This window comes from Balaenoptera acutorostrata, chromosome X (assembly GCF_949987535.1).
Source record: "Balaenoptera acutorostrata chromosome X, mBalAcu1.1, whole genome shotgun sequence".
In the NCBI taxonomy this organism is placed as follows: Eukaryota; Metazoa; Chordata; class Mammalia; order Artiodactyla; family Balaenopteridae; genus Balaenoptera; species Balaenoptera acutorostrata.
Window position 1 is genome coordinate 124,992,117 of NC_080085.1, and position 72,089 is coordinate 125,064,205.

A 72,089-nucleotide genomic window follows, 5' to 3' on the forward strand; every position below is an offset into this window, starting at 1 on the left:
ACATCTTGATCCGGTGACTCACTGGAGACCTTGAAACAAAATAGCATTTTTACCAAGTAGAATTAATCTTACATAATCCATCTTTTTCATTAAATAACTCACCATGAACCTCCATCTGGGTGAAAGTAAGTAATGCCTTTTTTTGGGGGGGGGGTTGAAAATTATTTTATTTTTCCAGTTTTACTGAGATATAATTAACAAAGAGCACTGTATAAGTTCAAGAGGTACAGCATAATGACTTGACACACATATACTGCAAAATGATGACCACAAGAGGTTTGGTTAACACTCATCACCTCATATAGTTATAAAAAAATGTTTTTTCCTTGTGAGAACTTTTACTATTTGCTCTCTTAGCAACTATCAAATATACCACACAGCAATGTTAACTATAGTCATCATGTTTTATATTACATCCCCAATACCTATTTTATAATTGTAAGTGTATAACTTTTTACCACCTTCATCCAATTCTCCCAATCCCATCCTCTGCCTCAGGTAACCACAAATCTGATCTCTTTTTCCATGAATTTGGTTTTATTTATTTATTTTAGCTTCCACATGTAAGTGAGATTATTTCTGTCTGACTTATTTCACTTAGCACAATGTCCTCAAGATCCATCCATGTTGTCACAGATGGCAAGGTTTCCTTCTTTTTTATGGCTGCATAATATTTCATTGTAGATACGTACCACATTTTCTTTATCCATTCATCTATCCGTGAACACTTAGGTTGCTTTCATGTCTTAGCAATTGTAAATAATGATGCCTATTTTTTTTTAATTCTAATTTTTTTTTAATCTAAATTTTAACACACATGGACTGAGTTTGGCTATGTTATAAATTGACAATATATCTGTGGATGTCTATTTCTGTTAAATACTTACTTTATGCAAGAGCAATTCAACTCTCAATTAAGTATATTGATCTTTGTCATTAATTGAGCCAATAGTGCAAGGTTTTCATTATTGTAGCATTACAATACCATTGAGGATCTGGTGTTTCAAATGCCTGCAATACCCTCTTTATTTAAGGATTTCATGAAATATTTTAAATTTAGATATTAATCTAAATATTGGCTTTCCATATTTATGAAAGTATCACTTTGTGCTTTTGTTGAGAGTTTAGCTAAGCTACTCCATGATATTGCTGCCTTGGCATCCATTTTGTTCAACCAAATGGCCTGAGGGGGCCTTACACAGACACGAGTCCCTCATGCAAGCACATGCCCTACATAGCAGCTGGCAAAGTCATAAGTAAATATAAGTTCCTGATACAACTTCCCCAAGAGTTCTTGTGATCAACAGTCTGCCCTCTTATGTGCCCTTTAGATAAGACACCCATGGGGCTTACCAAAACTTCACTCTTTTGACTTGAATTGATCAATCCCACCGTAACCTGGAAACCCCAAAGCACTCCACCCATGGACCCTAATAAAAGCATGTGCCCTAGGTCCTGTCTCTCCCTCTGGCTGCACTCTGCCTTGACCTCCCTGTGTGACCCCTCAAGGGGTGCCCCGTAATTCCTCCAGGACCTGTGAGTAATAAACTTCTCTATTTCAAATTCTGCTGTGATCTGACACTCTGTGCTCCACTTAACAAGTGTTAATTTGACAAATTCATGACAGCCTTTTATTCTAGGATGACTAAATTAAAGGAAATGCAAGATCTTTCCAAGACAGAGTTTTCTCCTTTCTGATATGTGAAATTGGCCATTTTGATTTGTAAATGTGTCTATATAAGTGTGTGTGCATGCCTGTGTGCTTTTATAGGGGATGTATACAAAAATTTGAGATGTGTTGTGATAATATAATGGCTTATAATTCTATGTTGCTTTTAATCTTCCAAAAGACTTCCTCATTGACACCTCATGGCAATCCTGTGATGTAGAATTAATAATATTTTCTAAATCATAGGATTGCTGTGAGGATCATATGAGATTATCCATCAATTAATACTAACACAAATGATCATTATTGTTCTAATTATTTTCATTATTATTTACTTTTATTTAACTTTATATGTTGAAGTAATTTTACATTCATAATGGATTGTGAAAATAGTACAAAGAATTCCTGTGTATCCTTCATTCAGCTTCCTTTTACGGTAGCATACTACCACATGGTAGGTACTATGGTAGCATAACCATAGTACATTATCAAAATCAGGAAATTGACTTTAGTAGAATACTATCAATTAGATTATAGACTTTATTCAGATTTCATTAGTTATTGCATGCACTCATTTCTCTCTCTCTCTCTCTCTGTGTCGGTGTATGTGTGTGTCTGTAAGTTCTATGAAATGCTGTCACATATATGGATTTGTATAACCACTACCACAATAAGGATACATAATTGTTCCATCACCACAAAGGAACTCTATCATACACCCCTTTACAGTCACACACTCCTCATCCACCTCCATGCCTTAACCCTGGGAATCTGTTTTCCATCTCTACATTTTTTTCATTTAGATAATGTTATATAAATGAAATCATAAATATGTAATATTTTGAGGTTCTATTTTTTTTACCCAGTGTAATAACCTTAAGCTCCATCTAACTTGTGTGAGTATTAATAGTTCATTCATTTGTAATGCTGAGTAACACTCCATGGTATATATGTACCACAGTTTGTTTAACCATTCACTCATTGAAGGACATTTGTGTTATTTCCACTTTTTGATTATTAAAAATGGAGCTGCTATGAACATTCGTGTACAACAGTTTTTGTAGACAAATTTTTATTTCTGTGGGATAAATGTTGAAGAGGAAGATTGAAGAGTCATGTGGTAAGTGTATATTTAGTTTTTAAATTATCTACCAAACTTTTCCAGAGCAGGTGTACCATTTTACATTCCCCTCAGCAATATATGAGAGATCCAGTTTCTCTGCATCCTTGCCAACATTTGGTATCATCACTGTTTTTTAATTTAGCTGTTCCAATAGTATGCAATGGTGTCTTATTGCAGTCTTAATTTGCATTTCCCTCATGGCTAATGATGTTGAACATCTTTTTGCGTTTTTGGTTTTGGTTTTTTTTTTTTGGCTGCACCACGTGGCATACAGGAGCTCAGTTTCCCGACCAGGACCAGCGATGGAACACGTGCCCCCTGCAGTAGAAGCACAGAGTCTTAACCACTAGACCACCAGGGAATTACCAATATACAAAGTTCCAGTTGTGCAGGATGAATAAATTCTGAAGATATAATGTACAGCATGGTGACTATACTTAATACTATATTGTAAACTTGAAATTTGCTAAGAGAGTAGATTTTAATTGTTCTCACAGAAAAAAATGGTAATTATGTGAGGTGATATGTTAATTAGGTTGATTGTGGTAGTCATTGCATAATATATACATATATCAAAGCATCACTTTGTACACCTTAAATATATAAATTTTTATTTGTAATTAAATCTCAGTGATGCTGGAAAAAAGTAATTCTCCTAAGATGTTTATTAAACATGTCTTTTTCTCTTACACTTATTTATTTTCAAGATATCTGGTTATTATTGCTAGAGACACAGTAGAAAACTAGGTTCAGAGAAATTATTGATGTCCCTCATTACCCTTCTGATTGCAGTTTGCACCCCAATGTTCTTATGGCAAGCGTTCTCATACATACCCTTCCACAACCTACTCCATGCTCAAAAAAACCCACTCACGTTTATTTGTACATAGACATTATACCTATTTACACAGCCAAAAGAATTTTTTGTTTGTTGGTTTGCTTTACAATGAAAGCATCAAAATATTTAGTTCATTTTGTGCTGTATACAGTCATTATAAAATATTTAATAGGGAATTAGTACGTTTCTAGAATATAACTTTGTTGTGAAAATGAAGTGAGCATAATCCATCTGAAACTCTATGTATGGACTTTCCTTTGGAATAATTGCAGACTAGGAAATTTGTGCCACTCTTCTCAAAGAGCACCACTAATATTACCAAACGAAACCAAAATTGAACAAAACAAACCAACAAAAACATCATATAACAAGGCAGGAAGATATTATAGAAACAAGATCTGGAAGAAGGAAACTGTTGGGGGAGCTCCTGGAGAAGGATGTGACTGCTGGTTGACCTGTGAGCTGGTTCAGAGCAATCAGAGGTTCCTCTCCCCTCCCCACCCTTGGAAGATACTTTCTGCTCACTGTTCCCACAGTGGGAGCTGTTCCAAGGACACAGCCTCGAGAGAGCGAGGTGTTGCTGAGACCAGCTGGACAGAGTATATGACTGAACCCCGTTAAGGCCTCTATATGGACTTTTAAGATTCAAGCAAGTGGGGATGCAGCCCTGGGAGACAAGCCTTGCATGTAAATTCCCTTACTCAGTAAATTGCCGCCTACCGATCTGGGGCAGCCTACCTCTTCCTTCCCTCTCTCCTTGCCCTCCATGTAAGGGGACCAGTTCGCAAACCAACAGAAACCCAAAGAGGTTAAGCCTGGCATTTGGAGCTGAATTTTTACCAGAAACGTGATCATTCTCTGTGTCTCCGTAGTTCCTCCTCTCCTTCTCAGACGTGCATACTTGTGCCTTTGGGATGCCATTAATTTTTTTCTGCTCTCTGCCTTTCTTACTGAAGTATTTATCCGGTAGACCTCATCTTTTAGTCGTTTGCTTGGATTTTCTAAGTGATATATATTATATAACACCTAAATGTAGTTACTAAGCCCCTGCTTGATATGTAACCACTAAGTAAAACTTAATATTTTTTTTCTTATTTAATTTCAAGAGCAATTACTGGATTTTTACAGAAGGCACAAGTGTGGCTTGTGGGGGTTAAATGACTGCTTTAAAGTCCTACATTCAGTGTCTGCTCCAAGGTTAACACACACGCATACACAAATACATCATATATGCTTACATACACGTATGTTTATGTTGATATTATAAATAACAAGTGTAATCTTTTCTCACAAAAATATGCAAACTTATAAAAAAATAATAATCCTCAATCCCCACAGGTACGTATCTTTCATACTATACTTCTTCCGTAATCGGTGCTAACCTGCCTGGTGAATTTCATTCAGTAGTATTTAATGCATTCATGTTCTCTCAGTGATCTCTCTCTCTCTCTCTCTCTGAATTTCAAGCCAGATCTGCCTCTTTTTATTCACTGCAGTTTTGCCATACAACTTCCTACCTGATATGTCAGAGATTTTCGTTCTTTTTGTTTTCGGTGGTTTATCTTGATTAACCTTATCCATATTCATGCAGGTAATATTTTATCAAACAACTTTTTTCAAATAATCAATAAAGCCACATTGGAATTTTAACTTATGTATTAATATAAATTAATTAAATATCAAACTAATTATGTAGAAATTACCCCAGTCTCACCTAGATTCATCCTTTCCAAGAAAATGATTGTTTTTCCATCTAAATTTACATAGGTTTTAACCATTCATGATAAACCTATTTCTGAGTATTTTGCTTTTTCTTTCTATTGTAAATGGCTTCTTAATTCTATTGCCTTTTACGAAAGATTATTACTAGTATATAAAGATTCTGTTAAATGTTTGTATACCTGTTTTCTGTCTATACACTTTTCTGAACTACTTTGTAACTTATCAGTTTTCCTAATGATTCTTTAGATTTTTCTAGGTAGATAATTATAATATCATCAATGTGTTTGAAGCTTTGTAGTATTGGAAACAATTCACATGTCAATGAATTGTATTCAGTTTATGCTATATTTGGTCATACAGAACAAATGTGACAGCAGATATACTTCTGGCACTGATTCCCTCTTCTCCACCCAGACAATCCCTTTCTTATATAACTGTGTTTTATGTCTCAACCATGATATAGGTTCTCAGGTAACATACTTAGTGTGTACTATAGTGCCTACTCATAAAACCTAAACTCACTAGTGATCCTTCATTATGGCAGAATAAAAGGAATTTTGTAGCAAAAGGTAAAGGCAACAAGTTAGTAGGATGGTTTCTAACATTATCTTCTTATGCAGTAAATATGTAGGCCTTACATAAGCATACAGCATATTATCATGTATTGTTATGCTGTAAAGCATTTTCATGATACTTATAACCCCTTAACTTATATACTGATTATCAGCTTACATGATTAAAACACATATATGTGGGGGGTGGTGGTGTGATGAATTGGGAGATTGGGATTGACATGTATACACTAATATGTATAAAATGGATAACTAATAAGAACCTGCTGTATAAAAAAATAAATTAAATTAAATTAAAAATACACATATATGTGAGCATTTATCTTTTCAACAACCCTTTAATATAGTAATAGTAGTTTCTATTATTATTATTGTGCGGTAAATAAAATTAGACAATCCATATAACTGCATGAAACATGGTAGCTGAGTCCTCATAAGTAATAAATAAATGGAGGCTGCTATTGCTCTTTTTATTAGTAATACATTTTTTCTTTTGCTTACATAAAAGGACACCTGAAGAGGAAAAGTTAAATACCTTTTGTAAGATCACAAAAAGTGAAAAAGTGATAATCCAATATTTTTCGTCTTTTAAGATATATTTTCTTATTTAACATTGTTATTTCAATAGGAATATATGGTCATCGTTGCTAGAGAAACCGCAAAAATAAATACAGATAAGTAATGATGTTCCTCCATTATTCTGCTTCTGGTCAAAACTTTCCCATTATTACAACCCACTATATTCACCCAAGGGTACTACTCAATGTCAATAGCCTGGTACATATCCTGGGATATCCTTCTCCATGCTCAAACAAATCAGTGCACAGCTGTGCAAATATATACACACATGAATGTAATTTATTCTCCCTTCAGTACATAGAAATTTTGTTGTTCATTCTCTGTGTAATAACAAGATCATTGTGTGTGTTTGTGTATTGTTTTGCAAATTAATTTAATCTCAAAATCTTATGTGTATTTCTCTAGATGAAATTTTTGTCTCTGCAGTATACATTGCATTTATATATATATATTAATTTTTCCTCAAATGTAAAATTTTCTCCAAAGAATCTGAGCCACATATTTTGTCTTTTTATATATCTGTTAGGTGTTTTATCTCATGCTAAATAAAAGTTTGATCTTTCAGTGGTGTTAATAATGGCTTTATTATTCTTTTTTTGGAATTTATCTCAGTTTTACCTCTTTTTTGCATGAGCTCTAACAATGCATGCTGACTATATTCTACCGACTTCAAAAAAGAATAATTATTACAATGGATTATAATATATGGATTAAAAGAAAACATGAGTCTATCATGATACCTTAAAAAAAAGTGAGAGAAGGACAAAAGGGAAATCTCCTTTGTACCAATGCCAACTAATAATTGCATAAGAAATGATGATAGAATTTTTTAATTGCCATTGTGCAATTCCCAATGTAATATTTGATTCAATCAAGTATATTCAAAAGATTCCAATTGCGTGAAAGGTTATTGAGCAATGAGATATTCACATAGCCTTGAATATTACCCCAAAGATTACTTATTAATTACAAAGAAACAAAGATACTATTAAAATGGAGAGAATTGGCAGTCACTCTTCTAATCCAGTATTCAAAATTATTACCACCAATATGGGACATTTGACATTATATGTCTCCTGATGCGGTATAAGAAATATAGGAAATCATATAAAGTCCTTGTCAAAATGTTTAACCTGAATCTAATAATGTAGAAACAGACAATTGAGAACATGAGACATTCTAAAGGACAACAGACCTGGGTTCTTCAAAATTATCACTATCATAGGAGAAATAAAGTCAGGAACACTAGTCTAGATTAAGAAGCTAAAGAGACATAATAATCAAAGACAAAATATGACCCTAGATTTGATCTTGGATTGAAAATTAAATACCTATAAATGAAAATTCTGAAGATAATTGAGGAAATACAAATCTAAACTGGATATAAGATGATGTTGAATTTACAGTAACTTTCTTACCGTATGTAAGAAAGTATTCTCATTATTAGGAATTACAGGCTGAAGTATTTAGCAGTGAAATGTCAAGATGTATGTAATTTATTTTCAAATGGATCAGCAAAAAGAGAAAATATGGTATGATGTAACAGTTGGTGAGCCTAGATTAAGTTATACAGGTATTCATTGGAGTATTTAAAAATTGTTTCAAAATAAAAAGCTGGGGGAAAATATAATGCTGGGATTTTTAGTCTCTCCCTGTTTTCTTGCCTTAAAACTGTAATGCATTTGGGGGAAAAATGAACATTTTTACAACGGTAAATCTTCTCATAAAGAGAGTTAAATATGTATATACTCCTGGATTCAATCCTTGGGCATTCCATTTCACTCTCTTGGTTTTACTCCTACCTTGTTGGTCATTCTTTCTAAGTCTCTTTTGTTAGTTCTTCCTCTTCTCTCTGTCTTCTAAATTTTGAATATATTAAGGCCTTGGTCCTCATCTCTCCTCTCTCTTCCTTGATTATCTCATGTAGAAGCATAGCTCTAAAATACCATCTATGGCTGACAACTCCCAAATTTACATACCTCAGTCTACTTTCTCCAACTCTAAACTATAATAGTATATCAACTGTTTACGTCTCCACTTGGATATCTAATAAGCTTCTTTAATTCAGCACATTGCAATTTGAACTCCTAGTATTTCCCTTATGAACCTGCTTCACCCAGAGCTTACTCCATCTCAGTTGTTAGCAACTCCATCCTTCTAGTTGCTCAGGCCAAAATCTTGGAAATTGCCTCCTAACAGGACTCTCTGCATCTTACCCTTGCCTCTGTATAGTCTGTGATCAACACAGTAGCCAGAATAATCCCTTTAAAACTATATTGTATTAATCCTCTTCTCCAAAATTCTTTAATGGCTTTTCTTTTCAATCAAAGTAAAGTAAAAAATCCCACAAGGTCTTACAAAGACCTATTTGATCTGATCCCCTGTTGACTATATGACCTAACCTCTTATTTCTCTCACTCTTCTTCAGCCACATTGAACTTGATTTTCCTAGAATGCCTGTGCCATGTTTCCTCTGCCATGAAAGATCATCCCCCAGATATCTGTATTACTTTATGCCTCAAGACCTCCTTCTATTTTTTTGCTAAGCTCTCAACCTCACAACGAGGCTGACTCTGACCACCCTGTGTTGTATTAAAACTTGTAGCCATATCCCTACTCTTTTATCTTTCTCCATATTTCAATTTTCCATAGCAGTCATCAAATTCTAATATACAATTTTCTTATTATATATGTTTACAGTTTATTACCTCTCTTCTTCAATGTAATGTAAAGTCCATGGAGGCAGAGGTATTTGAGTGTTTTGTTCTCTGCTATAACCCAAGAAATTCTAATGGTGTCAGACATATAGTAAGTACTCAATAGATGTTTGTTAAATGAGTTAATTATTTTCAGTGTAAGTTTTTACATTTTACTTAATACTTTTCCTGAACTTTTCTTAATATATATTCTTTGGTACTTTATTATTATCCCTATTTTCAATGGGTTTTTGTACTCATTATTCCAGTTGATTAGTACTACTATAAAACAGAACTGTTACCTTCATCTTTCTTTGTTTCTCTCCATCCTTTTATGTGTCCAAAGCATTGTATAATTAAACCAAGACAGACTCCCCATCATCATAATTGAAAGTTCTATGTATGTTCATTGGGATCAATAGCTATGGCCCCCTTTTCATTTCTTTCCTCTTTTTTTTTTTTTAACTTTCTCTCTTTGCATCAATTTTATTTATTTATTTATTGTTTTGGGGTTTTTTTATTTTTGTTTTTAACTTTTTTAATTGAAGTAGAGTTGATTTACAACGTTGTGCCAATCTCTGCTGTACCCCTTTTCATTTCTGATATTGGTGTTTTGCATCCTCTTTCTTTCTTCTTGGTGAGCATGGAAGATGTTTATCAATTTTATTGAACTTTTCAAAGAACCAGCTTTTGATTTATTTGATTTTCTCTGTTATTTTGCTGTCTCCAGTTTCATTTACTTCTATTCTAATTTTTATTATTTCCTTTCTTATACTTGCTTTAGGTTTAAATTGCTCTTCTCTCTCTAGTTTTCTATGATGCAAGCATAAGTTACAGATTGCAGATCTTTGTTTTTCTCTAATATATGCATTGAAGACTATAAACATCCTTGTAAGCACTGCTTTCCCTGTATCTCACAAATTTTGATAGGTTGTATTTTCATATTCATTTAGTTCAAAATATTTTAAAATTTCTCTTGAGACTTTTTCTTTGGCCCATATGTCATTTAGTAGTGTGTTGGTTAATTTCCAAATATTTGGGACTTTTCCAAGTATTTTTCTGTTATTGATTTCTAGTTTAATTCTACTGTTGTCTGAGAACATAATTTGCATAATTCCTATTCAATTTGGTAAAGTAAGGTTTTTAAAAATTTTTCTTGGAGTATAGTTGATTTTAAATGTTGTGTTAGTTTCAGGTGTACAACAAAGTGAATCTTATACATATACATATATCCACTCTTTTTAGATTCTTTTCCCATATAGGCCATTACAGAGTATTGAGAAGAGTTCCCTGTGCTATACAGCAGGCTAAATTTGGTAAGGTATGTTTTATGGCCCAGGATGTGGTTTGTCTTGGCGAATGTTCTGTGTGAGTTTGGGAAGAACACGTATTCTGTAGTTGCTGGATAGAGTATTCTATAAAAGTCAATTAGATCAGTTTGATTGATAGTGCTGTTCAGGTTAACTATATTCTTACTGAAAGACAGATGTTGAAGTATAATAGTTGATTTCTCTATTTCTCCTTGCAGTTTTTGTCTCCCAGATTTTAACGCTCTGTTGTTAAGGTACACACACATCTTTTTGTTTCCCTGGAGAGTTGACATTTTTATGATTATGATCCTCTTTATCCCTGATAATTTTTATTGTTCCAAAGTCAGCATCATTTAAAATTAATATAGCTACTTCGTCTTCCTTTTGCTTAATGTTTGCATGGTATATTTTTTCCGTATATTTACTTTTAACCTGTGTCTTTAGAGTGAGTTTCTTGTAAACAACATAGAGTCGGGTCTTGGTTACTGCCCCAACCCTTGTTATAGACATGAAAGAATTTTTCTTGGCTTTTTAACATGAGAACTTGGTGGGATCCCTGGAGGTAAAACTCACAAGTGTGGACGCCTCCCTAAGACTGCAGTCCCTAAGGATTCCTCGCTCTCAAACTAGTCTACACAGTGCTTCCAGTAATTTCCCAAAGTTATGGTTTAAGTGTTCTTATCACTTTATGACTCTACTGGCATCTAATCCAAGTAAATTGATCTCAACTCTTCTTTGTATTCACCTTTCTCTCCAGATTTTGGGATAGCAGTTTGCCCTACAACTTTTATTCTTTAATGGTTCCAAGGAAAGTCACTAGTTTTCAGTTTGTTCAGTTTTTTTCTTGTATGTATGGCAATGATGATTTCCAAGCTCTCTACATGTTGGAGCTGAAATAGGAAGTTGTCCTTGTTTTTGAGTATGATATGCTTATGTTTGTTTGAGGTTTGTGTGTGTGTTTTTATTCTCTGAGGTTCTTCTGTCTCTGGTTTGCTGTCACTAATTTTGGAAAATTCCTCACCAGTGTTTCTCCAAATATTTATTTCTGTCCTTTTCTGGCTTTCTTTTTACAGTCCAGTTGTACACACTTAAGACTTATTTAATAAAGTACCACATCTATTGATACATTCCAAATATCTTAGCTCCTAGATAACTAATGATTAAGACCAAATATCACTGTTGGAATAAGGCATAATTTTGCAGAGTAATTCCACAGATTTAGGCTTTGAAAAAGAAATGAGATCAGAACTGGTGAAAAAGTGGAGGGAAAGCATTTAATAGGGGATATTGACTTGAGCAAAGTTATCAGCGTGTAATTGTAAGAAATTTTTAGGGATCAGAGAATAGAGCAATCTGCATATAGTGTTCATTTTAGAAACGAATAAGGTGTATGCCTTCTTTTTGCTGAGTTAATACCTACTCACCCTTCAGAACTTGCTTTAAATATCAGATCTAGCATTTTCTGACCTCTCCAGAATAGATTTAGTCCTCCTACTTTATGCTTTCATAGCACTATTTATTTGTTTGTTTTTATATCATCAATAGTAGTTGTACACATTTATTGAATGAGTACTATATGCTAGGAATTGTGTTAAGCACTTAAGAACAATATCATTTAAGTGTACGCTTAACATTTGTCTTTTACCCTCCACTGTATGTAGCATAAGAGGACATGGCAGATATGTCTTTTCGTTCACCATTGTATCCCTAGTGCCTAGTGTAGAGCTTGCCACGTATTAGGTGCTTAATATATCTTTGTTGACTGATTAAGTAGTTAAAGATGTTATTGTTAACTTTATTATTTACTCCTAGCTAATGAAGATATTCTTCTTTCTAGTCCATTGGATTCATTTGTTGAGATTGCTAAATTACCACTTCAGTCAATACTTAAGGCTAGTAATTCTGAAAACGCCTAGAATGGCCCTGTGGTACCTTGAATGATTTTGGAGTTGGATGAGAGAGAAATAACCACTGACTAATTCACTGTATTCTGTTTGGACCACATAATCATGTGTGAAGTAGCTGCCACTTTGAAATGATTGGAATTTGTAAGTCATTTTATTTGGGATTTTAAAGTTAATTTAACCACGAGTTCCTTATTCAAAACTGATCTAAATGCATAGTATTGTCAAAATTATTTTCTTGCATTCTGTTCATATATGTATGTAGTTCCAACTTGGTTGAAATAATCTTGGTATAATAATAAAAAGTTCTGAATCCATTTAATAACCATGTGTAAGAAATAACTATATTTCTCCTATCTGTCAGCAAAGTGCTACAGTCCTTTTTTTCTTCCAGTGACCTAGATACACCCAGAGCCTGTGAGAGTTACTCTGAATTTATCTTAAAAATCAATATCAGTTTTCCCTTGCCTATTACTATAGGGAATATTTTCTCTTTGCCTTCCATCTCTCTGCAGTAGAAACTTTAGTCAGAGACAAACAATATGACAAGCTTTCCAGATTCATCTCCTAGAAAAGAAAGGAATTTTTCACATTGGTTCATTAAGTAGAAATATCCTATCCTGAGCAAAGTCCCAAGCTAGCAGTTGCTAGCTGATGTTTAAAATAGATAAAAATAGATAGATTTAAATCATCTAGTATAATATTTGCATAGAAGTTCTTTTTCTCAGTAATTTATCATTGAATCATAATGTGTGTTCACTAACGTACCAAATGATACTTAGTTCCAAAAGATGAGCATAATAATTCCTTACATGTGTTTAGCACTTTGTAAATCCTAAAGATTTTCAAATCTGACAGCACAATTGATCCTCATAACAACCCTTTGGGGTAGGTAAGGTGAGTGTACCTTGCATTGTATTGGCTCATACAGTGTTCATTCCTTAAGCATTTCTCTTTTACATTCTTCTACTCTAGAGGCTGGGAAGATGAATACTTGTTTTCCAGTCTCCCCCGCAACCAAGGCTGACTTTGTGGCATAGTTCTTGCCAAAAAGATGAAAGAAAGAAAAATCTAAGTAGTGTTCTGAGAAATAACTTTGATTACTGATGAAAAGAAGGACAGATAACATGTGTTTAGCCTCATTCCTTTACCCTCTTTGCCTGTAACACACAGATGTGATGCCTGGAAGTACAGGAGCCATCGTACAACCACATGGTAATGTTGGGGAGGAAGAAATTTTCCTCTACCCTTCTAGGTTCTTCTGGCTAGTCTAAATTGACATGAGACAGATTAGCAGGAGGAAATCAAACAAAGTTTAGTAACATGTATACATGGAAGAGACCCAGGAACACTGAGTAACTCACCAAAATGGCTGAAACCCTCACCTTAAATACCATCCTCAGCTAAAAACAAAAGAGGATGTTGATGTAGTTAGTGGTTTGGGATTTCAAAGGGGAGAAAGGCAATTGACATGGAGATGGGAAAGCAAACGTTTGGTAAATAAATGTTTGCTGGGCCAGGCAGAGACATTGGGACACAGAAAGGAATTTTAACCAACACTTAGCTAAGTCCATCCCTGTCCACACACCTAGTTCGTAATTGTAGTTATCTTTAGGGATAGCTCCCCTCCTGGAACAGGTCCTCTATCTACATTCTTTTTTTTTTTTTTTTTTTTTAATCTACATTCTTTTAGGCACTTAGGGAGAAGGTCAAAGTTCTTCCTGAGTCTTTTGGGCCTTGATTGTTTTCAGCTCCAAATAATCCGCATGCCAAAGAGACATTTCGGGGTGGCAAGTTTTACTCCCCTACAGTAATGATGGTGAAACACAAAGAGCCTTAGTCCTTTAATTCATTGTTGAGCACCTGAAACAATGCCTGCTCATTTTTGGATTTCTGTTATTGTGAGAGAAGATATGACATGTCCATTAACATAACAACAGCAGGGGAATGCGTCTTTAGCTTTCTGTAGATTTTAATATGCTAATACACTTAAAATATTTTAAATGGAATCTTAAGCTAAGAAAATGAAAATTGTTATGCTTTTAAAAATAGAGCAAATCTGGTAAAAAGATCTCAGTTACTTCTAGACTAGAGCACATTACCATTCTCTGGAGCCTGCTCTGAGCTCTAACATTTTCCATACTTACTAAGAAAACTGATGCATATATACAAGCACTTTTCTATGGTATTTACTCAAGAGTGGAATTGCTGGGCTACGGAGTACGTGTGTCTTCAATTTTATTAAATAATTCCTAACTGTTTTCCAAAGTGGTTATATTAATTGCACACTTCCACCGATAGAGTATTAGAATTATATGTTTTTCACCACTGGATATTATCAGAGTGTAAAAATTTGCCAGTCTGGAATGTGGGTAATGATCTTGTACTGTCGGGTTTTTTGCTGTTTTTTTTAGTTTTTATTTCATAATCATAAACAACTTTGCAATCCAGCTAAACTTGGAAGGGGATTAGGAAAATATGGAACCGAAAGAACTGCAGTGAGAACACAAAAATTATAGGATATTTCAAGCAGATGGGGGTGAAGGGGTGCTCTCCTGAGCTATAGAAGGAATGTCTGGTGGTTAAGATAAAACACAATTCAGATTTATAAGATTTGTCTACAGTCAGCAATGGTGATCTTCTTGCTGGTCTTGCCATTCCTGAACCCAAAGCACATGGCTTCCACAATATTCTTGCCCTCTTTCACCTTGCCAAAGACCACACGCTTGCCATCCAACCACTCAGTCTTGGCAGTGCAGATGAAAACCTGGGAACCGTTTGTGTTGGGGCCAGCATTTGCCGTGGACAAGATGCCAGGACCCATATGCTTCAGGATGAAATTCTCGTCATGAAATTTCTCCCCATAGATGGACTTGCCACCAGTGCCATTATGGTGTGTGAAGTCACCACCTTGGCACATAAATCCCAGAATTATTCTGTGAAAGCAGGGACCTTTGTAACCAAATCCTTTCTTCCTAGTGCTCAGAGCGTGAAAGTTTTCTGCTGTCTTTAGAATTTGCAAACAGCTCGAAGGAGATGCAGCCCAAGGACTCTCCCTGGATGGCGATGTCGAAGAACACGATGGAGTTGACCAAGGAGCGCAGTGCGGGAGGCTCAGGACAGCGGCGTCTGCAAGGCCTCTAGTACTGTGGTTTTAATTTATATTTTCCTGATTACTAATAAGGTTGAGTACCATTTCAAATGATTTTTGGACATGTGGAATTACTCTGTTTTGAAGGAACTGTTCAAATCTTTTGTTCATTTTTCTGTAGAGGTCTTTGTCTTTACCTTATTGATTTGTAAGATTATATATAAATATATATACCTGATTCTCATTATTCACAATAGTTATGTTCTACAAAGTCACCATAAACACTGAATTAGCAAATGATGAGCTATGCTCTTAGGAAAAATACAGGATTAGGTTCCTATGGGTCTCTGGTGACATTTTCACCAACTGAAGTGTCATTTGTGTTGTACAGGTTCTTTGCCAATGTCCTTTTAAAACAAGCCAGTCTCATCAGCATTGTAAATCTTCTCTTCCCATTACTCTTTTCCTGTACAACACTTAGTGGATACTTTTAAAATTCTTCCACAGCCTCCTGACCTGCAGAACCTGCCTCACCTACAAGTTTAACGTTTTTCACACCATATTGCCTTTTGAAACAAGCAAGCCAATCAACCAGGATTAGTCAAGAGGGTTTAATATTTTCCTAACCCTGAGTAATCTGACTGTAAATTTCTTTGGCTTTCAGCCTCACAACAATGAGGCCCACTATGCTGTTATTAATTGGTTATCATCTTATAAATCCACAGACTTAGCCACTCTTCCATCTTTTCCATAGCGTCATCACACACTATAGCTGTGACTTTGGCACTTTCCAGAGCTGCCTGATGTACAGATGGACAAATTTCCTCTTCCTTTTTCTGGATATACCAAATTGTTGACTCATTAACTTCGAGCTTGTGAAATGTGAAATAAAATGGAGTCACTTATGTCAAGGGGTCTTAGAATAGAGCTGGGAGGCCATTGCCAAGGTGGACTTTATGCATGTCCCATCTGGGTGGAACCCCAATCTGGGTTCTGGCTGGGTTCGAGTCCCAGCGTGTGGGTTCAAGTCCCAATTTGTGTTGCACGGTTTCAGAACCATGAACTTTTGAACTGGGTCAAACTACAAACCAAGGACTGGGAGTCGGCAAGAACACCTGCAACTTGTCACAGTAACAAACTTTACCTCCCTTATGCCTCTAATTCCAATTAAAATTCCTTGTAATGCAAACCCCCCTTCTTTGCCTTTAAAAGCTCCTAACTTTTACTCCCTAGTGAGACACTTCGGGTTGCAACCCGAATCTGTGTGCCCCAGTTGCACTTCGTTGATCTCAAATGTCAACTACGAATTGGCACTCACCATTGGCACTTGCCATCTATCGCTACAAGGATTAAATCAGGTGCTGCTGCAGCTGCTGATTTTCAACACCCCTGAAAGCAGTTCAGGGTGGAGAGCAGAAATGAGGCACTCTGTGCTCTGGGAAAAACTGGCAGAACAAGTCTTCAGATAGTTAGATATTTTCAGGGGCCAATTTTATGAGCCCAATTCTTGTATCTCCTCATATCTAGAAAAGCACTAAAAACCTTCATGGTGACGACTGCTCCTCGTGACTAGCAGTAACCTGCACGAGATGAGCCGAAACCTTCTGTAAAAAATATGTGCTTGATTGCATGTACTCCCCCTTCACCAAAATCAGATGTATACTGGCCTTCCGCCCTGCCTCTTTGGAGCAGTTTCTCAGAGCTATCTGGGATGCCGTCTCCCGGGCTCCAGTCCTCATTTTGCCCCAAATAAAACTTAACTCGCAACTCTCACGTTGTGTATTTTCTAAGTCGACACAAATAACTGCTTTCTACTTGATTATTGCCTCCTAGGTTTATTTAGGTTGACAAACTCATGGCCAACAGCACTGTAACTCATGCCTGAACAAAGTTTATTAATACTCATAAAGCAAATCATAGCCTGCTTAGGAACACTTGGACAGTACCCCAGTGCTGTGTTTGGAGGCCATTTTAAACAGCAAAATCACCAAAAACAAGCGGAAAAAAAAAAATGCAAGAAATGTGGCGCTAAATAGACCTTGAAAAGAACACTTGTTTACAGTATGAGAGCTGAAACAAGGCAGAGCATTGCTTATTCGACCTCAGCTGGCAATGTCTGTGTTGAGAGACTCAAATTCACCACTCAGTGCATGATCACAAACGACCACAAAAACACTGTAAGTATTGATTTTGGGATTACAAAGAAATTTTAGTGAGCAAATGAATCCACAAGTACCAAATCTGTAAAGAATGAGGAGGGATTGTGTATATTGATGTATGTGTGTGTGGTGAAGTCAGGGTTAAATTTCTTTTTTTTCATTTTTTCCCCTGTGTATACCCAATTGTCTCAGCACCATTTAAGAAAAAAAAACCTGACATTTCCCCACTCCTCTGCAGTGCTACTTTTGTCAAAAATCAAATATCCATTTACGGAAGGTTCTATATGATATTATGATTTATAATGAGGAGTATGTATTTGGTCTTTGTCCTGTTTCTGGCTCAGAGCTCCTAAAACACTTGGAATTTCCTAAGCATTGAGAGCCATAATGGTGTCTTGTTATGTTAATGACGTGACTTTTGGAAAGCACTTAAGAAACCTACGGGTGGGGGCTGATTGCCAGGAGAGCCAACCACGTGATTAGAGGGTTGGAATTTCCACTAACCTCCCCCACCTCTGGGGAGGGCCGAGGGGCTGAAGATTGAATTCAGTTTGCCAATGGTCAATGATTGAATCAATCAAGCCTATGTAATGAAACCTCCATAAAACCCCAAAAGGACGGAGTTTGGAAAGATTCTGGGTTGGCAAACGTGGAGATTTGGGGAGAGTGGTGTGCCTTGAGAGGGCTTGGAAGCTCTGCGCCCCTTCCCACATGACTTGCCTATACATCTCTTCCATCCTGCTGTTCCTGAGTCATGTCCTTTTATAACCAACCATCCAGTAAGTAAAATGTTTCTCTGAGTTCTGTGAGCTGATGTAGCAAGTTAATCAAGCCCAAAGAGGAGATTGTGGGAACCTTTGATTTATAGCCCGTTGGTCAGAAGAACAGGTGATAACTTGGACTTGAGACTGGCCTCTGAAGTTGGGGTCAGGAGCAGTCCTGTGGAACTGAGCCCTTAACCTGTGGAATGTGATGCTGTCTCCAGGTAGATAGTTTCAGAATTGAGATAACTTGTAGGACACCCAGCTGGTGTCCCAAGAATTGTTGGTATGGAAAAACCCCCCTCACCACATTGGAAATTGGTGACCCGAACCATTATAGCAACTCTATTTCTGCCTTCTCCTGTTCTGTCCATTTTACTGTCCCTATACCAATATCACACTGCCTTAATTGCTATAATTTTATAATTATTTTTTTAATTTAATTTAATTTTTGTCTGCATTGGGTCTTCGTTGTTGCACGTGGGCTTTCTCTAGTTGCGGCTACTCTTCTATGCGGTGCACAGGCTTCTCATAGCGGTGGCTTCTCTTGTTGCAGAGCATGGGCTCTAGGCACACGGGCTTCAATAGTTGTGGCACGTGGGCTCAGTAGTTGTGGCTCGCAGGTTCTAGAGCGCAGGCTCAGTAGCTGTGGCGCATGGGCTTAGTTGCTCCACAGCATGTGGGGTCTTCCTGGAGCAGGGCTCGAACCCATGTCCCCTGCATTGGCAGGCGGATTCTTAACCACTGCGCCACCAGGGAAGTCCCAGATGTTATCTTTTTAAATGTCATTTTCTATCTGTTGTTGATGGTACATAGAAATAACATTCTCTTTTATGTGTTTTTTTATGGAGAACTTGCTAAACTTATCAATTCTAATAATTTATCTCTATATTATTTTGTATTTTTATGTGCATAATTATATATATAATGTGCATATATATATATAAAATGTCATCTTCCCCTGCCCCCTTTCTGATGAATATAACTTGACCATGCTGGATAGGACTTCAGTACAAATATTAAATTGAAGTGGCGGTAGTGGGCCTCCTTGTGTTGTTCCACATTTCAATGGAAATTACTCAGTGTGTCACCATTAAGTATCTTTTGTAACCGTCAGTTTTCCAGTAAAGAAAGTTTAAATTTTTTATTTTTTTGTCACACTGTGCGGCTTGTGGGATCTTAGTTCCCCAACCAAGGATTGAACCCAGGCCCTCAGCAGTGAAAGCACAGAGTCCTAACCGCTGGACTGCCAGGGAATTCCCTTAAAGGAAGTTTTCTTATAGAAATCTAGCCAAGTCTTTCTATTATGACTATGTTATTAATTATATCAAGTGATTTAACTCCACCTATTTCGATGATCGTATGATTCTCCTGTTTTAATATGGTAATATGGTACACTACATTAATTAAAATTTTAAAGCAAAGCAGAACCAGCATTTCTGAGATAACTCCACAGTCTAATGATATATTATCCTTTTTTTCTGTTGCTGATATTTTGTGAGGATTTTTGCACATGTACTTTCGAATGAGATTCACAAGTAATTTTCCTTTCTTATACAACTCTTGTTAGAGTTTTTAACAAGCTGTTGTTAGACTCACAGAATGAGTTGCAAACTGTACCTTCTTATTCAATTATTGGGAATAATAGTTAGTGTAATGCTGGAATTATTGCTGTCTTGAACGTTTGGTAGAACTACTAGTGAAGCTCTTTGTACCTGCAGCTTTCAATGTAGGAAGATTTTCATTACTAATGCAAATGCTTTAATCATTAAAGAACTATTCAGTTTTAAATTGCTTCTGGGTAATTTTTGGTAAATTATAGTTTTCCAGAAATTTATACATTGTATCTAAATATTAAGTGTATTACCATAAAGTTGTTCATGACATTCCCTTATTAACATCTGAAAGATCTGTGACAGTCTTTTGTTGTTCATTCTTAATGTGTTTTGGCAGACATTTATTGAATTTTTAGAATAAATGTTATCTTTAATTTTAATTAATTGCAGGAAAATTGCAAAAGTTAATTGCAGAAAAATTACAAAAGTTAATTACAGAAAAATTTTAATTACCGAAAAATTGCAAAGACAGTACAGACTTCCGGTATACACTGCACCCAGTTTCCCCTATTATTAACATATTATATTAGTATCATAAATTTGGTAACAAGCCACCAATATTGGTATCCAATTATTCACTAAAGTCCATACCTTATTCCAATTTTTTAAAACTTTTCACATAATGTCCTTTTTCTGTTTCAGGATCCCATCAATGATCTCATATCACATTTAGCTGTCATGTATCCTGAGGCTCCTCTAAGACAGTGACAATTTTTCAGACTTGCCTTGTAGTTTTGGTGTCAACATTTTTAGGTATTGGTGAGGTATTTTATAGAACATCCTTAAACTGGGATTTGTCTGCTGCTTTTCTTATAATTAGACTGGGGTTAGGTTATACACTATCAACAAGACTTATGACTTTTAATGACCTTGATCACATGGCTGAGGTAGGGTTTCTCCAGGGTAAAGTTACTTCTATTCATCTTTTGACATCTTTATTAGAGTATAATTGCTTTACAATGGTGTATCAGTTTCTGCTTTATAACAAAGTGAATCAGTTATACATATACATATGTCCCCATATCTCTTCCCTCTTGTGTCTCCCTCCCTCCCACCCTCCCTATCCCACCCCTCTAGGTGGTCACAAAGCATGGAGCTGATCTCCCTGTGCTATGAGGCTGCTTCCCACTAGCTATCTATTTTACGTTTGGTAGTGTATATATGTCCATGCCACTCTCTCACTTTGTCCCAGATTACCCTTCCCCCTCCCCATATCCTCAAGTCCATTCTCTAGTAGGTCTGCATCTTTATTCCCGTCTTGCCCCTAGGTTCTTCTGACCATTTTCTTTTTTCATTTTTTTTTCTTTTTTTAGATTCCATATATATGTGTTAGCATACAGTATTTGTTTTTCTCTTTCTAATTTACTTCACTGTGTATGACAGTCTCTAGGTCCATCCACCTCAATACAAATAACTCAGTTTCGTTCCTTTTTATGGCTGAGTAATATTCCATTGTATATATGTGCCACATCTTCTTTATCCATTCATCTGTTAATGGACACTTAGGTTGCTTCCATGTCCTGGCTATTGTAAATAGTGCTGCAGTGAACATTGTGGTACTTGACTCTTTCTGAATTATGGTTTTCTCAGGGTATATGCCCAGTAGTGGGATTGCTGGGTCATATGGTAGTTCTATTTTTAGTTTTTTAAGGAACCTCCATACTGTTCTCCATAGTGGCTGTATCAATTTACATTCCCACCAACAGTGCAAGAGGGTTTCCTTTTCTCCACACCATCTCCAGCACTTATTGTTTGTAGATCTTTTGATGATGGCCATTCTGACCAGTGTGAGGTGATACCTCACTGTAGTTTTGATTTGCATTTCTCTAATGATTAGTGATATTGAGCACCCTTTCATGTGTCTGTTGGCCATCTGTATATCTTCTTTGGAGAAATGTCTATTTAGGTCTTCTGCCCATTTTTGGATTGGGTTGTTTGTTCTTCTGATATTGAGCTGCATGAGTTGCTTGTAAATTCTGGAGGTTAATCCTTTGTCACTTGCTTCATTTGCAAATATTTTCTCCCATTCTGAGGGTTGTCTTTTCATCTTGTTTATGGTTTCCTTTGCTGTGCAAAAGCTTTTAAGTTTCATTAGGTCCCATTTGTTTATTTTTGTTTTTATTTCCATTTCTCTAGGAGGTGGGTCAAAAAGGATCTTGCTGTGATTTATGTCATAGAGTGTTCTGCCTATGTTTTCTTCTAAGAGTATTCTAGTGTCTGGTCTTACATTTATGTCTTTAATCCGTTTTGAGTTTATTTTTGTGTATGGTGTTAGGGAGTGTTCTAATTTCATTCTTTTACAGGTAGCTGTCCAGTTTTCCCAGCACCACTTATTGAAGAGGCTGTCTTTTCTCCATTGTATATTCTTGCCCTCTTTATCAAAGATAAGGTGACCATATGTGCGTAGGTTTATCTCTGGGCTTTCTATCCTGTTCCATTGATCTATATTTCTGTTTTTGTGCGAGTACCATACTGTCTTGATTACTGTAGCTTTGTAGTATAGTCTGAAGTCAGGGAGCCTGATTCTCCAGCTCCATTTTTCTTTCTCAAGATTGCTTTGGTTATTTGGGGTCTTTTGGGTTTCCATACAAATTGTGAAATGTTTTTGTTCTACTTCTGTGAAAAATGCCATTGGTAGTTTGACAGGGATTGTATTGAATCTGTAGATTGCTTTGGGTAGTACAGTCATTGTCACAATGTTGATTCTTCCAATCCAAGAACATAGTATATCTCTCCATCTGTTGGTATCATCTTTAATTTCTTTCATTAGTGTCTTACAGTTTCCTGCATACAGGTCTTTTGTCTCCTCAGGTAGATTTATTCCTAGGTATTTTATTCTTTTTGTTGCAGTGGTAAATGGGAGTGTTTCCTTAATTTTTCTTTCAGATTTTTCATCATTAGTGTATAGGGATGCAAGAGATTTCTGTGCATTAATTTTGTATCCTGCTACTTTACCAAATTCATTGATTAGCTCTAGTAGTTTTCTGGTAGCATCTTTAGGATACTCTATGTATATTATCGTGTCATCTGCAATCGGTGATGGCTTTACTTCTTCTTTTCTGATTTGGATTCCTTTTATTTCTTTTTCTCCTCTGATTGCTGTGGCTAAAACTTCCAAAACTATGTTGAATAATAGTGGTGAGAGTGGACGACCTTGTCTTGTTCCGAATCTTAGAGGAAATGGTTTCAGTTTTTCACCATTGAGAACGATGTTGGCTGTCTGTTTGTCATATATGGCCTTTATTATATTGAGATAAGTTCCCTCTATGCCTACTTTCTGGAGGGTTTTTATCATAAATGTGTGTTGAATTTTGCCCAAAGCTTTTTCTGCATCTATTGAGATGATCATATGGTCTTTCTCCATCAGTTTGTTAATATGGTGCATCACATTGATTTGCCTATATTGAAGAATCCTTACGTTCCTGGGATAAACCCCAATTGATCATGGTGTATGATCCTTTTAATGTGCTGTTGGATTCTGTTTGCTAGTATTTTGTTGAGGATTTTTTCATCTATGTTCATCAGTGATATTGGCCTGTAGTTTTCTTTCTTTGTGACATCTTTGTCTGGTTTTGGTATCAGAGTGATGGTGGCCTCGTAGAATGAGTTTGGGAGTGTTCCTCCCTCTGCTATATTTTAGAAGAGTTTGAGAAGGATAGGTGTTAGCTCTTCTCTAAATGTTTGATAGAATTTGCCTGTGAAGGCCAGATTATTTTCTTAAAGAAAACGCCGTGCGTTCTCCCGGGGAAGTTGTCCCTGGATCACGGGACCCTGGCAGTGGCGGGCTGCACAGGCTCCCAGGAGGGGAGGTGTGGAGAGTGACCTGTGTTCGCACACAGGCTTCTTGGTGGCGGCAGCAGCAGCCTTAGCGTCTCATGCCCGTCTCTGGGGTCCGCGCTGATAGCTGGGGCCCATGCCCGTCTCTGGAGCTCCTTTAAGCGGCGCTCTGAATCCCCTCTCCTCGCGCCCCAGTAAACAAAGAGGGAAGAAAAAGTCTCTTGCCTCTTCGGCAGCTCCAGACTTTTTCCCGGACTCCCTCCCGGCTAGCTGTGGCGCACTAGCCCCTTCAGGCTGTGTTCATACAGCCAACCCCAGTCCTCTCCCTGCGATCTGACCTCCGAAGCCCGAGCCTCAGCTCCCAGCCCCGCCCGCCCCGGCGGGGGAGCAGACAAGCCTCTCGGGCTGCTGAGTGCTGCTCGGCGCCGAGCCTCCGTGCGGGAATCTCTCCGCTTTGCCCTCCGCACCTCTGTGGCTGCGCTGTCCTCCGTGGCTCCGAAGCTCCCCGCTCCACCACCCGCAGTCTCCGCCCGAGAAGGGGCTTCCTAGTGTGTGGAAGCCTTTCCTCCTTCACAGCTCCCTCCCACTGGTGCAGGTCCCGTCCCTATTCTTTTGTCTCTGTTTTTTCTTTTTTTTTTTGCCCTACCCTGGTACGTGGGGAGTTTCCTGCCTTTTGGGAGGTCTGAGGTCTTCTGCCAGCGTTCAGCAGGTGTTCTGTAGGAGTTGTTCCACATGTAGATGTATTTCTGATGTATTTGTGGGGAGGAAGGTGATCTCCACGTCTTACTCTTATGCCATCTTGAAGATCTCCACAGCAATGGACATTTTTATATTATCTTTATATAATACAAACTTACTATAATTGCTATTCGTGCCAGAAGTTTTTCTTGACTTTTTTTGGGGAGGATTTTCTACATAGAAAATCACTATTGCAAAGATATTTTTATTTCTTCCTTTCTAATTTGTAACCCCTTTCCCCCCCTCTTGTCTTTTTGCACTAGCTAGGAATTCCAGTATAATTTTGAATTGGAGTGGCGAGCGAGAACATCCTTGCCTTGTTCCCCAAAGTGGTCAAGCATATACTTTCTCATCATGAAGTATGATGTTAGCTATAGATTTTTTGTGTTATTTACCATGTAGAGAATCTGTCTCTGTATTCCTAGTTTGCTAAGAGTTTTTATCATGAATGGATGTAAGTTATTGTCTGATGCTTTTCTGCATCAATTGATCTTATCACGTTATTTTTTTCTTTAGACTATTGATATGGTTTGCATTGATTGATTTTTGCATGTTGAACCAGCCTTGCATATATGCTTTATCATGGTGTATATTTTTTAATACAGTGCGGGATTCAATTTGTTAATGTTTTGTTGGAGATTTTTGTATCTATGCTCATGAGAGAATGGTCTATAGTTTTTCTTTCTTGTGATATCTTTATCCGGATTTCATAAAAGGGAAATGTTGGCCTCATAAAATGAGTTAGGAAGTGTTCCTTCTGTTCCTATTTCCCAAAAGAGATTATAGAGAATTGATATTATTTCTTCATTAAGTGTTTGTTAGAATTCACCAGTGAAATCATCTGGGTCTAGTGCTTCCCTTTTTGGAAGGTTATTAATTTTTATTTTCTGTAATAGTTTTAGGCCTACCCAGATTATCTGTTTCTCTTTGTGTGACTTTTTGTAGTTTGTGTTGTTCAAACAAATGGTCCATTTCATTCAGGTTATCAGAACTGTGGGCATGGAATTGTTAATAGTATTCTGTTGTTATCTTTTAAATTTTCATAGGATCAGTTGTATGATCCTTCTTTCATTTATGATATTTATATCTTGTACTCTCTCTTTTTCTTTTGGTTAGCCTGTCTGCAGGTTTATCACTTATTTTTATCTTTTCAAAGAAACTGCTTTAGGTTTCTTTGATTTTCTCTATTTTTGTCCTGTTTTAAATTCTATTGATTTCTGCTCTAATATTTATTATTTCTATTTTTATTCTAGTTTTAGACTTAAATGTATTTTTTCTTTAGTTTCCCAAGATATAAACTTAAATTATAGATAATAGATCACTGTTCATTTCTAAAATATGTATTTTATACCATGAATTTCCTTCTAAGCACTACTTTCCACTCATCTCACAAAATTTGATAAGTTGTATTTTATATTCATTAGGTTCAAAGTATTTTTAAAAATTTCTCTTGAGACATTTTCTTTGTTTGTTGTGTTATTTAAAAATGTATTGTTTAATTTCCAAATATTTGGGAACTTTAGAGCTACCTTCCTGCTGTTTATTTCTGATTTAATTGCTTTGTGGTATGAGAATATACACTGTGTGATTTCTTTTATTAGGTTTGGTTTCTGGAGAATTGCCTTGTTCTTTAGATTTGACTGGTTTAGGATATCTTTTTCTTCATTTTCCTTGACTCTCTGTGTTGGTGTCTGTGCATTAGACAAAGCAGGCACTTCTCCCAGTCTTCATGGGCTGGCCACGTATAGGACAAGACTTCAACAAATCAGTCCTGCCAGAGGTTCTGGGGCCTCTAATAATTCTTTCCCTCCTCAGGGGGAAACTGAGAGCTTGGGTTTTTTATCTGCTCACTGTGTGCTGAGCAAGGGAAGGCATCTACTAGCCCAAGCTCTGTGACTTCTGTCTCTCCTGGGGCTGGTAGATGGTGCTGGACCTGTTTGAACTCTAGGACTAGTGAGATAGATGCTAGGTCTTTGGGCATCTCAGGAGAAGTTGGGAAGCTGGCTGCACAGATCAACTCTTTCCTTCCCCAGGAGGAAGCTGAAAGCTGGGATTTTCCATCTGTTCATTCTGTGCTGAGCAGAGGAAAGAATCTATGGCATCTACCACCCCAAGCCATCAGTTCAGCTCTGCCCCTGGCTGCTAGACTATGCTGGACCTGTCAGAAGTCCAACTAGCAAGACAAAAGCCAGTCCAATAGGGAGCCCCTTTGAAAAAGTTGGGGTGTTGGATTTGTGAACCAACCCCTTCATTTCCCTGGGTGAAGTTGGGAGCTAGGGGATCTCTTCTGGATCCTATGGTGCTGGGCTGGGATCAGGGACCCCAGTGAGAGGTGTCCCAAATCTCCCTACCCGCTTCAGCGAGTCTGGTTTAGCTTTCCCCGGGTGCAGGAGACTTTCTCTTAGTTTCTAGATTTCTCACAGTGGGAATTTGTCCATGAATTGTTGCTGAACCAGTTTGTTTGTGGGAGGAAGGAGGATCCAAGGTTTTCAACATCTTGCTGATATCACTCCATACACTTTCCTTTAAAGGGGTTAAGGTGTGTTTTATGGCCCAGAATGTGGTTTATCTTGGTGACTGTTCTTGAGAAAATTCATGTGACTTGAGAAGAAGGTGAATTCTACTCTTGTTGGATGGAGTATTTCATAAGTCTCAATTAGACCAGTTTGCCTGATAGTGCTGTTTAGGTCGTCTACATCCTATTGATTTTCTGCCTGGTTGATTTATCAATTACTAACAGGGGAGTTTTGACTGACCAAGTGTCCACAGTTGTCTATTTCTTACTCTCTATTCTGTCTTGACCAAAATTTAGTCAGGTTTCTCTCTTCCTTAGGGCCCCTGAACTTTGCTTGTCCCCAAGTGTGAGCAAATGCAGAACATCTTCTCTTATCAGTTTATATTGAGAATTGGCTGACCACAGTGTGACACTTGTCCTGTCAGACCCTGCTGGGCATTTCTTCTAATTGGTAGTTCCCAAGGTACTGCTTACGTTTTTGTTTGATTTTGAGACGCTTGCAGATTTCTGAGATGGGGTAGATCTTCCTGTTACAATAGTTTTTCTTCTGAATAAAATCTCTCCTTATCTAAGTCCAGATTTGTTTTTATTTGACAGAAGTTTCCAACCCCAATAGATGATTTGTCTATTTCTCCTTAAATTTCAATCAGTTTTTGTTTCATGTATTTTGGCACTCTGTTGTTAACAACATATGCATTTAGAATCATTATGTCTTTTTATAAAATTTAACTCTTTATCATTATGTAATATCCCTCGTTAATCTGTTTGTTTTTTTTTTTTTGCCGTGCCACACGGCATGTGGGATTTTGGTTCCCTGACCAGGGATCAAACCTATACCCCCTGGAGTGAAAGCAGGGAGTCTTAACCACTGGACCACCAGGGAAGTCCTCTGTGGTTAATTTTAAGTGTCAACTTGGCTAGGGCCCAGTACCCAGATATTTGGTCAAACACAAGTCTAAATGTCACTGTGAAGGTATTTTTTTAAGGTGAGATTAGCATTTAAATCAACAGACTTTGAGTAAAACAGATTTTCCTCCATAAGGTGGGTGAGCCTCATCCAACTAGTTGAAGGCTTTAGAAAATAAGAGAGGCCCCCTAACCTTGTTATGTGTTAACTTGACTACACTAAGGGATGCCCACATAGCTGGTAAAACATTATTTTTAGGTGTGTCTGTGAGAATGTTTCTTAGAGAGATTAGCATTTGAATTGGTAAACTGAGTAAAGAAGATCTTCCATCACTAATGTGGAAGGGTATCATTCAATCCCTTGAGCCCCTGAATAGAACAAACAGGTGGAGAAAGGGTGAATTTGTTGTCTTTGCTTGAGCTGAGATATCCATTTTCTCTTGCCCTTGGACATCGACAGTCCTAGTTCAAGTATTCTTCTACTTTGTTCTCTTTCTTCTCCTTCTGATATTCAAATTATTCATGTGTTACACATTTTTGGAATTCTTATTTTGTTCTTTTATTTTTCATTCTTTTTTCCCCTTTGTATTATAATTTAGGAAGTTTCTATTGACACATCTTCGAGTTCACTGATTCTTTCTCCAGCCATGCCCATTCTTCTGATGAGCCCATCAAAGGCATTCTTCATTTATGTTACCATGTTTTAGTTTTCCAGAATTTTCTTTTGATTGTTTCTCATAGTGTCTGTCTCTCTGCTTATATTACTCATTTATTTTTTCATATTGTCTACTTTTCCATTACACTCCTTAACATATTCTCATTGTTATTTTAAATTTCCTGCTTGATAATTCCAAAATATATGTCACATCTGAGTCTTATTTTGATGCTTGTTTTGTCTTTCCAGACTGTTTTTTCTTTTTGTTTAACATACCTTGTAATTTGTTGTTAACACTAGGCATGATGTATTGAGTAATACAAACTAAGTTAAATAAACTTCCAGTGTGAGGTTTTATGCATTTTGGTTAAGTTTGCCTATATTTAATGTTTGCTGTAGCTGTAGATGACAGAGGTTTCAAATTCTGGTCATGTCTTTTTTTTTTTTTCTTTTTGTCTTCCCTGTTGTCTATTGGCTTCCATGAAAATACTTCCTCTGGGTCTCTGCTTCCAGCTGTGAATTATATTGGTACGGTGGTGGTGTGTGTCAGAGGGTAAATGTTCTATAATCTTACAGTTAAAATTTTAGTGGTCCTATGTCCCTGAACTGTGAGCTTCGGAAGTGCTTCCTAGATATCCCCCTTTTAGGTGACACACAGAGGGTGCTGGCAGTCAGGCACATGCTCTATCCCCCAGGTGGGATAAGGCTCAGTTAAAGTCTTTTCCGCTGGAGGGTAGGTCTTTGTTGTGGAGAACTCTCTGGGAATATTTCAAAGAGGTTATTTTCCCCCTCCTGCTAGAAACAAAGGGAAAAATTTTCCTGGATCCTTACTTGGAGAACATGGTGTGTTTCCTGGAGTGAAAGCCCATGAAAGCATGGGATTCTCCCTGAGATTGGGTCCCCAGGAGTTTCTCATTATCTGGCTAGGCCACGCTCCAACTCCAGCATTTTGTCTGTTACCATTTATGTGTTATCTCCAGTGCCTTTTGCTACAAATTAGCAGTTCTCTGTTATAAGTCTCTGTATTTGCCTGTCATTATAGACTTTGGGGTGGCAGTTTGCTCTGATACTTTGATTCTCTGAAGGATCCAAGAAAAGTTGTTGATTTTCAACTGTTCAGCTTTTTTCTTTTCGTAAGAAAGGAAATGGCAACTTTCAAGCTCTTTTCCTATAAGTGCTGAAACCAGAAGTCTATCAATTTTATTATTTATGTCAAAGGACAAATTTTTGGTTTTCTTGACCCTCTTTTATTGTATATTCATGTACTGGTTCATTAATTTGGCTCTCATCTTTAATATTTTCTTTTTTATCTTCTGGGGGTTAATTTTTCCATTTTGTTTCTAAACTTACTAAAATAGACTATTACTGCATTAATCTTCATCCTTTATTTTTTTCTGTGATATATGCATTTAAGGAATAAATTTCCTGCTAAGCATGGCTTTAACTTCATCCCACACATTTAGATATAGCATTTGTATTAACTTTTATTTCAAAATAGTTCTAATTTCCATTAAGACTTATTTCTTCACCTAAAGATTTTTAAAGTGTATTTTAAAATTTTGAAAAGCAAGAATTTTCATTTTATCTTTGTGATGTTGATTTCTGACATTGTGATCACAGAGAATATGCCATAACTGAAATTGTTTGATTTTTATTGAGACGAGCTTTGTAGCCAAGGATATAGTCAATGCTTACAAGTGTTCGGTGTATGGTTTTTAGAATATGTATTCTTCAGGAATTACACAGCAGTTATAAAGTTTAAATTGTTAATGGTTTAATTCCAGCTTTCAATATCTTTACTAATATGTTTGTCTGCTCAACCTATCCATTAAGGAGACCAGTATGCAATGTTTGAAAAATTTTCAATTCTATTATAATTCTACTAATTATCCTTTTATATATTGTTGGCCATATTTTTAGCACAAACAAAATGACAGACACTTTGTTATATATTCATGATTAATTAAGCCTTTTATCATTCTGAAGTTAAAGCCTTTCTCCCTACTAATTGATATTGCTGTAAATTCTATTTTATTTCATGTTAATGTAGCTATACCAGTTGCAATTGCATATTGTGTTTTTATCTCCTACCTCTGCTTTAATGAAGCAAGCGCCCCAGAGCTCACCTGACCAGACTTTGTTGACCTGAAGAAAAGAGCTTCTTATTGCCTATCCTCAGTGAAATCAAGAATTGTTTCAACACATAATGACAAGCTATGAATGCCCCCCACCCTATACACACATTCTCTTACCCTTGGTCTGACATCTGCATTAATCTAAAGGAATGATTGATGTCCATTCAGAACCTTAGGCAGACTGGACTTGCCTTTTAAGTATCTTTTCTGTGGTCCAAATTCTAAGGTGGGCTGTTGGATTTTTCAGTGTCTCAAAACCATGAGGCAAAAAACTCACCTGTGAGAAGAGTGGGATGAGGCAGGGACGTGGCAGAAGTTTACCTGTCACTTTCCTAGGTTCCTTGTTGTCATGGAAACGATTGCCTTGGTCTATACTGCCTGTGTGTGTTTGGGAGAACCCCTCTTGTAGTATGGATCTCAAAGCAAGCCTTCTATGAAATGAGGAATCATCAGAGTGAAGCTGTCTTAACACATTGAACTCCAGCAATGGGAGTGGGCTAGCATTTCGGCCTCCAGAGGATGCTAAGTGACGTAAGAGGCCACCTGGTTATCGCTTCTAAATCCAGTGAACCAGGGAGAATGAGTACTTACCTCACACCTGGCCACGCTTTACATCTCTTCAAGCTAACATTTATGGACCACTTACTATCTGTCAGGCACTGTGATGTACATTTTAGCTTCATATCTTACTTAATCTTTAGAATGAGCCAGTGGGCTGCACTATTATTCTCATCTGCACTTTACTGACGAGAAATTGGGGCTGAGAGAGGTGAGGAGACTTTCCCAAGTTCGGCCCGGCTCCTTCTCCTGTTGCTCTACCTGGCCGTGGGCTTCCTGTGACCTGCTGTGTTTGGCAGCGGTGGGCGCCTTGCGTATTCTGAGACCCCTCTGCCTCACGCTGTTGGTAGGTGAGTAACCCTAAGTCAGCTGAGCAGCTAGGGCAGGGCTGGGTCTGTCCTAGGGGAGCATTTGTAGGTGAGGCTGAAGTTCCAGAACTCCTTCGGGTTTGTGTTTGTGCATGTGTTCAAATGGGTCTATACCAATATTTCTGGTTTTCTTTCACATAAAATGGAAAGGATTTGAGGACTGGACCCTCTACATAGGATATCATCATTCAGTATTTTTCTGTTCTGTTTATGGGTAATAAGGAGAAGACCAGCCCTTAGAAAACGGGTTCAGCTTGGCCATCGTTAAGAGTTGAATGGTATCCTGCAAAATACGCATGTTGAATCCTAATTCCCAGGACCTCAGAATGTGACTGTATTTGGAAACAGGGTCTTTACAGAGGTAACCAAGTAAATACCATGAGATCCCGTATGACTGGTGTCTTATGAAAACGGGAAGTGTGGGCACAGAGGCACGGGTAGAGGGGAGATGATGTGAGAGACGGGGGAGAAGACGGCCATCCACAAGCCAAGGAGAGAGGCCTGGAGCAGATCCTTCCCTCACAGACAACTGATACTCGTGTGGTGTGCGCGCCTGTAAAAACACATGCACAGGAAAGGAATGGGGTGGGGTGGGCTGTGTGTGTGTGTGTGTGTGTGTGTGTGTGTGTGTGTGTGTGTGTGTTTGAGGAGGCAGAAGGGAGGAGCGTCAGGGAAGGTCCTCTGGAGATGGTGACACGTGAGGTGCAGTTTTAAGGGGGAAGAGAAGTTTCCCTGGTGATGGGCTGGGGTGTGGGGGAAGGGCATCCCAGGCAGAGGGGACAAGTCGTGAAAGGTCACGAGCGGGTGAGCGAGAGGCTGGTGCGCTCACGGGACTCCTGACGCTGCCTGTTCCTGCTTCTCCCCCGACCTTCCTGAGCATCCTTTTCCTCTCACTACCAAAAGCACTGAGCACTCGAGGTCCAGTCCTTAGCCCAGGGCCTTCCTCTTCCTACCACTTTCTGAGAATGGTTATTTTCATACCATTACAGGAAACATCAGTCATGCGGGGGCTCCCATGTGTGAATCTGCAGCTGGGATGGTCCTCTTCTCTGGAGTGTCACCTCGTCTGCAGTGTTTACATGTGCACAGCCCAGCATCAGCTCGGGCCCAAGAGAGCCAGGTTACATTCTCTTTCCTGCAAAAGTGTGGCCCAGGCTTCTGTGTTATTTTTTGATGTCCCCACCATCAATCAGTGACCTGGTCCTAAGCCCTGGAGTCACCTCTGACCCCTCCTGCTTCCAAACACCTTGTTAGGATGCAGGGCCAGACTGACGGTGTTATTCTCTAAGTCCCCATTTGTTTCCCTTGTCTTGAAATTCTCAGCAACCTTTGCCCATCCCCAATCTCCTGGCATCTGTCTCCTGTTCTACAGGTGATGACAAAATTTACTGACAGTGACTGAGATGATACCTGTGTGGTTCTTCAGCAGCAGGAACATCCGTCGTTAGGGTGACCGGAGGGCCTGTGTGTGTTGTAAATGGTTAAATAATCTCCTGCCGTCTCCCGATGAACGTGTGGCTGCAATTCCCTCCTTGAACTGTCTGCTCTGTCATTTCGAATCAGAAGAACATTATCTTCCCTGGATAAAATGGGTGCACAATAGAAAATTAGTGGTCTGGACTTTTTCAAATAACCCATGAACAAGATACTTTCTTTTTCCCCATTTTTTCTTCCTATAGGAATGTTTGCAGTCGTTGGCACTGTGACCACCCTCTTCTTGATATGCTTTCTTCATGTGAAACCATTCTCTCCTGATTTTCTCTCTGAGCGCAATCCTTCTTCAGACTCTGCCAGATAATCCTCTTTCCCTACTCACACTTTAAAAGTTTATGTTTCCTGAACCTCTGCCCTGAGTGCACTGGGCATTCCTGCTCTTCAGACTTGGTCAGGGGCCCTCATTCATCCTCACGACCTCACTGCCGACACGCTCACACCCGGATCCGCCGTGCACACCTATCTTCTAGAGACGCAGCTTCCTCCTTGGCGCCTCCACTTGGATTTCCCCGTAGATCCCGGAACCTCATCCTGTCAAACACTGACCGAGTCACCTCTTCCTTCTTCCGCGAGGCACTCACATTGCTGCTAGGGGTCCTCGTGAGTTCGAGCTGCTGTAACAAAGATGCCGCAGACTGGGTGCCTCAGAAACAGCAGACATTTATTTATTTCTTACAGTTCTGGAGGTGGGAAGTCCAAGATGCAGGTGCCAGCAGGTGTAGTGTCTGGTGAGAGCCCTCCTCCTGGTTTTCAGAAGGCCATCTTCCCATCTTGGGAGAGAGAGGGACCCATGTCCCTCTTGCTTCTCTTCTTATAAGGACATTAATCCCATCCTGAGGGCTCCACCCTCGTGATCTAATTGCCTCCCAAAGGCCTCACCTCCTAATACCATCACATTGGGATTAGGGTTTCAACATACGAATTTTGGGAGGACAAAAACATTCAGTCCATAGCACTAGGGTTGGGGAATTTACATCAAATTTTGCTGTCTGTCGGAGACGTTAAAGCGATTCATATCTGCTTTAATGTGGTTTCTGGCCTCCATATTTGAGGTAGGTTTAGCAGTAATACCAAACGTCTCATAATAGGCAGAGAAGGAATAAAAGCATCCATAGTAGACTTGGATCTCAAGTAGAGTTGAGACTGCCAACTTTAGGGCTGGAATTTACACCATTGGCTCTCCTAGTTCTCAGGCTTTTGGACTCACACTGGAACTCCACGTCAGAGCTCCTGGGTCTCCAGCTTGCTCACTGCTGGTCTGGGGACTTCTCGTCCTCCATAACCACATGAGCCAATTCTTTATAATAAATGTATCTATCTGTGTATCTATATATCTATGTATCTATCTATCTCTCTACCTCTCCATCCATCCGTCCATCCATGCTTCCATTCTATTGGTTTCTTTCTGTGGAGAATCCTGACTAATACCACTATTTTTTTTCCACATACTTAACTCTCCCCAACTCTAGTCTTTGTGATTGTTTTTAATTAACATACTATAAAATTAACTTTTTTTGGTGTGTACAGTTCTATGAATTTTAACACATGCATAAATTCACATAACTACCAACACAGTCAGGATGCAAAACAGTTCTATCACCCCCTAAAATTTTCTCATGTCACCCCTTTATTGTCAAACTCTCCCGCAGCCAGAAAATCTGACAGTCACAGATCTGTACTTCTTTCTATAGTTTTGCCTTTTTAAGAATATCATCCTGGAGTGTATAATCTTTTGAGATTATCTTTTTTTTTTCCTCTCAGCATAATTCTCTGGAAGATCATCCAGTGCTTATATTAGTAGTTTGTTTCTTTTTATCACTGAGTAGTATTCCATTATATAGAACAGAGTGGACCCTGTGTGATGCCTGCAACTGAAAGTACCCGAAGATACACCAAGGGGATATTTTGGAAATAGAAGCCTGATTTCCAGCAATCAGGTTGGTGGAGGCTTGAGTTTCCTGCTTTGGTTATGAAAAATAAATGTGAACTTTCAGGCTGGTGAGGTCTGGGTTATCTGGATTACTTGAAGGTATCTTTAAGTTGGTCTCATTAAAATAAGAATGTTGTTTTTGCAAGTTGGGTCACACTTAAATAAAATTACAGATCAAAAAATTCTTTGAAAACCATACAGTACTTTAGTAATGTGAGATTTAAAAACAGATATTATTGTTCCTGTAAAGGGAGGTCACCTTTGTGGCTAGGCACTTTGGTTTTAGAGTCTGGCCAATCTGTGTGACTCTGGACTAGATTTTAATCAATGGGGGAGCAAGAGAGGAGAGAGGGATTTGTAAGTACTTTAGCCTTCCACATGCGATGGTTCAACAGCCCTATGCTCCACAATCCACCCCAAAGGAACACATACCTAAGCACTGATAAAGACAGATTGCATCAGATACAAATGAAGCTTCAAGACAAGTACCCTAATCTTGAGTAACTTCCACAAACCATGCAAAAAATTTAAAACAAAAACAAACAAAAAACACTAAGTAAAAAAACTGTTTTGTAGGCAAATTTAACTTCAAAACAAGTCAGTCCTTTAGCCAACTCCCACTCCTGGCTGTTCACTTCTGTGTTCTTTCTTTCGTTCTCTCTCTCTCTCTCTCTCTCACACACACACACACACACACACTCTCTCTCTCTCTCTCTCTCTCTCTCTCTCTCTCACATACTCACGGAGACTGCAGGCCTAAACTCTTCCATACAGAAATTTCATCTCCTCAACTCATGATATATAACTTTTCTGAGCCTCCGTTTCCTCATCTGTAAGATGGAAGAAATAATCAGTATTTAATGAGATCTTGCACATATGGTGCTGAGCAGTGGGTGGCCCATTGCCAACATGCATCTCTGTGGAAAAACAGAATTGGAATGACATTTTTATAGGTGTTATATCTGGTAATTTGTGTCACCTATAATTAAACATTTATTGCATTTTTTCACCCACTTATGGGTAGAGTGAAGAGAGGGCCATGTTTCTCTGTGTCTGTCTCTGCACCACATGGCTCATCGGAATCCAAGATCACTGGACTGCAAGGAACAATAAATAAAAACCTTTCAAAAGAGCTCAAGCGAAAAGGCGGTTTACTAACACGGGGACTCTCTTGGAACCCAATTTCGAATGTACCTACTTTATTTGCATTAAGTAATTTGCAAAACAATTAAAACAATTAAGTAAATATTATTTCCAATTTACAGCTAAGGAAACTCAGACCCAGAGGGGTACCAGGACTTCCCCTTTAAAGAGAATGAGTTCCCTGGCTGGGCGCGCTGGCGCCTCCTCCCCACCACGTGATCGCCGTTCCCGGCAAGTCTCGCGCGGAGCCGCCCCTCCCCCCCACCACACCCTGGCCCGCGGCGGGACATTCCCTCCCTGTCCCGCGGGACTTGGCCGTTGGACCCTCCGTCCGAGGACCTCGGGGTGACCTCCTCGCGTCTGGGACACCAACGTGGATCTCACCCTCAGTCTCTGGCGGAGAAAAGGGGAAAACCACCCAGGACGGTGGAGCGTGCCCTCAGGGGCCTGACTCAGGCTCTCGGTGAGAGGGGCGCGCGGGGGGAGCGGGGAAGTGGCCGGAAGTGCGGCGCTGGGCGGGGTTTGCGCCGACCGAGGGTGCGCCTCCGGCCTGGGAAGGGGCCTCGCTGCCTGAGTTGACGTTGGGGAAGTCGCTCAAACCCTCAGGGCCTGTGCCCCGCTCTCTAAAATGGTAGCAGTGAGAGAAGCGACCTCCTAAGGGCTTTTGGTGGTTTGACTGAGAGAATTTATGGAACTTTCTTACTACAGAGCCTGGTCTGTAGCATTTGATGCGTGGTGGGTGTAAACGTAGAAGTCGGGAGAGAAGAGCAGGTCTGATGGTGGAGACCCTACTCCCAAGGGAGGGTCTGTGTGTCGGGAATAGGAAGAAATGAGACTGCAGAGGCCAGATTTTTATGGACGCTGAGGGTTTGGGACAAAATATCATTATAAAGCTGACAGTTCTGAAGGGCCGATTATACACTTCGCAGTTCACCTGAATTATCCTCACAACCCTATGATGTCGAAGTGATCAAATTAAATAAACAGGGAGTGCCTCTGGGGAAAAAAAAAAGAATTATTTCCCTATTCTTGGACATTTAAAGTGTTTCCATATGTTTGCTATTATTAAAAAAACAGTAAATATTTTTGTGCATATTGGGTTTTGTTCCTTTGGAAATGATTTTGTGAGGATAAATTTTGAGAATTCATATTATTTAGACAAAAGGTATGAACTCTTCAATGACTCTGTATGAATTGCTCTGGGTTTTATTTCAGGAGGTATTTGCATTACCTAAGAAATATACAGTCATTTTGTAAAGGTAAAGATGCCTTTGGCTGCACTTAGTAATTATTTGACACTGGAAGATGTGTTAGATGATGAACATCAGAATTGAATCAACTGGGGGCACTTCCTCTTGTGTGTTTATTGACGCTTTCTCATAATATTGAGCACCTGCTGAATGTGGGCCTTGTCCTTGAGTGTCCATGGCCATCAGCTCTGTAGTCAGGCAGCTCTGATTTCTAAAGGCAGGGATCTGCACCCTCACTATGATGAATCCTCTTCTGAAGTCATTCCACACATAATCTTAGGAAGGGGAATTGGACTGAAAAAATTGGAATTTTTCACTTGCTTTCCCAGGTGGTTTTGATTAATTATAAGATAGAACTATTGTAAGGGTAATTAGGTGCTTTGTTCTCTTTGGAATAAAGTTTCCATAGGAAGAAGAGTGCAGTAAGAAGAAAGAAATGGTGGTGGTGGTGGTGACAATGATAAAGATGGTGAATGCTGGACTGGAATTGGGGGGCATGACATTTTTTTTCTTTCGCTAGCTTAGCTTCCTCCTGTGATCAGAATGCAAATGTTTAATGGAATGAATCAGCTCAACTAAAAAGCGTTCATTAAGAATATACTAATTTTTCATTAATTCAACAAATAGTTATTGAGTACCTCTATTGTGCCTATGGATGTATAATATATGCGTGTATTATATGTATATATACACATATATGAGACAGAGAGAGAGCATGCTAGCACACAGACCATGCTGGGAAAGAACAAGGGAGATCATATTTGAGTGCTTATATCATACCAGTAACTTCTGTTATAAGGAAATTTAGGCATAGAGAGGTTACATAACATGCCCAAAGTCAGACTCCTAAAAAGTAGTAGATCCGGGATTTTAAACAAAACTTATTTGACTCCACCTTTTCTCCTAAAGTACACTACCTCCTAGTGTCGTAAGAAAAAAAATAAAATGAAAGACTTACAGAGGTTTGGAGACTTTAATTCTTTCCCAGAGGAAGCGAAGGTCTCTGATGGTTGAGGAGGCTTTGATAGGCAGGGGGTAAGATGTAACTGAGGAGGTGAAAAGGCTTTTAAAGGTTGAAAAAGCAGCGAGAGAAAAAGCAGTGGCCAAGGAGTTTGTCTGAGGTTTCAGAGAAAGGGATGGGGATGGCCCTTGTGGGTGCAGCAGAGTTCGGGTGGGGAGTGGTGAGAAACAGCCTGGAAACAGAGCTTGGCGCCCCGGTGTAGAGCGCCTCTGAATGGCGTGCCGGGGATTTCGGATTTCCTTATATCTGTGGTGCCAAAGGGGGGCGAAGGACGAATGTGAGCCATGAGAGCCTGACACAAGGCTGAGGCAGTGAACAAGAACAGGCTGACAAGACTCCATAGAGAGTTTCAGGGCGAAATTGGCGACAGTTCATAACCAGTGGACGCGGTGCTGAGAGAGGAAGGAAGGCGGTGAAATGATGTCGCGGTGCCAGTCGGTGAGGAGCTGCCTAACTCAGCTTTGTTCAGCTCCACCAGCATCTCCTGAGAGCGTCTGTGCCGCGGCTCCAGAGCACAGCGAGGCTGGTTTGCTTTTGCCGAGACGTTCCTCGTGCTCCAAGTGTTAGGTGGTGTCCTTCCTCCAGGGGCTAAACTTCTGCTTTAATGAAGCAAGCGCCCCAGAGCTCACCTGACCAGACTGTGTTGACCTGAAGAAAAGAGCTTCTTATTGCCTATCCTCAGTGAAATCAAGAACTGTTTCAACACATGATGACAAGCTATGAATGCCACCCACCCTATACACACATTCTCTTACCCTTGGTCTGACATCTGCATTAAACTAAAGGAATGATTGATGTCCATTCAGAACCTTAGGCAGACTGGACTTGCCTTTTAAGTATCTTTTCTGTGGCCCATATTCTAAGGTGGGCTGTTGGATTTTTCAGTGTCTCAAAACCATGAGGCAAAAAACTCACCTGTGAGAAGAGTGGGATGAGGCAGGGACGTGGCAGAAGTTTACCTGTCACTTTCCTAGGTTCCTTGTTGTCATGGAAACGATTGCCTTGGTCTATACTGCCTGTGTGTGTTTGGGAGAACCCCTCTTGTAGTATGGATCTCAAAGCAAGCCTTCTATGAAACGAGGAATCATCAGAGTGAAGCTGTCTTAACACATTGAACTCCAGCAATGGGAGTGGGCTAGCATTTCGGCCTCCAGAGGATGCTAAGTGACGTAAGAGGCCACCTGGTTATCGCTTCTAAATCCAGTGAACCAGGGAGAATGAGTACTTACCTCACACCTGGCCACGCTTTACATCTCTTCAAGCTAACATTTATGGACCACTTACTATCTGTCAGGCACTGTGATGTACATTTTAGCTTCATATCTTACTTAATCTTTAGAATGAGCCAGTGGGCTGCACTATTATTCTCATGTGCACTTTACTGATGAGAAATTGGGGCTGAGAGAGGTGAGGAGACTTTCCCAAGTTCGGCCCGGCTCCTTCTCCTGTTGCTCTACCTGGCCGTGGGCTTCCTGTGACCTGCTGTGTTTGGCAGCAGTGGGCGCCTTGCGTATTCTGAGACCCCTCTGCCTCACGCTGTTGGTAGGTGAGTAACCCTAAGTCAGCTGAGCAGCCAGGTCAGGGCTGGGTCTGTCCTAGGGGAGCATTTGTAGGTGAGGCTGAAGTTCCAGAACTCCTTCGGGTTTGTGTTTGTGCATGTGTTCAAATGGGTCTATACCAATATTTCTGGTTTTCTTTCACATAAAATGGAAAGGATTTGAGGACTGGACCCTCTACATAGGATATCATCATTCAGTATTTTTCTGTTCTGTTTATGGGTAATAAGGAGAAGACCAGCCCTTAGAAAACGGGTTCAGCTTGGCCATCGTTAAGAGTTGAATGGTATCCTGCAAAATACGCATGTTGAATCCTAATTCCCAGGACCTCAGAATGTGACTGTATTTGGAAACAGGGTCTTTACAGAGTTAACCAAGTAAACACCATGAGATCCCGTATGACTGGTGTCTTATGAAAACGGGAAATGTGGACACAGAGGCACGGATAGAGGGGAGATGATGTGAGAGACGGGGGAGAAGACGGCCATCCACAAGCCAAGGAGAGAGGCCTGGAGCAGATCCTTCCCTCACAGACAACTGATACTCGTGTGGTGTGCGCGCCTGTAAAAACACATGCACAGGAAAGGAATGGGGTGGGGTGGGCTGTGTGTGTGTGTGTGTGTGTGTGTGTGTGTGTTTGAGGGGGCAGAAGGGAGGAGGGTCAGGGAAGGTCCTCTGGAGATGGTGACACGTGAGGTGCAGTTTTAAGGGGGAAGAGAAGTTTCCCTGGTGATGGGCTGGGGTGTGGGGGAAGGGCATCCCAGGCAGAGGGGACAAGTCGTGAAAGGTCACGAGCGGGTGAGCGAGAGGCTGGTGCGCTCACGGGACTCCTGACGCTGCCTGTTCCTGCTTCTCCCCCGACCTTCCTGAGCATCCTTTTCCTCTCACTACCAACAGCACTGAGCACTCGAGGTCCAGTCCTTAGCCCAGGGCCTTCCTCTTCCTACCACTTTCTGAGAATGGTTATTTTCATACCATTACAGGAAACATCAGCCATGCGGGGGCTCCCACGTGTGAATCTGCAGGTGGGACGGTCCTCTTCTCTGGAGTGTCACCTCGTCTGCAGTGTTTACATGTGCACAGCCCAGCATCAGCTCGGGCCCAAGAGAGCCAAGTTACATTCTCTTTCCTGCAAAAGTGTGGCCCAGGCTTCTGTGTTATTTTTTGATGTCCCCACCATCAATCAGTGACCTGGTCCTAAGCCCTGGAGTCACCTCTGACCCCTCCTGCTTCCAAACACCTTGTTAGGATGCAGGGCCAGACTGACGGTGTTATTCTCTAAGTCCCCATTTGTTTCCCTTGTCTTGAAATTCTCAGCAACCTTTGCCCATCCCCAATCTCCTGGCATCTGTCTCCTGTTCTACAGGTGATGACAAAATTTACTGACAGTGACTGAGATGATACCTGTGTGGTTCTTCAGCAGCAGGAACATCCGTCGTTAGGGTGACCGGAGGGCCTGTGTGTGTTGTAAATGGTTAAATTATCTCCTGCCGTCTCCCGATGAACGTGTGGCTGCAATTCCCTCCTTGAACTGTCTGCTCTGTCATTTCGAATCAGAAGAACATTATCTTCCCTGGATAAAATGGGTGCACAATAGAAAATTAGTGGTCTGGACTTTTTCAAATAACCCATGAACAAGATACTTTCTTTTTCCCCATTTTTTCTTCCTATAGGAATGTTTGCAGTCGTTGGCACTGTGACCACCCTCTTCTTGATATGCTTTCTTCATGTGAAACCATTCTCTCCTGATTTTCTCTCTGAGCGCAATCCTTCTTCAGACTCTGCCGGATAATCCTCTTTCCCTACTCACACTTTAAAAGTTTATGTTTCCTGAACCTCTGCCCTGAGTGCACTGGGCATTCCTGCTCTTCAGACTTGGTCAGGGGCCCTCATTCATCCTCACGACCTCACTGCCGACACGCTCACACCCGGATCTGCCGTGCACACCTATCTTCTAGAGACGCAGCTTCCTCCTTGGCGCCTCCACTTGGATTTCCCCGTAGATCCCGGAACCTCATCCTGTCAAACACTGACCGAGTCACCTCTTCCTTCTTCCGCGAGGCACTCACATTGCTGCTAGGGGTCCTCGTGAGTTCGAGCTGCTGTAACAAAGATGCCGCAGACTGGGTGCCTCAGAAACAGCAGACATTTATTTATTTCTTACAGTTCTGGAGGTGGGAAGTCCAAGATGCAGGTGCCAGCAGGTGTAGTGTCTGGTGAGAGCCCTCCTCCTGGTTTTCAGAAGGCCATCTTCCCATCTTGGGAGAGAGAGGGACCCATGTCCCTCTTGCTTCTCTTCTTATAAGGACATTAATCCCATCCTGAGGGCTCCACCCTCGTGATCTAATTGCCTCCCAAAGGCCTCACCTCCTAATACCATCACATTGGGATTAGGGTTTCAACATACGAATTTTGGGAGGACAAAAACATTCAGTCCATAGCACTAGGGTTGGGGAATTTACATCAAATTTTGCTGTCTGTCGGAGACGTTAAAGCGATTCATATCTGCTTTAATGTGGTTTCTGGCCTCCATATTTGAGGTAGGTTTAGCAGTAATACCAAACGTCTCATAATAGGCAGAGAAGGAATAAAAGCATCCATTAGTAGACTTGGATCTCAAGTACAGTTGAGACTGCCAACTGTAGGGCTGGAATTTACACCATTGGCTCTCCTAGTGCTCAGGCTTTTGGACTCACACTGGAACTCCACGTCAGAGCTCCTGGGTCTCCAGCTTGCTCACTGCTGGTCTGGGGACTTCTCGTCCTCCATAACCACATGAGCCAATTCTTTATAGTAAATGTATCTATCTGTGTATCTATATATCTATGTATCTATCTATCTCTCTACCTCTCCATCCATCCGTCCATCCATCCTTCCATTCTATTGGTTTCTTTCTCTGGAGAATCCTGACTAATACCACTATTTTTTTCACATACTTAACTCTCCCCAACTCCAGTCTTTGTGATTGTTTTTAATTAACATACTATAAAATTAACTTTTTTTGGTGTGTACAGTTCTATGAATTTTAACACATGCATAAATTCACATAACTACCAACACAGTCAGGATGCAAAACAGTTCTATCACCCCCTAAAATTTTCTCATGTCACCCCTTTATTGTCAAACTCTCCCACAGCCAGAAAATCTGACAGTCACGGATCTGTACTTCTTTCTATAGTTTTGCCTTTTTAAGAATATCATCCTGGAGTGTATAATCTTTTGAGATTATCTTTTTTTTTTCTCTCAGCATAATTCTCTGGAAGGTCATCCAGGTTGCTTATGTTAGTAGTTTGTTCCTTGTTATCAGTGAGTAGTATTCCATATATAGATGTACCACTTATGGTTATCCATTCTCCCTCAGAAAGACATTCTTGTAATTTACAGTTTTTGATGATTATAAATAAAGGTGCCATTAAGCATTCAGTTACAGGTTTTTATGTGAACATAATTCACTTGGGTAAATGACTAGGGCAAATACATCAGGAGTAGGATTGCTGGGTCATGTGGTGAATATATGTTTAACTTTATAAGAAACTGCAAAATAATTCTCAAGAAATGTCATACCTTTTTGCATCCCAGTCAGTAGTTTATGAGAGATTTAGTCATTCTGCATCCTTGTCAGGACTTGGTATTGCCAGGTTGTTGCTTTCCCATCCTAACAGGTGTAGTGGTAGCTCAGTGTGGCATTAATTTGCATTTTCTTAATGGCACCTTTTTAATGTGTTTATTTGCCTTCTATATCTCTTTGGTGAAGGGTCTGTTCACAGCTTTGCCAATTTTTAAAAATTGTTTTTTAGTTGAGTTTTAAATGTTCTTTACTCTGTATACAAGTTCTTTGTCAGATATAAGATTAGCAAATATATTGCAGGGCAGGAATAGAGACGCAGACGTAGAGAATGGATGTGTGGACACGATGCGGGGGAAGAGGGATGGAGTGAATTGGGAGATTGGGATTGACATATATACACTACCATGTGTAAAACAGATAGCTAGTGGGAACATGCTATACAGTGCAGGGAGCTCAGCTTGGTGCTCTGTGGTGACCTAGATGGGTGGGATGGGGTGGGGAAGGTCCAAGAGGGATGGGATATATGTATACATATAGCTGATTCACTTTGTTGTACAGCAGAAACTAACACAACTTTGTAAAGCAACTATACCCCAATTAAAAAATAAAAGATATATGCACACCAAAAAAAAAAGAAAAAAGATTAGCAAATATTTTCTCCAAGTTTGTAGCTTGTCATTTAATTCTCTTAATAGTGATTTTCTCAGAGTAAAGATTTTTTTTTTTACACATTTTGATTAAGTTCTGCTCATTTATTTTTTTCTTTTATGGGCCATGCTTTTGGTGTCATATCTAAGAACTCTTCACCAAGCCCTAAGTTCCAAATATTTCCTCCTATGGTTTCTTATAAAAGCCTTATAGTTTTAAAGTTTACTTTTAAGTCCATGTACAAATTTTAGTTAATTTTTAATAAGGTATGAAGTTTAGGTTGAGGTTCAATTTTGTTTTCCATATGGATGTCCAGTTGCTTTAACAACATGTGTTGAAAAGTCTATTCTTTCTCCATTGATTTGCCTTTGTTGAAAATCTGTTGTCTATGTATGATTATCTATTTCTGGACCATCTGTTCTCCTGAGTGATTTTTAACTTTGCTAGTAGTGCCAGTCTGAAGGTGGGTTCTACTGACTGGTGAGACGTGAGCTGCCCTTATTCTGCCAGAGGGTGGCCTAACAGATGGAGCTGATTTTCACTGGATGTACAGTTCTCTAATCTGATGTGGGGCTGGGATTTGAACTAAAAGAGGATTCAAGAACAGACGTTCGGTTGGCATTGAGCCATGAGGGATCAAATTCTTCACTCCATCCCCTACTCCAAGTATATGACTTGAGTTGTTTGGACCTGTTTTTGCAAGCATATAGATCTGTCAGGGAAAATTGACTTCCTGTATTGTTACATGCTATGAAGAATTTTAAGGAAAAAGATGATTGACTCTCTTTGTCCAGAGTAACTTTTCCCCCTTTATGTGCCCCCACTGACTTTTCCACTGGGCAAAGGCGTAGTTCCCTCCGTCTTATCAGCCTCTCCCTGCTGTCTGCTGGCTCCTCAGGAGGATGAGGGGCTCCTTCCTCCGTCCTCCCACAGACTTTTACAGAGTTTCTTTGAGCAGGAAGGGGTCCTGTCTGCTCCATCTCTACTCTACCAGCACTCAGGGCAGTGTCTGACCCTCTGGAGATACTATGTGTTCGCTGTTCTTGAATTTGTTCCTGATTATTTTTGAACAAAATAAACAGTATGAGACATTTATAAAACCTTTTCTAGAGTGAGGGGGAAACTGGACGATGCTGTATGGGATTTGGACTGAGAGTCAGGGACCTGAGTTTTAACCCCACCCACCACAAAGCAGTTGTGTGACTTAAGTAAGTCATTTCCTTCTGGGTTGCTATGTTCTTATCTGGAAAAGGAGGAGATTGGATGAGAACAGGCATTGCAAAGTCAAGGCCTACGGGGGTCAGACAGGCAACATAAATTAATGAAATATAATGGGTATAAGAAAAAGTAGCTGCAGAAACTCATTGATAAGTGACAGTTGGCAGCCCCTGGTAACCACCAGCCTACTCTCTGTTTCTACGAGTTTGGGTTTTTTAGATTCCACATATAAGTGAGATCATACATACTTGTCTTTCTCTGACTTGTTTCGCTTAGCTTAATGCTCTCAGGACTCATCCATCTTGTTGCAAATGGCAGGATTTTCTTTTTTCTCATGTCTGAATAGTATTCCATTGTGTGTGTGTGTATCTTCTTTATTCATTCATTCATCGATGGACACAGGTTGTTTCCACATCTTGGCCATTGTCAATATACGATCTGTCCCTCTTTGAGCCCCGACAATGTCCCCTACCCCTCTTTAACTGTCTCTCTTGCTCATGCCATATCACATGCTATTTCCCATGGAGGCTACATGTCCAGTTCATCGGGGTGTCCCTCACAGCTCAGTGCCTGGCCCAGGGAAGGAGCTCAAGAGATGATCAGGGATTTCAATGGGGAACATGCTGAGGAGTGGACCCTGCCGTCCCCATGAGCTTCTCTGGTGCGGGCATCCAGTGCTGGGCTCCTAGGGGCAGAATGCATTCTGGCTGCAAGTGCGTCTGGATGTCCAGTAATATGACACAGATGTCTTCATAACTTTGGCTGCTTCTGGGGGTGACCTCATGGGATTCTGTCACCATTTGTAATCCTTGTTATCTGTCAGCAGTGCACCCACAATTTTTCTCATGATCAGATTGATCCTGGTGAAATGTAAGCATCTTCCCATGTAAGGACAAAATAAATTTAACTGCAGACTTTTTTTTGAAACAAACCATTATTAGTGAAAATCATATTTTTCCCTATCATTGCCAGTGGGTAATTGTCATTGATCCTAGAGCCAAGCTCATCCCGAGTGAGAACTTTGCTAATTCTAGGTCCAGTTTTTGGAAAACCAGACATCTCTCTGCCTTTACTTTCCTCCTCATCCTGGAATCCCCCCAGCAGAGCATGTGGAATCCATGTTCTCCTCTGTGACATCCTGACAGCTTCGCAAGCGACAGCTCTTGATTCTGATTGAACCGAAAGGGCTTCAGAGGGAGTGTGTGAACCTTAGGTGAAAGGTGGATTGTGTCCCCTGTGGAAGGAACAGAACGGGTCTGTTAGAAATGGAGGTCTGTGTATGTTCATCCAGTGGCCCATTGGAGCCCGCTGTTCTGGTGAATGTAAATGAGAAAGAACCGCCACCCATTCTACCTATACTTATATGTTCGTGTGTTAGAAATATATGCTTTATAAAGTACAAATCTTCTGTTAAATGTAAAGTGCTATACAACAGAAAAGTAAATAGCAGGAAAAAGTTGCTTATTGTTTAATGATTGGAAAGGCAATTCTAAAACAAAGTTTTCAATGCATCTTAAATGTTTATGTTCCTGGGGTAGTGAACTCAATTGTCTCTAACCGAGGTAAGTATGCCTGGCAAATATGTTGATATCTGCCAAGTGCACCCATCAGCTGGAGAGGAAAGTAAACCAGGGTGAATGAGAAGAGCTGACTTCAAGCTTAACGTGGGCTGCACAGTAGTGACGTGGGTTATGCGTGGAGCCATGGGGATCATCTTTTATGCCAGCCAGGCTATTATTGGCTTTATGACATTTCTGCTTGGTACTATAATTTCCTGAAACTTATAATTAATTAAGGCTATAGAAATTGATAAAATGATTTTTTAAATGTCAAACAGTTTAATCTTTATAGTAATAAAACCCCTTCTTGGTGGATTCACATGGGTTAAGGGACATGACACCTTGGGGTTCACCTTGGAGACACGTGTAGACTGCAGACCTAAGTGCCTCTGTCTTTGAACTGACCTTCAGGTGGTGCTTTTCTGCTTGGAGTTCAGAAGGCCTTGGAAAGATGATTGAGTCTAAAATATGAGTAAAACAGGAAGCTCTTCTCATCAGGATACACGTGGGGGTAAAGAAAAATGTGGGGCAAATTTCAGTTCTGTACTATTCTAGGTTTTTATCTACACTGTCACTGGTAACATGACAAAATTAAAATAGGAAATATTCTAAACATTGATAGGCAAAAACTTTTTTTGTTGTTTGTTTCGCCCTCTATTCAGATTTAATAAATGTTGATATTTAGCCACATTTTAAAAAGTTTTTTTTTTTTTTTGCAGAAAATGTTACAGTTAAAGCCTCTTTTTCTACCCCACCGGGATCCCATTCCCCTACAGCTTTCCTAGAGGCAGCCAGTCTTCCAAAGTTGTGTTGTTACATACATGTTGTTGCATTTGGCTCCTGGCTATGTGTCATGAACAATAACTACTATTATTTTGTGAGTTTAAAACATTTACGGTAATGTTCTTACTCAGTAATCCATCTTTCTTCAGCTTGCTTTATCACTCAAAATTACGTTTTTAGGATTTATCCTTATTAATTGATGTGAAGCTAGTTTCCTTACCTGCTGTATTAATTCCTTTCAATGAATATATCATAATATATCCATTCTCTAATTGACGGGAGTTTAGATGGTTTCCACCTTTTCATTTTATAGACAGAGCTGTTGTATACTTCTTTGGGCTTGTTTCCACGTGGACGTGTGAGCTTCTCAAAGGTATAGGTGTAGACGTGGATGTCTGGGTCTTAGGGGACAAACATCATCCACTTTGGTAGATGTTGCTGAATTGCTCTCAATTTCCACTTCCAGAACCGTGTATGAGAGTTCTTGTTGCTCTGTGTCTTCTCCAACTCTTGGCATTATCAGGCTTTTACATTTTGCTAATCTGATAGATTGAAAAGTATCTCATTGTGGTATTGATTTATACTTCTCTGATTTCTGGTGATTTATGCTTTTCTTTCTCATGATTGTTGGTCATTTGGGTTTCTTTTTCTATGCATTGCCAGTTTATAGATTTTGCTCATTTTTGTAGTGGGTTATTTGTGTTTTTTCCTTACAGTTACCAAACGTTCACTATATATCCTGGACACTTAAAAAACAAAAACAAAAACAAAACTACTCTCTCCATTTCTTTTTTGTTTTGCTTTGTTTTGGTTTAAAACAGCAAAAATTAATTTTCTTACAGTTCTGGAGGTCAGAAGTCCAAAATGAGTCTTAAAGAGCTAAAATCAAGGTGTCAGCAAGGCTGGCCTCTTACAGCTTCTAGCTCTCTCCATTCCTTGCCTTTAACCTTTATTTTTTTGTGTCTTGTCACATAAGTTTTAAAATCATGTTGGTCAACATTTTCTTCCTTTTTTGCGTCATGGTTTGTGCTACTGTATCATTGCCTAGTCTGGGATTATGAAAATAGTGTCTGTATCTTTTCCTAAATATTTTAAAGTTAACTGTAATTCTCTTGGAATTCATTTTTGGATAGAGCATGAGTTAGAGATCTATTTTCTTTCCCCTGTAAATAACCAATTGTCCCAGGACCATTTAATAAATAGTTCAGTCATTTCCCGCAGTTCTGTAATGCTACCTCTGTCACATCACAAGTTCCTATACACAGAGAGGCTGTCTCTATTACGTTGGTCTACCTCTGCACCAATCCTATTGTGTCTTAATTATAAGGCTTTAATAAATGTCTTGGTACCTGGTAGGACAAGTGTCCATCTTATACTGTTTCAATATCAGCTTGGCTGTTTTTTGGCCTTAATTCTTCCATATGAATTTTAAAACCAGCTAAAAATGTTCATGAAAAACCTTTCTGGGACTTTAATATGAATGACATTCAATTTATGTATTAACTTAGGAGGAACTGATGTTGATGTTGAATCCTCTCATCTCTGAGCATGAGACATATCTCTGTTTATTTAGGTCTAGGACTTTCAGTGAAGTTTTATAATTTGCTTTCATTTAACTCTTGCACCTCTTTCTTTAGATTCATTCCTAGGTTTGTCATAGTTTATTGCTCTTGTTAATGGGATCTTTTAAAAATTACATTTTTTAATTCGTTGTTGCTGATAAGGACGCCATGGATGTTTGTATATTAATCTTGTCTCCAGCATTCTTGCCAAACTCTCTTATGACTTTTAATTGTTTGTAGTTTCTCATGGATTCTCTATGTAGACAATCTTACATGCACATAATTCTTCTTTTTTTTCTCCATTTCAAATCCTTATTTCTCTTACTCCTTTTCCTTTGTTTATTGTGTCAGCCAGATATGTCACACAATGATGAGTGGAGTGGTGTTAGAAAAAACATATTTGTCTAGTTCCTGACTTTAAAGGAAATATGTTCCTAAAGTTTATTGTAGGTTTTTAGCAGACACTGCTTAGTAAAAACTTCCTTCTATTCTTGGTTGGCTAGGTATTTTATTGTACTTTTAAATTGTGAAGGGGTACTAAATTTTATACATGTTTTCTCTGCATCTATTGTGATGATTAGTCTTTCGTTCTTAATCTGTCAGTGTGGTGAATTACAGTAAGATTTTCTAATGTTGAATCTTCCTTGAGCTTCTGGGATAAACCTTACTGGTCATCACAAGCACACATGCACACCATATATTTACCATGTGATAAATAAGATATATGTGATCATGATATATATGATACATGATGTGTATCATATCAAAAAACATTTTAAAATAAATATACATTTATACGCACACCACACTGCTGGATGTTTGCTAATATCTTATTTAGGATTTTTGCATTGATGTTTTTTTTTTTTTTTTTTTATTTTATTTATTTTTGACTGTGTTGGGTCTTCGTTTCTGTGCGAGGGCTTTCTCTAGTTGCGGCGAGCGGAGGCCACTCTTCATCGCGGTGCGCGGGCCTCTCACTGTCGCGGCCTCTCTTGTTGCGGAGCACAGGCTCCAGACGCGCAGGCTCAGCAATTGTGGCTCACGGGCCTAGTTGCTCCGCGGCATGCGGGATCCTCCCAGACCAGGGCTCGAACCCGTGTCCCCTGCATTGGCAGGCAGATTCTCAACCACTGCGCCACCAGGGAAGCCCTGCATTGATGTTTTTAACTGAGATTGACCTATTGCTTTCCTTTTTTTGTACTGTCTACTTCTAAAATATAGCTTTAGACTGAACTTGTAAAAATACATTCAGGAGCTTTTGTTCTTTTTCTGTTTTTTGGTGTCAATTTTGGTAACATATTTTTCTAGGCTATTTTCCATTTCATCTGTTTTTAGTTTTACTGCTTTAAAGTAGAGAATCGAATTCTCGTACTTAAAAAAAAATCTTTACTGTATTTATAGTTATGGCTCCTTTTCATGCCTAATAGTGTTTATTTGTGCCTTCTTTTGTTTCTCTTGCTCATTCTTGTTGAATATCTACCTATTTTATTAGTCTTTTTAAAGAATCCACATTTGTTTTGTTCCTATGTGTATTGTTTCTTTGTTTTTATTTTATTGATTTGTTATTATGATAGGCAAAAACTTTTAACAGCACGATCTTCTGTTCACTCTCAAAATACCTAAATACCTAGCATTGATTTCCAGAAAAGTGCCCCCAAATAGCCTCTTTGGAATAAAAGAATATTCTTTCAAGTTGTCAGGCCACAGGGTAAAAAGAAATCAGAATGCTTTTTTCTCTCTCTTTGATATGTACAATTGAAGGTGTTTCTTACTGCAAACTAATATTCCATCCATCATGTGGCATTAAAGCATTTTTCATATTAGGCTTAGTAATAAAGGGTCACACTCCATAGCCTTAGGCATTTCAGAGGAAAAAAATAACTTAAAGTGTTGAGCATTGTAGAAAATGTCTGAATATTCAGAATGTTTGATTTTAAGAATTCAGGTTTATTTTCTATTAGCATGGAAATGACTTTGAGACATCTCTTCAGGATGCCATATGGGGAAGTACCCATTTGGGAAGGCATGGAGCAGAGACATTTTCTTCAGAAAGTGTGTGACGAGAACCATGTCTTATTGGTCTCTGTATCTCTGTGCTTGACAAAGAACACATGCTTCTTTAAGGGTTGCTGAGTGGCTTAACAGTCTTTGTTCTATGGCTTACCTCTGTCTAAAGTGCCCTCTTTCTGGGATAATCCCGCAGATTCAACCAGGGGCCTTGTTCTTAGGGGCTGACTGGGTCTGGTGTCTGTCCAGGGATGACTGAATCAGAAAGAACAAGAGGGCAGCTCCAGCCGGGATGGCCCCTCGCTTGTCATTTTATACTTCCGGGTTGTAAGACCGGTTGGCTAGAATCATAGTGATGAAAATTTAGAGGAATCATAATATTATTGAAAGTGAGAATTATAGAATCATAGCACATTTTCTAAGGTTAGCATCAGTTATCCCAATTCCCTCATCCCATGGATGGGGAATTGGAGCCTAGAGAGGGCATGTGGTTTATCCAGATGACCAGAGAGAACACAAGACGCAGGGCCTGGAGAACTGGAATCTCGGTCCTCCCTCACAGTGTAGCACAAGTTATTTGGCTTGTCTGAGCCTCGATTCCCTGACTTGTCAGTGGGAATGGTAAATGGTGCCCACCTCCTGGGTTTGCTGTGCGTCTTGTATCTCTGCTGGGCATCTTACCTCTGCGCATCCAGATCCACTCTCTGCTCTTCTCGACCCCCTCTTTATCTTGGGAGGCGGTGTCCTGTGGATTATATCAAGGGGCCCCCAGGACCTCCATTGGGTTTGGCGGCTGGGGAGCCCTAAGGAGAGTTGGGGGGAGGAGAGTGGGGGCGGGGTGCTTCATCTCCCGGCTCCCTCCCTGCTAGTCATCGAGGACTGGCTCAGTCTCTTGGTAGAGGTCACCGCTCTTCCCAAGATGGCCTTGTCCTCATGATAAGTGATCTTTCCAGGTTTGGGTGACCACTCCCTCTTCCCGTGTCTTTAGGTCTGAGGTGACAGCGGCTGGGCTGCTGCGAGCTCTGCGCTACTGCCCTCTCCCTGATGGTCTCCCTGTGCCCAGCTCCTTGTCTCTCTGTGCGTCCGGTTTCCTGCGCTCCGACTGGTACTGGATGCTTGGACAGAGCCTGTACGTGGTTGGGTCTTGGTGCAGGAATCTGCTCCTAGCAGTAGGCGTGTTAAGTGGAAGGGAGCTTTCGGTGGAGGTGAAGGCTCTGGTATTGTCCAAAGCCACGTGGCGAATCCTGGCAAAGTGTGTGGGAAGTACCCCTCCCATCGTCCTCACACAGCTCTTTCCTGTCTTTTGTGCTTGGACTCGAGAATGGATGGCTGACCCCTAACACCTGCCCTTTGTGGCCAGAGTGAAGCAGACGCTCAAGCAGATTCCATCCTGTGTCTGGTGCCCTGTGGAGTGTTTAAACCTGCCTTCTATAGTTAAAACATACAAGACGGTGAAGGAAATCATTGCAAAAGTAGTTGAGGGTTATTATTATAATGACACGAGTGTCACTTTACATCACCACTTGTACAGCGGCCCGGAAAACAAGAACTGAAGAAGGAAGTAGGCGCCCCTGGTTGTGGGCCTGGATGTGTCTCTGACATGCAGTGTGACATGGGAGAGTCACCTTGAGTGTGCTCCTCAGCCTGGCAGGAGGAAGAATATTCTTGAAAACTGAACATGTCGGAAATGGAAAATTTCAGTAAAAACGAACTCAGTGCACACTGAGGACTTTTAACTTTTTCTCATTCATTTTGGTGGAAAATGTAGAAGAGAATCACTAAAGATATCAATGAGAGTTACTTTATACAGTCAATTGCAACATTTTAATACAAAATATGCACTGAATGTATTCCTAATACTTCGATAAATTTGCATTGAGTAGCAGCAGACCTTTCACGACATTTTTGGTAAACAAATTTAGAAAAATATTATATAAGAAAATGAAAGGCTGTTACCTTCAACAATTAAAATCATTTTTTGACCTGCCCTATTTGATGCAGTCTGCTGATTTTTTTTCTAATATTATCACATGACAGGGTGGTATGCTCACTACTAATTGTAGACAAGAGTGGAAACAGAACCCCTTAAAAGTACAGAACAACCAACCACAGGTGGGAACAACCAGCCCCAAGCACTCAAGAAATGGAGAGGATGACCCCCTGTCATTCCAAGTGCAGAGACAGTGCCAAGGTCAGATGACCCCATCCATGCTCCTCCTCTTCCTTGCATCCCCCACCCCAGATGCCTACGCTGTCCGTGCCAGGCACAAACCCCCTCCGCAGCCTGCACTCCATGTGAAGCCCCCTCCCCACCCAGACTCCATCTTCTTCCCCCAAACTAGTGCCGTGCTCCGTGCTCACCTGTTGCCCCCCCCCCCGCCCAGTGCGGAAGGTAGCCAGGTGGGTAGAAATGTCCCTGCAAGAGTGTGCAGTCCCCAGATCCCCTGCACCATCTATCACCTGTTCGAGAAAGCGCACGAGAGAAACAAGGGCAACGACATCCGACTGTTACCTCCAGCTGATGAGCAGAGGAATCAAAATCAGAGAGCACAGCTCCAGCCGGAGCAGAACCGAGATTCCGCGGACGGCCCGGCCCGTCCCGGAGCCGCCCTGTGTGTAGAGACGCCTGGACACCGTCCCAGAGCCGCCCTGTGTGTAGAGAGGCCTGGACACCGGCAGCCGTCTGCTGCGTCCCCAGAGGAGCCCGCGGAGAAGCGGCCACCCCTGCAGACACCAGAGTGTGCGCCAACAGCGTACACAGGTGGCGATGGTTGAAATAACATCAACAAGATCTGAAAAAGAGGTGTGTGGTGTGTGTGTGTGTGTGTGTGTGTGTACGTGTGCCGGTTCTCTGTTTTGGTGGGGAAGGGGGAGGGAAGGGAGGGGCAGGTGTGTCTGAGGGCTGGGAGAAGGGTCCTGCCGAGTCAGGGGCCAGACCTGCAGGCCCACAGTTAGCCAGACATGGGGGATAAAGATGAGGTGAGGACTGAAAACTGCAGACAGATTCCTCCCGGACACTTTATCCCATGGGCAGGAAGAAAAGGATTTGGAGTTTGCATGAATGAGTGTATGTGTGTGGGAGGAGACGCAAATATGGAATGGGATGGAGGTTTGGGAAGGCATCAGAGTTCAGATTGCCAGAACCCAGATAAAGAAGACTGTGATGTGTGTGCGTGGCATTCCCACCCACAAATGTCACATTGTCTCCAGGCCATCTACCTCATAGTGGTATTTGTTGCTTCCCACCCTGTGCTGTAAGCAAGGACTAAAAAACTCATCCCACTAAAAGTTACCAACGGCACAGCATCCTCATTGACTAAAGGTATTTGGAGACCACAAACCCAACACTGATGGGGCCACTTTCTTGCTAAGATACCTGGGGTGATCAGTAGCCTCCCAGGAAAGGGCAGAGTGGTTTGCCCCTGGAGCCGGGGAACAGTCTGCAAAGAATTTTAATATAAGAATTAAACCAAGTAAAAGCTGGTCCTGTTTTTATCATCACCTCCATGCCATGACATTTATAAATAATGTCAGTTACTAAATACTCTTCTTCCCCCAAGTCTTTACTTTTGGGGGATGGTGGTGAAGGGGTTTTAATATCAAGTGTACCCGCTTGGCTGCCTTCTGCATGGACAGCGTAGGCGTCTGGGGCGGGGGATCCATGAGGAAGAGGAGGAGCATGGGTGGGGTCATCTGACCTTGGCACTGTCTCTGCACTTGGATTGACAGGGGGTCATCCTCTCCATTTCTTGAGTCCTTGTGGCTGGTTGTTCTGTGCTTGGTGCTGGTTGTTCCCCACCTGTGGTTGGTTGTTCCGCACTTTGAAGGGGTTTTGTTTTGACTCATATCTGGATTGAGGATTGAGTTAATCATGTTCCTCGAGTTAATTGTTCAGGACCCTCTCCTGTTTCTTCACTATCTGTTGCCCTTTATTTCCACTCCTCAGCCCCATTCTCCTAGGCAGTCATTCTAATTTATTTGATGCATATTCTTTCCTGTGCATAGGAAACTAAACCAGATGCCACAAACCTGGCATTGATAAGACTGCTTTCTTGCTAAGAAACTTTGGAGGAGAGTGGTGGCCTCCCAAGGGTGAGGAGTGGGAGTGGTCCACCCCCCTCCATGCAGGCAATAAAGGAGAGCATTGTAGAGAATTTTAAAGCAAGACTAAAACCAAGTAAAAACCAGTCTTCTTTATCATTACCATACTCCAGCATTTCTAAGTAATGCCAGTGATGAAATAATCTCCTCCTCCAAAAGATCTTTTCCAAAGTGGCTTTTTATTTCTCATAGAAAATATTTTAAAACCAGCTTTATTAAAATACAACTGGCATACAATAAACTGCACAAAGTATACAATTTGATTAGTTTTGACCTATGTATTCACCTGTGAAACCTTCACCAAAATCCAGATAGTGAACATATCTGGGTGTTTCACAAGTGCAGGTGCCACTGGGAAAGGACCAGAGAGAGTTTCAGGGAAAGTCCAGTGTATTCCAAGTCATATCTAAGCTCCAGGCACACCTGGAGAAGAGTTGCTACTCTCACATCCCGAATTTCTGTCCACACCTTGCGTGTGTGGTGCTACACACACCTGATACTGTGGTTCACTATCAGTTCTCCAGTTTTCAAGAGCATTTAACGTTGCCTGAATGTGTAAGATTGTTCTGTTTTTTTTTAGTAACACATAAGTATTTGAGCATTGTTTTTCTCATATCCCATTTTGTGAGTGCCCCAATTTTTTCTATGTTCATCAGATTTTGTTTGAAATTTTGCTTTCATATGAACACTCAGCAGAAAACTACTTTTTTCCAATTATCTAGTAACAAAAATCTTTGATTTGTAGTTTTAAAGATTAACGCTCAAAGTTCTCCTCATAACTGCCTTGATGTTTAGGGTTGTTCTCTTAATTTTCATTTGCTTTTTTGTGTTTTTTGTTTTTACTTTTGCACTGAAGACCATTAAATTTGATTTTGTTTTGCTCAGGAAAAAAAAAACTCAGAAGTTTCCTCATGCCTCCTGGTAATCCTCTTCTGCCTCTCTCTCCAACTCTATCTTTAAGCATCCACTGATCTGCTTTCTGTCACCATGTAATAGTTTTTATTTTATGAAACTTTATGTCAATGAATCAGATAGTATTTACTATTTTTGTCTGGCTTCTTTCACTTGACATAATTACTTATGTAATTCATCCATATTGTTGTGTGTATCAATAGTTTACTCTTTTGTCTGCTGAGAATTCCACTGTAGGGATATATGAAAACCTGTTAATGGATATTTGGGTTGCTTCTATTTGGGGGCCCCAAAATGAAAAGATGAAAATATGAGTATTTGACTATCACAAAAAATGACTGCTAGTGGGAATGGGGTTTCTTTTTTGTAGAGATGAAAGTGTTCCAGAATTAAATAGTGGGATGGTATCACAACCATGTGACCATACTGAAACCCACTGAATTATACATTGTAAAAGGATGAATTTCATGGTGTATGAATTATATGTCAAAAAATGAATACTCTTTGAATTAAATATTTCACTTACAGATGTTTTTAAAGAAGATAACTATTCATGTGTCCAAAAATTATGTGCAGGGATGATCACTGCAGTCTTTCTTCAATACTGAAATATTTGAAGGAAATAATTGGGACTGGCTTAATATAATCTGTATGTATCTATAATATGAATGTATACAGCATTAAAAAAAATAGACACTAAATTTAGTTGCCATTTATTGATCATTTGTTAGTGGCAAGCCAACAGAAATTCATCAAAATGACCATTTTAGTGTTCTTACCAGTTTATGGTCACAGTGGTTTCTATTCTAAGTAAGCAGATATTGGCTGTGACTCTGGATTCGCCTGTCTTTCCAGACTTCTGGATGACTCTCACCTCAGTTTTCTGATGGATCCAAGAGAAAAATCATTGATTTTCAGTTTGTCCAACTTTCTTCTTGCTGTAAATACAGGTCCATTTGGGCTGCTGTAAGAAAAATGCCATGGACTAGGTAGCTTCTAAACAACAGAAAATTTATTTCTTATAGTTCTGGAGGCTGGAAGTCTGAGATCAGAGTGCCGCATGGCTAGGTTTGAGTGAAGGTCCTGTTCCAGGTTGCAGACTGCTGACTTACTGAATCTTCACATGGTGGAGAGCAGAGAGGGGAAGCAAACTCTAGTAACTCTTTTAAAGGGCACTAATCCCATTCATGAGGGCTCTGCCCTCATCTAATACTAATTACCTCCCAAAGGCCTCACCTCCTAATGCTATTACATTGGGGTGTAGTGTTTCAACATATGAGTTGGAGGACACTCAAACATTCAGTTTGTAACATTCTGCCCCTGTCCTCCCCAAATTCATGTGCTTGTGGCATGCAAAATACATTGATTCCACCCCCCCAACCCCCAAAAGTCTTAACTTGTTCCAGTATCAACTCTAAAGTCTGAAGTTCAAAGGCTCATCAAAATGTCATTTAAATCAGATATGGGTGAGATTCAAGGTAAGAGTCATCCTGAGACAGAATTCCTCTCCAGCTGTGAATATAAGAAACCAAACAAATTATATGTTTCCAAAATACAATGCCGGGGCAGGCATAAGATAGACAGTCCCATCTCAAAAGGGAGAAATAAGAAAGAAGGAAGGAGTGATGAGTCCTAAGCAAGTCCAAAATCTAGCAAGACAAACTCCATGAGATCTTAAGGCTCTAGAATAATTTTCTTTGGCTCCATGCTTTGCCCTTCAGGCCCACTGGGGCAGCAATCCTGCCTTCTGGGCACACTGGAACAGTTGTTTTGCCTTTTTCGTATAAGCAAAGCAATGCCCCTTCCCCCCTTTTGAAACTGAGGAGGCAGCCCTAATGATCTCTGAATCATTTTCAGGGTCATTCTCTTTTTTTGAAGAATAGCACACATATTCAGCCATATAGCTCTATGGTCCTATCCTGTAAAAGCCAAGAAGTTCAACAGTCTTCCTTCATTCCTTCTCATCTCCTTCCCTTTCAGTTCAAAAATGGCAGATTTCCTCCTGGGGTAGCTGATAAAGTATGCAATTTATACTTAGACTGATTTTCCTGTCAAATGGTCACTTGGCCACACCCTTAGTGTTCTCATTTTTTGCAACATGGATAGGCTGAGAATTTTCCAAATCTTTACATTCTGCTACCTTTTTTAAAAAATTGACGTATAGTTGATTTACAATATTGTGTTAGTTTCAGGTGTACAGCAAAGAGATTCAGTTATTTTTTTCTGATTATAAAAACCATTATAGGTTATTACAAGGTACTGAATATAATTCCCTGTGTTATACAGTAAATCCTTGTTGCTTATCTATTTTATGTATAGTCGTTTTTATCTGTTAATCCCATACCCCTAATTTGTCTGCTCCCACTCCCTCTCCCTTTTGGTAACCATAAGTGTGTTTTCTATGTCTGTGAGTCTATTTTGTTTTATATATAGATTCATTTGTATTATTTTTAGATTCCTTATATAAGTGATATCATACAGTATTTGTCTTTCTCTGTCTGACATACATCACTAAGTATAATATTCTCTAGGTCTATCCGTGTTGCTGCAAACGGCAGTCTTTCATCTTTTTATGGCTGAGTAATATTCCATTGTGTGTGTGTGTGTGTGTGTGTGTGTGTGTGTGTGTGTGTGTACACTACATCTTCTTAAGCCAGTCGTCTGTTGATGGGCACTTGGGTTGCTTCCATATCTTGGCTATTGTAAATAGTGCTGCTATGAACACTGGGGTGCATGTATCTTTTTGAATTAGAGTTTTCATTTTTTCTAGATATATACCCAGGAGTGGGATTGCTGGCTCACATTTTCAGTTTTTTAAAGGAACCTCCATACTGTTCTCCACAGTGGCCACACCAATTTCCATTCTCACCAACAGTGCAGGAGGGTTCCCTTTTCTCCACATCCTCTCCAATATTTATTACTTGTAGGTTTTTTGATGATAGCCATTCTGACTTGTGTGAGGTGAAATTCTGCTTCCTTTTTGTTTAACAATTCTATCTTTAAGTCATTTCTCTTTTCTCAATTTTTGCTATAAGCAGTCAGGAGGAGCCAAAGCAAATGAATATATTTCAATAATAATAATAATAATCTTCCTCTGGTGTTTTCAAGACAAAGCTTTGCAAGTTTGCTTTCGCTTAGTATTTATTTTTGGTAATTAATAAAAACTTTATTTTTATGCTAGCAAATGTTATATATTGTGATTTGCAAACTCTTAAAAATCACATGAAACAATCTTGCAAACTATTACATTTGAGATAGTTTGTCAAACATGTTAACCTAAGTGTGCTTACTTGCTGTAGGCATAATCTGTAAATGGTTTAATTTGTATGCAATATTCAGCATAGTTTAGAGGAGAATCAACTAATTGTAGTTTGCAATGGATTAAAGTCACAAATATTAATGTTTTCTCTTTTATTATTGAAATATACTCATTTGATTTCATTAGCATGATTTCTATTTTCTCCTTCACTGACAGTTGTGTAAATTAAAACATTAATTTAAAGAGATGGGGACTTCCCTGGTGGCACAGTGGTTAAGACTCCATGGTCCCAATGCAGGGGGCCTGGGTTCGATCCCTGGCAGGGGAACTAGATCCCACATGCGTGCTGCAACTAAGACCCGGTGCAACCAAATAAATAAATAAATAAATAAATAAATAAATAAATAAAAGAGATGTAACAGCAGTTTTGAATTTATTAGAGTTTTAAGGGCATTCGTTCTCTCCCTGAAAACAAAACATACACCTGGAATTCTAGAACAATTTGTTCTGATTTCACAGTTGCACTTATGGAATTCAATACTTTAGAAAATTTGGCAATTTCCATAATATTTGGATTTGCTTTAATAATATTTTTTTTTTTTTGGCTGTGTTGGGTCCTCGTTTCTGTGCGAGGGCTTTCTCCAGTTGCGGCAAGCGGGGGCCACTCTTCATCACGGTGCGCGGGCCTCTCACTATCGCGGCCTCTCTTGTTGCGGAGCACAGGCTCCAGACGCGCAGGCTCAGCAGCCGTGGCTCACGGGCCCAGTTGCTCCGCGGCACGCGGGATCCTCCCAGACCAGGGCTCGAACCCGTGTCCCCTGCATTGGCAGGCAGACTCTCAACCACTGCGCCACCAGGGAAGCCCTAATAATATATTTTTAATAATTTTTTTTTGCCATAAATGTCCTTTCATGCAAATCCATGAGAAAGTAATCCTGGGGAGAAATATTCTTAAGAAATAGTCTTTTGTTAATTATACCTCAACCATTCTTCTAAATCTCAGAAGCCAAACAGTGTTCCAGCGTTGCCCCTGAACATATATTTTATTTAAATAATTAGTTTACTTTTTAACAATTTATAGTATTGACTTGACAAGCCCATAATTGCACTCTGGCAAATAACTGTTTTATGAATGGAGAAGTTGAGTTCTGCAGAGGTCAGTTGCTAGTGATGGAGTTTGTCCATTTTTTTCTTCTGAATACTGAAGCAGGAGTTAGATTGCACCTGTGTGTGAGGATTTTGAGTGAAGCAGGATGATTAAATGAATTTTTTGAGCACCATTTAGCAAGATTGACTTCAGTTATAGTCACCTCTTCTCAGATGACAGGGGCTGGTTTTGGAGAACTAGGAGTCTGACAGAAATCATTGCAGGCATCTGGCATACATATAAGTACAAATTAATATGTGCCATACAAATTATTTTACTATATGGAGTTAATATTTTGAGTTGCAAATTTTGCCATTTTGTTGATTTATGCTCTTATTTTTATTATTTACTGCCTTCTGCTTATCTGGGTTTAATTTGTTCTTACTTTTGTAGTTTCTTAAGGTGGAACTTTTGATCAAGTTTTCAGATATTTTTATGTAGGACTTTAATGCTTTAAAATTTTTAATTAATTACTGCCTTGGGTGAATCGCTCACAAATGTTATGTTGTGTTTTCCTTTTCATTCATTCCCAAAATGCTTTCTAATTTTCCTTTTGATTTATTCTTTGACTCTGGTTATTTTGAGGTGTGTCGTTTATTTTTCCAAGTATCTGAGTATTTTCTTGATTTTTGTCCATTTCGGAATTCTATTTTCATTCTTTTGTTGTCAGTAATAATATTTTGCATGACTTGAATTCTTTTAAATTCATTGAGCTTTTCTTATGGCCCAGAATATTATCTATACTGGCAAATGTTCTATGTACACGTGAGTAAATGTATGTTCTGATGTTGTTGGCTGAAGTGTTCTATAAATGTCAATTAGAGAAAAGTGGTTGAGTGTCATTCAGGTCGTCTACATCCTTACTGATTTTCCTTCTAACTATTGCATCTATAACTAGAAAAGGAATGTTGAAGTCTCCAAATAAAATTGTGGATCTGCCTATTTCTTCTATCAAATCTATTATTTGAAGCACACACACGTAGAATGACGTCTTGGAGAACTAATCCTTTTATAAATAGGTTAATATCCCTTTTTATCTCTGGTAATATTCCTCATTCTGAAGTCTACTTTGTCTGATATTAATATAGCTACTGCATCATTCTTTAGATTTTTAGTGCTATATATTTTCCATCCTTTTACTTTTAATGTATCTATCTTTATTTGAAAAGGATTTCTTGTATAGAACATATATATGTGTCTTGCCTTTTGAAATCCAGCCTATATTTTACTTTGTGTTTTAGGAACTTTATACTTAATGACATTATCATTATGGTTGGATTAAAATCTACCATCTTGCTAGCAGCTATCTTTTTATTACACCTACTCTATGTATTATTTTTACTCTCTTTATGCTTTCTTTTGGACTGAGTATTTTTATTCTATTTAATCTCCACCTTTAAGCAGAGGTCAACAAGCTGTGGCCCATGGACCAGCTGTCTGTTTCTACATAAATAAGGTTTTATTGGAACACAGTTAAGCCCGTTCCTTTACATATATAACACTACAAAGGCAGAGTATGTAGTTGAACAGAATTATGTGACCCGGAAGTCTAAAATATTTAGTATCTGGCCTTTTAAAGAAAGTTTGCCAAGCCATACACTATTGAGTTGTTGCCCTAGGGTTTAAAATGTGTCCCCATGATTAATCTTCCCTTCAAATTATACCTTAAAATTATATTCAAATAATATTTGACTTCGGTAAGGAAAGACCTTCGCCCGCGGGTGGAGGCTGTCTGGAGCGAGCCGTGACCCCAAGGCCGGTAGTGCAGGGCACCAAATACACCGGCGTGCGCCGGCTCCATGTCCACATGGTCCTGATGTCTCATCAGCTCAGGCCGCTGGGGCCCATGGCATCACCTACTGCGTGATCTTGGCAAGCTCTGTGGGGGGTTCTCAGCTGCTGCCGGGGAGGCTGGGGTCCACCGCAGTACCTCCAGGTCCCAAGGCTAAGTGGTGGCCAGAGCTGGTGGGGAGCAGGGGTTGGGGTGGGGGCAGCTGCAGGCTCCTGTGTAGCGGGAGGGCAGGCTGCACACACACACACACGCACACACACACGCCCAGTGTGTATACCCACCGAGTGGTGAGGGCTGTGGCTAGTGGCAGGGCTGGGTCCCTCTGCAGTGATGCAGGCGGCCGGCAGAGTGCAGGTGCACAGCCGCAGCTGCTGGCTTCAGGTGAGCCCAACGGTGCGGGCCGGGGATGGGACCCAGGGCAGGATCCAGGTCCACAAGCAGCTCTGTGACCTTGGCTCTCAGCCCGGGGGCTAGGCTGACCTTTTGCACACTCATTGCTGTGGAGGCTGCACCTGACTGCCGGCGTGGATCCCGGGCTCCAGTGGAAGGGGAGGGAAGGGAGCGGGAGGCATTCCGGCAGCTGGTTCTGCAAATGCCAATCCGGTTGGTGCGGTGAAAACCTCAGTGGCTAATCGGCAGGGGTTCCACGGCTGCTGTGCTGGCCATTGGTTTCTACAGTGGTGAAGGCTGCTGGGGTCTTCTGCAGAACGGTCGGCTGGGGTCTGTGGTGAGGTCCTCAGTGATGAAGGCTGAGTGGGTCTGCAACGTCCACAAGGGCTGTCGAGGTGCGTAGCAGCACAGGCTGCCGGGGTCATCTGCAGAGCAGGGCATTGGGAACCACCCTCCCACTGCCTGGCTGATACTGGTTACCCCCGCCCTTCTTCCTTGTTCCTAAATGTCTCAGCTTTGCTGGTCTCTGGGTGAGGGGACACTGAAGTGAGTCCTTTGACCAATGCCATGAAAGGCTGGGGAAGTGGGTCACTCACCCGCTGTCCTTTTCCCAGCAGGGGAACTGTTGAGCCTGGGGGTTCATTCTTGGTGCTGGGCACTGCTGACCTGGGAAATAGGAAGATGCAGGCAAAATGAAGCTGTTCTTACCCTTATTGTGCAGTTCTTCTCAGATTTTTTTGTTCCACTTTGTTGCTGAATTGTTCCACTTTGTTGCTTAAATTCACTCCTGATCTCTCCCACGTGTATTTTCTTTCACGGGATAGCTGTCTAGTGTTGATCTTTGTGGGTGGATGGAGGCTGGGGTCTCCTACTCCACCATCTTGGTGACATCACTCCCTGGTTCCTAGAGATCTTGATCACCTTTCTTCTCTAGACAGTATCATACTGGACCATTACATTGATGACATTATGCCAATTGGAACTTGTGGGCAAGAAATGCAACTACACTAGACTTACTGTTAAGATAGTTGCATGTCAGAGAGTGGAGGATAAATCTGGCTGAAATTCAGGGGCCTTCTACTTCAGTGAAATTTCTAAGGAGCCAGTGGTGTGGACCATGTGAGAAATCCCTTCTAAGGTGAAAGATAAGTTGTCGCATCTGGCCCCTCATGCAACCAAAGAGGAGGCACAATGCCTCGTGAGCCTCCTTGGGCTTGGAGGCGACATCTTCCTCTCGTGGGTGTGCCGTTCCAGCCTATTACAGTAGGGCCAGAAGAGCTGCTCATTTTGAGTAGGGCCCAGAGCAAGAGAAGGTTCTGCACCAGGTCTGGGCTGCTCTGCCACTTGGGCCACATGATCCAGAAGATGCAATGGCCCTTGAAGTATCAGTGCAGAGAGGGATGATGTTTGGAGCCTTTGACAGGCCCCTAAAGGTCAATCACAGTGCAGGCCTTTAGAATCTTACAACAAGGCCCTAGCATCATCCACAGGTAACTCCTTTTGAGAAACAGCTCTTGGTTTGCTACTGGGCCTAAGTAGAGACTGAATTCTTGACACTGGGACACCAATTTACCAGGCAGCCTGAGCTGCACAAAACTGTATGCTCTCGGACCCACCAAGCTATAAATCTGGGCGGACACAGCAGCACTCCATTATCAAATGGAAGTGGAATTTATGTGATTGTGTCTGAGCAGGTCACGAAGGTACAAGTCAGTTACATAAAGAGAAGTGAACCAAAAGCCCATGGTCCCTACTCTTGAGTATAACGCCTTCTCTCTCCCAGCCTGTGCCTGTGACCTCATCAAAGAAAACTAAACAAAATCAGTGATACCAGGTCAACAATTGGTATCACTACCTCAAAGCTTCTGCTCTGAGCCACCAATAGGGTAAGGTTATGTAGGGCAAGACCCTCCCCAGTTTTTCCACAACTAAGTCTTGTTCTCCAAGACTTGGTCTATTTCTTTGATTTAGAAGAACACCTAGATGTTGCCTTACATCAGTATGGAATCGCAAAGATACCCATATCCAGAGGTGAGAAGAAACCCAGTTGTTGCATCTCCTAACAGCTCCTTGGTCTGCCTTTTTATTCAGTCACATATAGTGTCAGCCATAACTATAAGTTACAGAATACTGGTGTCAGTTCTGAAAGGGACTCCTACAACTTAGTTCCTGGAAATATCACTTACTGTCAAAATAGGTTACTTCTCTGGGTTCCTTCCATGTATTCCATGGCTCTCTAATAGGACCTTCTAGTGTGGAATACCTACTCGGTTTTCATTGTTGATGAATTTTGTTTTTCCCATTTGTATATTTATGTAGTTGATCAACGATCATTTTAGGAGTAGGGAGTTGTGTAATTATGCTCATGCTTATACTGCTATCTTAACTCAGAAATAATGTTGCCCTTTGTTATTTGAATCAGCATGCCATTTAACTTCTCTGTTTGTGTGCTTTGGTGTGTACCTTCTAATCCATAGGATTAGATGAATGTTTTTTCCATGCTCCATGACAGTGTTCAGTCTATGTCCAACTATATAAGTACTAGTAGAGTGGACAAGAACTTATCCGTTAGTCTCCAGATGAAAATCAATGAGGGAGCCCACTAGCAAATACTCACTAACTCTTTTCGTCCTATTTGAAAATTGCAGTATCTCCAGGGCAAAAATGTATCTCGCTTTTGTTTTTGAATGTTGAATGGTATTATTTGTCCTTAATGTAAGGAAGATTGATGATCTAATAATGTGGATAATTTTTACATATATAAATTTTCTCTTGTTCCATTTTCCTTTGTTTTTTAAAAGTATATTTGTCCCAGTTTAAAATTAAGCACATATTTTAAATGTTAGAAAAATAGAGAGTAAAAATAAACAAATCCATAGCCCCACCACCCAAAGACAACCCAATTGATTTGATATGTACATTTTTCTTCATGTTGAAATATATTTGTGATCAACCTTCCATAAAATTTGGTGTCTTGCCTCCATTTTCAGGTACTTTAATTATTCAATCAAACTTCTTGCCAATTTTGGAATATAATTTTGAAGGGATAACTATACATGTGCACTTTGCCTTAAACTTTAAAAAATTATTGAAAATAATTTTTCCTAATTTTGATCTTTATAGTTTGAGCAGTAGAAACCATGGAAATTCCCCTCCAGGCAGGGAGAATGATTATGCCATGTGTGAGTGTTTACTTGGATTCTCCAGCCCTAGTTCTGAACTATTTTCAGACCTAGAAGTCCTTAGCCCAACAGTGCTTGTCAATTCTTCTATGAGAGGGAATATTTAGGTCTTTTCCCTTAGTTCCTACACAGGGGATCAATAAACACATAAAGAAGTTGATGCCTTTGGCGAAGACCATTTGCTACTATCTCAGGAAGCTGCTAAATATGCTTATGGTCAACGCTAGTAATGTTTCAATTGAATTTTCTCAAAGATTATGATTTAATGAAAACAGTTTTATCTCAACCAGTCTAATAAATCTGGTCACTGACACAAATAATTAGGAATTATTAATTATTCCTTAAATTGGTCCAAAGTTACTTCTTTGACTTTAGAGCTTCTTAGAGGAGAACCGATTGATTCTCATCTCATTTCCTCAGTGAGCTATGGACAAAACACTGAGTGACATGCTTTGAGGTAAGGGAATTTCTAACTCATGCTTTATATGACAAAGGAGAAAATTAAATGTCTTTTCAGAGCGTAGTTAAGCAGGTCTGGAAATAAAACATCTAGAGGCAAAGCAATGCATGTATATAAGACAACTATCAAGTTTTCAATAGATTTAGTGGCTCTTGTTTACTACATTAATATCACAGCTCTACCTAGTGGTCAAAAGGAAAACTTCTAGTTTCTGTATAAATCAATTATAATAAGCAACTAACAACAACAAAAGAATTCAGTTTTTTTTAAAAAAATATTTTATTTATTTATTTATTTATTTATTTATTTATGGCTGTGTTGGGTCTTCATTTCTGTGTGAGGGCTTTCTCCAGTTGCGGCAAGTGGGGGCCATTCTTCATCGCGGTGCGCGGGCCTCTCACTATCGCGGCCTCTCTTGTTGCGGAGCACAGGCTCCAGACGCGCAGGCTCAGTAATTGTGGCTCACAGGCCCAGTCGCTCCGCGGCATGTGGGATCTTCCCAGACCAGGGCTCGAACCCGTGTCCCCTGCATTGGCAGGCAGATTCTCAACCACTGCGCCACGAGGGAAGCCCCTAAGAATTCAGTTTTAAATGTATGAATATTAATGAGAATGCTGCATTTCAATTATGGAGTTTATTTTCTTTGCATATAATGCAATGATACAGTTTATGAAATTTCCTTTACTGGGTTTGAATTTATCATTACAGGTGTAATAACAAAGTACAAGAGTAATTGCATTATAATGATACATTCATTTTCCATTTCGTGGATACACAAAAATAGATTCATTTTGAGATAACCAACTTTATTTTGCAAGAAAAGCTACATCATGAGTTTTTTAAAACTATTTGGTATTTGACAGTACAAATGTTAACATTGTCTAATGGGTTTTTTTAATGTATGTAGGTGTAATATATAAGAAAATTATAACATAAAGGGGCAATGGCAAAGGTAGCTACATGGTGGCAAAGATTCTACATTCCACGTGAAATGATAAAACGTTGATTCTAAGTAAAAAGTTAATTATTTGAAAAGTTAATTATGTGTATGGTAATCCTGAGTCTGTCTATTAAAAATATATATATACACACAGAGATATAGCCAAAAACAATAGATCATTTAAAATGGAATATTAAAATATGTTCAAATAACCCAAAAGAAGGCATGAAATGGTATGGATATGAAGAACGAAGAGAACGATCTGACTAACTGATTTTTCACCAGAGTGCCAAGTCCATTTGATGGGGGAAAAAGCAATCTTTTCAATAAATGGTGTTGCAACAACTGGATTTCCACATGCAAAAGAATGAAGTTAAACAACTATCTCATACCATATACCAAAATTAACTCAAAATGGATCAAAATATAAATATGAATGCTAAAGCCATGAAACTCTTAGAAGAAAACATAAGGGTAACATCCATGAGTTTGGATTTGGCAATAGATTCTTAGATACAATACAAAGAGCATGAGCAACAAAAGAAAAAATAAACTTGCCTTCATCAACATCAAAAAATGTTTTTACATTCAAGGACACTATCAAGAAAGTGAAAAGACAATCTAAAGAATGGGAGAAAATATTTGCAAATCATATATCTAATAAAAGTTTAATATCCAGATTATATAAAGAACTAAAACTCAACAACAAAAAAACACCACAATTTAAAAAAACAGGCAAAGAACTTGAAATAGGTATTTCTACAAAGAAGATATGCACATGGAAAACAAGCACATGAAAAGATGCTCAAAATCTTTAGTAATTATGGAAATGCAAATCAAAATCATAGTACATACCACTTCATACTTATTAGGATGACTATAACAAAAAAATTGAAAATAATAAGTGTTAGCAAGAATGTGGAGAAATTGAAACCCTTGTACATTGCTGGAGGGAGTGTAAAATGATGCAGACACTGCAGAAACAGTTTGACAGTTCCTCAAAAAACTTAACATAGATTCCTGTATCACTCAGCAATTTCACACCTACATATATATCGAAAATGAATGAAAACAGAGACTCGAAGAGATACTTGTATGCCAAGGCTCATTGCAGCATTTTTCACAAGACCTAAAAGGTAAAAACAAGGCAAATATCCATCAACAGAAGAATGGATAAACAAAATGTGGTATAAACAAACAAGGGAATATCACTCAGGCATAAAAAGGAATGAAGTTCTGATACATGCTACTACATGGTCGAACCTTGAAAACTTTATACTAGGTGAAATAAGCCAGTCAAAAAAGGACAAATGTTATATGATTCCACTTACATGAAATATGTAAAATAGGCAAATTCATGGAGACAGAAAGTAGATTAGATGTTATCAGGGGATGGAAGGAGGAAGGAGTGGCAGTTATTCCTTAATGGTTATTACAGAGTTTATCATTTTTGTTGATAAAAATGTTTTAGAAACAAATAGGACAGCTGTACAACAGTGTAAATGTAGCAAATGCTGCTGAATTGTACATTTAAAATAGTTAAAATCCCAAATTTATGCTATATATATTTTATCACAATAAAAAAAGCAAACTGGAAGCAAATAATATAGTGGTAGAACTAAATTCAAATATATCATTAATGACATGAAATGTAAATTATGTAACTATACCAATGAAAAGACAGAGATTATCAGAACGAATTTAAAAATCACCCAGCTATATGCTGTCTACAAGGAGACCACTTCAAATATAATAACATAGGTAGATTAAAAGGTATACTAATCAAAAGAAAGTTAGAGTGCCTATATTAATTTCAGACAGTAGCCTTCAGAGCAAAGAAAATTGCTAGGAATATAGAGGGTTGCTACAAAATAATAAAAGTTTCAGTCAACAAAGAAAATGATCCTAAATGTATATGCAAATTATGAAAGTGATGGAAATTTATGAAATAAAATCTGAAAGAGGTAAATTAGACAAATCCACAGTTATAGTTGGAGACTCCAACACTCCTCCCTCAGTAACTGATGTAAATAGTAGAGAAAAAACCTAGAAATATATAGGAGAACTAAAAAATACTAGCAACTGACTGGATCTGATTAGGTCTGATGTTTATAGAACATTCCACCCAACAACAGCAGAATATACCTTCTTTTCAAGTTCACATTTGGCATTTGCCAAGATAGACCATACTCTGTTCTATCTTAAACCTAACAAAAAGATAATGGGAAAATCTCCAAACACATGGAAATTTTAAAAATAAATGTATCAAAGAGGAAGTTTTGAGTAAAATCAGAAAATATTATGCATTGAATGACAATAAAATACAACATACCAAGTTTGTGGATTGCAGGTAAAATAGTGCTTTATTTTATTTAGCATTTAATTTATATAATTAAATGCTAATATTTGCAAAGTAGAAAGGTTCCAAATGTTACTTTAAGCTTCTATCTTAAGAAACTAGGAAAAGAAGAGCAAAATAAATCCAAAACAATACAAGGAAGGAAATAATAAAGATAAGAACAAATCCATTAAATCTGTAGCAAAAAATAGAGAAAACAATGAAGCCCAAAGCTTTCTCTTGTAAAATATCAAAGAAATCAATAAACATCTAGCAAGACCTAAAAATTTTAAAATGGGAGAAGACACAGATAATATCAGGAATAAAAGAAAGGGTAACATCATGGATCTCACATAAAATAAAATGATAATAAGGCAATATTATTAACAGCTCCACACGTATAAATTTGACACAGATGAAATGGACCAATTCCTTAAAAAAATCACAAACTACTAGAACCATTCTATTATGAGAGAAATAATCTTAATAGTCATCAGTAAACCATAAATTGAATTGAACTCTCTCAAGCTAATAAAGAACATCTACAAAAACCTACTGCAAGCATTATATATATGTGCATTCTTTCCCCCTTAATAACAGGAACAAGGCAATGGTGTCCACAATCAACATTCCAATTCTTCCCAGTTCTTCCCAGTGTAATACGCAAGAAGAGAAATAAAATGGACATACATTTATCGGGAAGAAATAAAACTGTCTCTATTTGTAAATGGCATGAATTCTACATAGAAAATCTCAAGGAATCTACAAAAAACAAAAACCCTAGAAGTAAAAAGTGTGTTTAGTAATATCATAAGATACAAAGGCAACACACAAAAAATCAAAAGTATTCCTATATTCCAGCAAGAAAAATACCATTTATAAATCCAAGAGAACATACATAAGATCTATATGCTGAAAATTACAAAACACTGAAGAAAGAAATTAAAGATAACAAATAAATGGAGAGACATACCATGCTCACGTACTACAATACTCAACATAAGAGACATCTGTTCTCCAGGTTTAACATAATTAGTCTACAGGTTTAACATAATTATACTACAGGTTTAACATCAGTCTACAGGTTTAACATAATTACACTAAAAATTTCATCAAGGTTTTTTGTAGATATTGCCAAACTGATCCTAAAATTTATGTGGAAAGGCAAAGGGACTACAATAGCTAAGACTTTTTTAAATGAAGAATAAATTTGGAGAAATAATACTATACAATTTTGTCTTAATATAAAGCTGCAATATTCAAGTTAGTGTGGTTGTGGTGAAGGTATAAAAACATGGACCAATGAAGCAGCATGGTGTCACAAGACTGATTCATAGATATATGACCAGTTGTGTGTGAGCAAATTCAAAGGCAATTCATTGGAGAAATGACAGTCTTTTAAACATGGCTTTGGAACATTTGGAATCCATATGCAGAAATAAGAACTTTGATTCATATCTCATATGTACAAATATGAACTCAAAATTGATCATAAATCTCAATGTAAAATGAAAACCATAAACCTTTTACAAGCAGACATAGAAGAAAAATTTAACATGGACTTCAACAAAACTAAAAATTTTGTTTTGCATCAGACACACTGAAAGAATAAAAAGGCAAGCTAGAGAAAAAAAATTGCAAATCATGCATGTATCTGACAATTTTTTTTCCTTTGGGTATTTATCCTGATTATTGTTCTCTGAGTTTCTTGGGTCTGTGGTTTGCTGTCTTGTCATTAATTTTTAAAAATTCTCAGCCAGTCTTCTGCCTCTTTTGTCTCTCCCTCTCTCTCTGTGCATGTGTGTGCATGTGTGTGTGTCTGTCTGTCTTTCTCTTTCATTTCATTCTAGAATCCCAATAATGCCTATGTTACACTGTTAGATATGTCCCATAGCTCTTGGATGTTTTTGTCAGTTCCAATGTCTGTGTTGTGTCATATCTGAGTTTGGCTCTGATGATTGTTTTGTCTCCTAGGAGGTTTTTTTCCTCTTATCTTTTCTTATGCCTTAGAAAATGGTTTTTGAAAGCTGGAAATGATGTGTGACAGTAGAGACTAAGATAAATAGTTTTTATGTTTGGAAATAGGTATTGTTTTCCTTTTTAAGGGTGATTTGAGTTAATCTAATTAGGAATTGGG

General features: G+C 39.4%; 1 pseudogene; it reads right to left on the reverse strand.

Annotated features, from left to right (window-relative positions):
* Positions 1–15,018: 15,018 nt before the first annotated feature.
* LOC103001592 (peptidyl-prolyl cis-trans isomerase A-like) lies at positions 15,019–48,379 on the reverse strand (annotated as a pseudogene).
* Positions 48,380–72,089: the final 23,710 nt, after the last annotated feature.